At 45.4% G+C, this 60,948-nt stretch overlaps 1 protein-coding gene across 2 annotated transcripts; it reads left to right on the forward strand.

Moving 5' to 3' along the window:
• Window positions 1–2,851: 2,851 nt before the first annotated feature.
• On the forward strand, window positions 2,852–60,734 carry SLC6A5 (solute carrier family 6 member 5). Of its 2 annotated transcripts, XM_055094237.2 has the most exons (16): window positions 2,858–3,388; window positions 6,010–6,148; window positions 8,731–8,862; window positions 9,203–9,376; window positions 16,398–16,539; window positions 19,472–19,604; window positions 28,468–28,602; window positions 29,740–29,843; window positions 32,469–32,593; window positions 38,093–38,205; window positions 38,960–39,091; window positions 40,242–40,341; window positions 48,626–48,726; window positions 53,738–53,905; window positions 54,402–54,437; window positions 56,160–56,599. In XM_055094237.2, the coding sequence occupies exons 1-16, from the start codon at window positions 2,873–2,875 to the stop codon at window positions 56,313–56,315; spliced, it is 2,406 nt and encodes an 801-aa protein (XP_054950212.2). In that variant the 5' UTR covers window positions 2,858–2,872; the 3' UTR covers window positions 56,316–56,599. The 2 variants fall into 2 exon arrangements, with proteins under 2 accessions (XP_057155108.1, XP_054950212.2); XM_057299125.2 differs by lacking the exon at window positions 54,402–54,437 and having other exon boundaries at window positions 2,852–3,388; window positions 56,160–60,734.
• The last annotated feature ends 214 nt before the right edge of the window (window positions 60,735–60,948 follow it).

Raw genomic sequence — 60,948 nt, forward strand, 5'->3', positions numbered from 1 at the left:
TAGTGCCCCCGGCGCCCGCCGCAATCTGCCACTGCAGCCTACGCCTGCGGCCGCGGCCGCCGCGGCATTGTCCTCCCGCCGCGTGGGACGGCCCAGCCACTGGCGACGGCGCGCACCCCGAGGCAGTGGGCTGGGCTGTTGGCAGTAGGGAAGGGACAACGTGCTGTCTGTGGCTCCTCATCCCCGAGGCCAGGGGTTCCCCGAGCTAGACCGGAAAGGAAGGAGAGAAGGGAAGCATTTTGCTGATAATCCCCTTCTAGTCTCCAAACTACACCTTCTTTGTAAAGGCGTTTTTTCCTCTTCTGATTATAGCTATTGCATTGTACCAATAAGAAAGTCCATCTTTTTATCGCCATGGCCACCCCCACTCCCATCCCCGCCACAGTACGGTTGAACATCCTGGCATGGCTTTGCAGATTGCCAGCTCTCATTCCCCCCTCCCCCCCATTGCTGGGCATCCCGATTTGGACGGTCTCTAAGGTCCCGCGCTGGCAAATCAGGCCTGGCTCTGGTAGGATTTTATTGAAAGGACTGTAAAGAAAGAAGGGGTTTCCCTTGACTTTGAAAGTGACCTAAGAACTAGGTCTGTGTTGGAAAAACTTCGTTTTTCTTTCTCTAAAACGTCTTCAGAAAAGCTTAAAAATATAGTGAAAACGGTCAGTTATACTCAGAATTTTCTCTTGATTGTGATAACAGAAATAGGAACGGAAATACCAGATCACAATTTTTAAGCAAAAACCCAGGATTCCTCCAAGACTGACTGTCTGGAAGGGTAGGGATGTGAGAATCTGAAGTCCACATACATGCTAGGTAGGTACACCTTGATAAATGCAGGACCCATGCCTGCTTCAGTCATCGCAGAGCTGTGGGGCTATGCGCAGACCCTCAATCTCTTTCGGAGTAATATTTTCGGAATCCCTGAAGATAAGGAGGGACAGCAATGGAATCTAGTGAAAGGGAAAGAGAAGACAGTGATTTAACCCCCTCCTTCCACCTCTACAGCCCGATCCACTCTGTTGGCGGCTGCGCCTTGCCTTGGGTGCAGTGGGACGTGTCCCTCCCATGTTTCCCTTAATTAGGAGGAGGCAAACTTCTGTCTTCCCCTCCTGCCGGTTTCGGTTTAGTAATCAAACCACATGAGTCACGCCAAACACGCAGCCCCCTCCCGCTGGAGTGACAACTGGCCAGCATACTCTAGGCTGTTGTCCCTTTAAAACTTGAATCCAAGGGGGTAATGATTTATCAAACTTGTATTATCAAGAAAATGTCAAACCAAGGGCACCTTGCTTTGCACTGACGCAAACCCGGCCTTTCCCAAGGAGATATAGAAAGCGCCTCTCCTGCCTGAGCCAAACCCAGTCTTGTCAATAGCGGGTTTCACCCTCCACCAGTTCAGTCTGTTGCCTGTGTCAGACATGGTGAGTGTTTGCTTTTGTTCTTTCAAGAGGAAAGGGGGCTGAGGGGACAGGGAAAGCAGATTCGTTTTGGCTATTTCTTTTGGAGATGTCTGTGCATTGGGTGGGGGGAAAGGGGGCGACGAGGACAACAATTCTCGCAGCCCTAGGTATTTGTACTTGTGAGCGTCACCTGAGGTCGCAAAGAGGTTTCCTAGGCTGTAGAGCTGAGAGGTTGGCTGTGGCTCCTAAAGACCCGATCCCGGGCACTGTCCTCGGTGCTGAAAAGCCAGATGCCGGTACAGAAGCGAGTTGCTCTGGGTCCTAGAGGCTACTGAGACAAATGCTGGCTGAAGCCGAGGTACTTAGATTTGTGCAAATTGAGGAGCTCTATTCTGCGTGTTTGTGAAAGGGGGTTAGACGAGAGGAGTGCGGTGGAGGCGAAGATAATAGGATTATTCTTACAGTGTAATAATAATTATTGGTGCTAATGTTTAGGAAGCCGTGAAAGATAACACGAGGGGAGAAAGTGGATAGAAAAACCACCGCTGGCAGTTCTTTTCATTTGAAAGTGAATTGGGAAAAAGCGAATAAAAATTAGTCATGAGTTTTGGTACTCAAGCAAGCTTAGAGTTGTGAAGGATATTAGACTCCTGTGAATAGTTACGCAAAAGAAGAAGAAGAAGAAGAAGAAGAAGAAGAAGAAGAAGAAGAAGAAGAAGAAGAAGAAGAAGAAGAAGAAAAACCTAAACAAAAGAACAAAAAGCTTTGCATATTCTTTTCCATGTCTGGGAATCTGGAAGTGAATACAAGTTGTGTAAGATAACAAACCTAGTTACTACTCTGTGAAATTTAGTTTATTATCGTTGTAGGTTTTTTTGTGGTTATTTTGATCGTGATTCTTAACCTTGTCTTTGCTACCTGGCGGGAGGAGGTGGGTTGTGGAGCGCTGGGACTCAACCAATTTGGCCTCAAGCGCTCGCAGGTGCCAGGGCATCAGCTTTGTGGCCACAGCTTGTCTATGGGGGAAAAAGGCAGTGTGCATTGTTGAATGACAAAGGAAATGGGGCGGAAAATTAAAGAATCTTTCTACAGTGGTGATGGGGATGCGGGCACCCACAGCTGTGATGTGAAATCCAAAGAGGGAGGGGAGCTCATGACTCCAGGGCTATTTCCATTCCCCCTTTACCCTTACAAAATTACATTTCTGCCTCTTTTCTTAGTTCATCCTCCACTAGGGAGGGAATATTAGCTTCTTTTTGTCATCTGGTTATTGATGAAACGGGCAAATTGAGAAATACTGATTGCAGCCTTTCTTTAAAAAAAAGTTCAGATTCCAATTTGCTTCCCCAGATATTGTGTCTGGACCTGAGTTGCGAACGTCTCCATATGTAGATACAGGTATTTTAAAAGCTGTTGTGACTTTGTTTTGCACGAACTTGACATTGTGTTTGCAGGATTGCAGTGCTCCCAAGGAAATGAATAAACTGCCGGCCAACAGCCCGGAGGCGGCGGCGGCGCAGGGCCACCCGGATGGCCCATGCGCTCCCAGGACGAGCCCGGAGCAGGAGCTTCCCGCGGCTGCCGCCCCGCCGCCGCCACGTGTGCCCAGGTCCGCTTCCACCGGCGCCCAAACTTTCCAGTCAGCGGACGCGCGAGCCTGCGAGGCTGAGCGGCCAGGAGTGGGGTCTTGCAAACTCAGTAGCCCGCGGGCGCAGGCGGCCTCTGCAGCTCTGCGAGACTTGAGAGAGGCGCAAGGCGCGCAGGCCCCCCCACCTCCTGCGAGCTCCGGACCCGGCAACGCGCTGCACTGTAAGATCCCTTCTCTGCGAGGCCCGGAGGGGGATGCGAACGTGAGTGTGGGCAAGGGCACCCTGGAGCGGAACAATACCCCTGCTGTGGGCTGGGTGAACGTGAGCCAGAGCACCGTGGTGCTGGGCACGGATGGAATCACGTCCGTGCTCCCGGGCAGCGTGGCCACCGTTGCCACCCAGGTAAGCAGGTTGCATTTGGCCCGCACAGTGTCCTGCTCTCCAGCTGCGCGAGAGAGGCCAGCCGGGCCGTGGCGGGTGCACGTATGCTGATGGGGAAACCGGTTGGCAGTGCCAGGTGGTGGATGCGGGAGGCGGCTTTGGGGCTTCGGAAGCTCGCACTGCGCTGGGGTCGGCAGTTCAGGGCGCGAGGGCTGCAGTGACCCTGCCAGAGGGGCCACGACCTGCCCCTTCCCAGCCTTGGCGGTAGCGGGAATACAGGTCCAGATCCACGAAAGAGTTGAGGAAGATAGATTCCACCCTTTTATGCAGACAGACTCCCTCTCCTGCCAATGACTGTCTTTTCTTTTCAAAAATAATTTCTTAATTAAACAAAAAGAGGGTTAAAATTCAGAACAAAGCCACGTGGTGGTGGCTGGGGATGGAGGGGTAGGAGGATAATAGTTTAAGTTTTGTAGCCTTTACACTGCCAGTTACCTTTATTACATGAGAACTCATTTGATGCGAGGTGGGTTTACCTGAGGCTACTGAAGCTTAAGTTTTGGGGCCTGTCCTTTGCCTGGGTCCTTCCAAAACCTGGTGTCTACTTTTGCCATAATTTTCTATTTTTTTCCCTAAAGTAACCTCCCTCAATTGTGTAAGCTTCAGGCCCCACCAATCTTAAACCCCTCTTGCATTTGATCCTTTACTACTTAATTAGAGGCGTGAAAAACCCACAGAGCAAATCCCAATCCTTGGGTTATGAATAAAGGCAGCTTTTGCTGGTGGCCCGCTATCTCATATAGGCTTTTGTTCTCTTCAATTTCCCTCTCGTCTCTCTCCTTCCTTCTCTGATCTCTTCTTTCTTCTGTCCTTTTTCATCAACTTCAGCTCTTCCCTTCTCACTGCCTGCCTTTCTGCTATTTCCTCTCCTTTCCTGGCCTCAGGGGCTATGCATATATCCAGCAGTGGGGCCTGGACCAAAATTTGTGCCTGTGTGAGGTTTAGGATTTATACAACCCTTCTATCCTTAGTCACTTTAGTGTTTGCACACACACACACACATACACATACACATTCACACTTATCCACAGGCCCACATAGCAGGAGCTTGTGGTGTCAGAACTAGAAATAAACATAGAATTTCCCACTTGCCTTTCCTTTCGGGGTCCACATCCGGAGTGTTTTTCTATGTATATTATCTGCCTCTGACAGCATGTATCCCACAGTGTGACCCCAGGTGGAGCAGAATATTTGTTTCACTTGTCTTGCTTAACCTCCGCACTGCGGCAGAAGGAGCTGGAACTCCCACCCTTTGCAGCCCTGGAAGGATTGAAGGGTGGGATTAGGAATGGAGGTGGTCTGTGTGTGGGAGGATTAGAGGGAGGATGTTAAAGATGTCTGGTTTCTGGAAGTACTTATTTTCAGCCCTGCCCATCTTTCTGATTGTGCCTTTCTGACATTCACCCTGGCCCTTTCTCCCTCCCTAAGACTTCTCCTGACAGCTGCTGCTGTGTCCTGCACACCCTGTAGAAAAGTATGAGACCTAGCAAGTTACTACAATAAGAGGTGAAGGGTGACTGAGAAGGTGGAAACTGTGTGGTGGCCTGAGTCCCTGGAAAGCTTTGTGCAGTGTCTAGGTGTCCTGAACATTTTCAGAGTTTATTTGGGGTGGTCTCCCCCCATTTTTCCTGCTTACTAGTGAGGCATTCCAGGACCAGGCACTGCCCCAAGAAAGCATCTTCGTGTGAGCTTGAAGAAATGAGCCTCAAAGATTCATAGACTGCTGGAGCTGGCAAGGGCTTCAGGGGACAGTCATTCTAAGCCTCTTTTACAGATGAGACACGGAGGTTCAGAGAGAGCAAGTGGCTTGCCTGGGGTTATCCAGCTGGTTAGTAGCAAAATTTAGACCAGAACTCAAGGTTGTAGATGGCTTGTCTCTTCCCATATCAACCTTTTTTGTTTGTTTGTTTTCCGTCTTGTTTCACCTTCAAATCTCCCTCCTGCCCATCTCCCTTGCATTAGTCTTGAAGGATGCCTTCTTAAATTAGTTGACCAGGCAGGTTCTGGTTTGGTCAGGAAAGTAAGGCAGGGGCTCTGGCTGGCTTCGGCATTGCAGCTCTCTTTCTGGTCTTGGCACACACTCTAAAGGAAGAAACGGCTGAGGAGGGGGTGCGGTGAAGGTTTTTTTTGTGGGAGAGGGTTAATTAGGAACCTGCTTGCTGGGAACTCCAGGCATGATGTTGGGGGAGCCTGCTTGCCAAATAAATTCTTGGTAAGGGGTTGGGGATGGAGGGACCTGCTTGCAATCACCTTACAGGTTCAAGGTTTGGGGACAGCTGCTTGCTGGTGCGCCCTGACTGTATGATCTGGGAAAGAGGGGTTTTGGGTCTGTTTAAGATGGATCTTCAGATCAGAATTGAGGACCTGCTTGCTGATTGACTCTCAGTGCAGGGTTGAGGGGTGAGGTCCCTGCTTGTAGATGCATCCTTTCTTTAGATTTGGGGTCCTGCTTGCTGATGCATCCTCGGTTGAGAAGTGGGAGCCTGCTTGCTGGGAAGGACCCCTAGCGGGGGGAGGGTGGAAGGGGCCTGCTTGTGGACCTACTCGGGGCTGTTATCGACAATGTGCTTTTCCGCCCCCAGGAGGACGAGCAAGGGGATGAGAATAAGGCCCGAGGGAACTGGTCCAGCAAACTGGACTTCATCCTGTCCATGGTGGGGTACGCAGTGGGGCTGGGCAATGTCTGGAGGTTTCCCTACCTGGCCTTCCAGAACGGGGGAGGTATGGCTTTTCCGCTCTTTCCGCCTGCGGCGGGGCGGGGCGGGCACCTGAGGGTTGGGTGGGACAGGAGCCCTCAGGCAGGGCCGCCGGGCGGGGAGGCTCAGGACAGCCTCCTCAGGCTCCAGCCCTACACCTCGTAGGCTTGAGTGCACAACCAGAGGGCGGGGGCGACCATAATCGATAGGCATTAGATCCCGGAGTATCTTATCTAGAGAGGGACACAGCGGAGGAGTGAGGACCCACAAACCCCCACTGACCCAGTTTTGGGGCCTGGGTCCTGAGCCACGTAAGCACGGGTGCTAGCGGTCAAGCGTTCAGAGAGCGGCGGCACTCCGGGCATCCAACGAGGTTAGAGCCAGCAGCTGTGCAGTCCTGGAGCCCTGATTCAGGATTATATCCTGTCTTCCTAGGGGACTCCTTAGGAGATCTAAGAGGTGAGGGGGAAGGGGTTGAGGCTGTGCTGTCAAAAACCTCTCAGAAGTGCCTGCCACCCCCGCCTTCTTCTGCTTCTTGAAGCAGAACATATTTTGATTTTAGTAAAATCTTACAGCGAAAACAGGTTTCTTTCATCTGCCCTAAATTGGGGGAAGGTGCTGCTTTTGAATGAAAGCCGTTTCAGAGGTGGGGAGGACACTAGTTAGGCTTGCATCGGCTGCTGGGCCACTATGCTCCCTTGTACCTCTTCTGTACCCACCGAGGAGGGACCTGGCACATTCACGATCCCTCTGGCCCTCCCAGCGTTTAGGTGCCGCGGGGCCGGCCGCTCTCTAGCAATAGGAATTTGAACCTAGAGCCCCGTCCCACATCTTCTCAACTGGACCGAAGGGACAAGCAATGCACTGCTTCACCCCATAGGTCAGGCAGTTTAAGGGTTTTTGTTCTTTTGTTTTTGTCTCTTGGGTCCGCTTCAGGCGGAATTTGTTGCAGCAGAACGGACAGGTGCTGCACCACCGGACGGTTAAAGCGCAAAACATAGGCCACTACTCCCGTCCTCTCCAGTTCCAAATTAGGACACTTTGACAAGTACTTATGAGGACCTCAGAGCATTTGCCATCGGGGGTGCCCTGAAAACAGACCAGGTACCGGCCACACGAATAGAGGCACCCAGATAGGTTCCCGTTTGGTTTTCCGCAGGGCGCCCTCAGGCCAGGATGCTACAACAAGGCTTCCAGCGACTAGAAGGGGAGTGGGTTATCAGGGTAGTGGATGGGGAGGGAGTTCCAGCAAAAGGAGGTTGGCCCGCGCAAGTGCCCGCGCTTTGCCCGCCCGGGATCTGCGAAGAGCGGCGGAGCAGATCTCAGGGTTCCGGAGGAGCCAGGCTCTGTGATGCGAGGCAGCCTGTTCCACACTGCGGCTCGAGGCCCCTCAGCCCTCAGTGCGGGGTGGAGGGCTCGCCGCTCCTTTTCAGGAGCAGAGGAGGACTGCACAATCCCTGTCTTGAGAGGATAAAGCAGGACCCCGGTTTTACTGCCCAGCAGCCGGTGGCTGCCCCTGGGCCTTCCTGGCTTGGAGAGCCCCGGGCAGGAAAGGCCCTGCCATCAAACAGGAAGTGCGGAGGGGCGGGAGCATGAAGAGTAGACTGGAGAAAGATCAGTTTTCCCTCCGCTGAGGCCAGTGTTCTGCGCTCGCGCATCTCCAGTACCCACCTTGACTCTGGCCCATGCAGCAGCATGTTCTGGTCAAAACCTTTTCAAAAATCATGACCATTCCCCAAGTCCCTCCCAAACAACCTCAAAGAATGTTGAAGGGAAAGAACCCTAGAGAAGTCTCAGTGACTCTATGGAGGCCTGCCAAGTACTATTGCCCTAGACGGGGCATTTTGAGGAATAAAGAGATGCAGCGCAAACAACATTAGGGGCTCACAGGCTGAATAAGACACTTACATAAAAATTATCAAGTGATCGGTGCCTGGAGAAAGGTACTGTGGGAGGACTCAGAAGGGAGACTTCTTGGAGGAGGAAGCATTTGAGTTGACCTTGAAGGATGGAAGGAACTTCTCATATGGAGAAGGGCGTTGAGAAGCGTGTGATGGGGATGGAGATGGGTTTAGGAAGAAGGATGGGTATCCCCCAATGGCTGTCTGGCAGAGCCTGCCCAACCCTGGTTGGCAGAAGGTGTTCAGGTAACTTACTGTAGAGGAGGGCTCCTGGAGTTTAGCTTAGAAGATTTTGGGTCCTGGGAGGGCTGAGGCTCTGATAAGATTTCACCAACCTGAATCCAGTAGTGAGTCAAAGGCATGGACTGGTTGAGCTCTGGGAGGGCTTCATTTTGGGAAACTGAAGTGCTATAATAAAAAAAGAAAATAATAAAACCCCATCAGCACATATCCTTAGCCATCTGCCAGTGGAGAGTTGAAATAAGGAGTGTATTTGCATGGGTACCCTTATACTTTTTGGAGGAGGGCTCTTAAATATCTGTGGGTGACTGTTGCTGAAACAGGACATCAAAGGGCTTCTTCAGGAATGGAGCTAAATTGTCCTTTAGTTCTTTGAGAGGGAGCCCAGCCCCCAACCCAGAGGGTTAAGGAGGGCAGCAGCCTGCTTTTGCCTCCTAGGGCTCTCACTCCCCACTCTCTTTCCAAGGTGCTTTCCTCATCCCTTACCTGATGATGCTGGCTCTGGCTGGATTACCCATCTTCTTCTTGGAGGTGTCGCTGGGCCAGTTTGCCAGCCAGGGGCCAGTGTCTGTGTGGAAGGCCATCCCAGCTCTACAAGGTGAGTCCAGCCTGCCGCTCAGCCTCCTGAGGCCCTTTCTTACTCTGTCCCCTCTGGCACCATGCAGCCCCAGGGAGGGAGACCTGCCTTTGTGGTTAATAGAACTAACTCTTTCCTTCCTTTATTTGATCCTTCTGAATAATGGCCCAAGATCACCTCTGGCATTGTTGAGTTCCCAGCAGAATGCCTTCATATCCCTGGTAGACATACAGTCCACTCTGCTATTAGTGCATCCATTCTGTACAAGAGAGCCTAGGCCTAGGTCCCCACCCTATGCCCAACTCTAAGAATTCCATAGCATTTAAGATGGAATGAACCCCTGGAATTTTTGCTTCTGCAGGCTGTGGCATCGCGATGCTGATCATCTCTGTCCTAATAGCCATATACTACAATGTGATTATTTGCTATACACTTTTCTACCTGTTTGCCTCCTTTGTGTCTGTACTACCCTGGGGCTCCTGCAACAACCCTTGGAATACGCCAGAATGCAAAGATAAAACCAAACTTTTATTAGGTAAGTTTGGAAATACCTGCTTTAGGTGTGTGTATTCTAAACTATCCATTTATTCAGCAAAATAATTGAACATATATTATGCATGCTAGGACCTATACTAGGTTCTGGGAACACAGAGATTACATCAAACTATCAAATATACTTAATTCTAACATAAAACTTAAGGAGCTCCTGGCCCAGAGGAAAGCTTAATCAAATTTTTGTTTGCTTATGAATAGCTGAAATCTTTGTTAAAAATGCAGGTTCACAGGCCCACAAGATAGTCTGATTTATAGATTTGGTTGGGTTCAGAAAATTTGCATTTTAACAAGTCGTTGTAGAATTTTATTTTGTTTTATAGTGTTTCTTAGACTAGCAGCATTACCTGGATGGTGGTTAGAAGCCCTGCCCTAGCCTTTCTGAATAGATTTCCATTTTAAGTAGGTTCCCAGGTGACTTATCTGCATGGTACAATTTGAAAAGTGATGGTCTAATTCCTAGAGTCCAGGAGAGCGATCCTGGGGCCAGACTTCACAAGATACTGCTCAGTGCATGAGGTGAATATGAGAGTGGACCCTTAGACCACTCTGATAAAAATGTAGTGTCTAGAAGAGGGCAAGATACTGGGGAGTCAGGGAGTGTTCCTGGAAGATGCTTCAGATGTGAAATAGATTGGGACTTGAGGCCTTGGCAGAAAGTGTCAGCTTCTTGGGTCAAGGGCAAGAGAGTGAATGTGAGGAGAAGTAGGGGCAGCTATGTCAGAAAGTCTTTCTGGTCTATACCTCTGTCACTGACTGTATGTATGTCTGGGTCAAGTAACTCTCTCTGGATCTGTTTTCCTTCTCTAAAAAACAGAAATAAAAATGTTCTTCCTCTACCTACCTTATGGGGATTGCTGTAAGGAGAAAAGAAATGAGGAGTGTGATACAGTTGCAGAAGCATATAACTCTACAAATAAAAGGTGCTAGTAGCAGTCACTTTGGAAGCTCTCGTCATTTTAAAGGGAACCTAGAAACAAGGAGTTTCTTCTTTCTGCAGTAGATCTGTTAATTCTCCTCAGCTAGGTCTGTGCTGAGACCAGCTTCCTGTGATCTCCGTATGATTGGCTCTTAGTGTTGCCCTCCAAAACCAGCTTTTTTCATGATGGAACTAGGACACTATTTAACCCTTCAAGTATATTAAGGGCAAAAATATGAATTCTTCCCTCTTGCAGACCCAGAGAGATGACATTTTTTTCTGCATTTTCTGCCATGAACATGTGTTTATTTTATAGTCTCTCTGTCTGTCTGTCTGTCTGTCTCTCTCTCTCTCTCTCTCTGTGTGTGTGTGTGTGTGTGTGTGTGTGTTTAAAGCAGGCTGAGCATGTTGACTGGATCAGGCACATGGGTGGAGGCACAAGAGACACAGAAGCCCCTGTCTCTGGCTTCCAGTCTGGCTCACCATCGCCTGGGAGACATGAAAGGCAGAGCAAAGATATGACACAGCTCAGCTCCTACTCATCTGGTACAAACCATTAAAATGATGCAAGCTCTGAGCACAAGGAGACAATGTACATTTTTCACGCTGATTGTTTCCTGCAAGTATATGACCAGGCTGAGCAGATCCTATCTCATTCTTACCCAGTGTTTTAATTTTTAATTTTTTTGTTGTTGTTGTTGAAAAGAAAAACAAGGTGTCAATCCACACTCTTTCTTTGTGCAGCCCCTCCATCTGTCATTCTCTGTGTTATCAGCACATGAGTGTGTTCTGTTCCTGGCGCCAGGCTATCCCTTGCAGGTGTATTGGTCCTTTGGAATTCTGGGGTGACTTAGAAAAGTTGATGGTGGCCTGACTTGCAGAGCCCCACTGCTCTGCTGGACAAATCAGGAGTCTAGACAACGGATATTGCCAGGCTGTTTCCCAAATGGTCATATTGAGCAAGCCTTCCTTAAGAGATGGATAAACTCTTTCCCCAGCATTTCCCACCAATTGCCTTCCAGTCTCACCTTCTCTCTCACAACCCCATAACTACCCACACCCTGTGACTGCTGGGCAAAAGGACTCATCCCAGGAGAGAGGGGCTGAATGCCTAGCTATTGTGACCTTCATGTGCAACTTGGAGCTGCCCCATGACACTCTCAGTGCTGCAAGGGACACATTCCGTGGGGATACCAGGCAACCATACCCACTCCAGCCCCAGAGGAAAGCCCTGGATCTGTGGGTGGGGAGAGGCAGCGTTTGCCACATCTTTCTGTGATGCAGGTTGTAAGAGAGGCTGCTGTCTTTAGGGTGACTCAACTCTCCAAGTATCTGTAATGGAGAATGACTAGTCTGTGCCCTGTCAAGTGAGACCAGCGGCTTTACGTGAACATAGGAGCTAGCTGGGTCACGTAAAATAGGAACAACATAAATACCATTTCTATTTCCGGAATGGCTTCATTTTCATTACAATTTTAATTAAATGATTCCTTTTCTCCCTGGTCTTTCATGTGCTTTCATTTATTAATAATTGCCCAAGTAAAGAGAATCCCATTCCACAGCTTCCAATTTAGCACGATCATTATCGCTGTTCTTTGTTCGGGGTTGCTGGGCCGCAGAGCTCTCTGATAAGATGGCCCATCATTCCCTCGCGGGTAGACCCGAAGGCGCCGGGCGCTGGGAAGCATGCTCCTGCCGCCCGGTGGTGGGAGGGGATATTGCAGGAGGCTTGGGGCTGCGGAGCGAGCGAGTGGGGAGCCTGGGAACCCTGCTGCATTGCTGCAGGAACGGTGACCTTGTGCTGCTGCGGCGGCAGTGATCTACAGACATCCAGAGACGCTCTCTAGTGAGGCTGCCTGCGTGCTTCACAATTGCAACTTGGGAATCGAGAGATTTGGTGTTTGCCCTCGTGTTAGTGATCTCTCCAGTCTTGGGTGGACGTAATGTTTGGCAGGAGGGCTAGAAATAACTTATGTGCTTATTTACAGAACAGAGATATGGAGTGTTCTTTAATTGTCTTCATTCACGTCACTGCTGGGGGAAACAAAAGCTTTCCTGGTAAATATTTGATAATGATTAGGTGGGAATCCTCCTGAAACTCTGTTATTTGATTAAAGAAGATACTTTGAATAGGAAGATATTTTTAGGCCCCGAAGTGGAGATTCTCAACCAGGGGAGATTTTGCAGGGGACATTTGGCAACGTTCAGAGACGTTTTTAGTTGTTGCAGCTGGGTGGGCTCCTGGCATTTAGTAGGTGTAGGCCAGGGATTCTGCTAAATATCCTGCAATGCACAGGACGGTCCCACAGCCAAGAATTACTAAAGCTGTCCTTGCAGGGTTAACAAGAATTCTAGACAGAAGTATTGTTATAATCAGCATTAATCAAGCTGTGCTTTTGACTCACTTCCTTGAAACCAAAAATTGAGTAACACTACGTACAGTTGCATCCCCATTGTTCCTATAGATGAGATTTCTGATGCTAGAATCATAAGGCTTTTGTTTAAGAATTGCTTAAGCAGATCCTGAATTCCAGCAAAATAGCTGATGCCAACCAGTTTAAAGACTCCTACCAGCTTTAATAGGAGCTCATGCCTGTAATCCCAGCACCTTGGGAAGCCAAGGTGGATGGATCACTTGAGGCCAGGAGTTGGAGACCATCCTGGGCAACACGGCAAAACCCTGTCTCTACTAAAAATACAAGAATTAGCTGGAAGTGTTGGCACACACCTGTAATCCCAGCTACTTTGGAGGCTGAGACATGAGAATCACTTGAACCCTGGAGGTAGAGGTTGCAGTGAGCAGAGATTGTGCCACTGCACCCTAGCCTGGGTGACACAGTGAGACTGTCTCAAAAACCAAAAAACAAACAAATGAAAAAAGGTTCCCACAGAGGAACTGAATCAGTGTGAGAATGCTTTTCTTCATCTCTCTGTCCCAGGACTTCACCCTGTACTCTTCAACCTACTCCAAAACCCTAGCTCCAAACTCTTTGAGGAGATGGATTTGAGGTTTCCTCCTATCTCCTTGTTCAGTGGCTCTTATGATTAAACCTCTTTCTCTGCTGCAACGCAGGAAACTCTATTTGCTTCCTGCGAGTATATGACCAGGCTGAGCAGATCCTATCTCATTCTTACCCAGTGGTTTATTTATTTATTTTGGTGAAAAAAAAAAAAAAACAAAGTGTCAATCCCCACTCTTTCTTTGTGCAGCCCCTCCATCTGTCATTCTCTGTGTTATCAGCACATGAACGTGTTCTGTTCCTGGGCCCAGGCTGTCCCTTGCAGGGGTATTGGTCCTTTGGAATTCTGGGGTGACTTTAAAAAGGTCCTCTTCTCTTAATTAAACCTCTTTCTCTGCTGCAACGCAGGGTCTTGGTGAAGTATTGACTCACTGTGCCTGTTGGGCAATGGACCTACTGCGGTTACTTTATCTGACCCCAAATGCCATTAGTACAGCTATTGAGAAACCCTGGTCTAAAGAACTACTGAAAGGGAAGGGATTCTTATTATTGTTTCCATTTTTACCCAACATTCTAAGAAACTCTGCGGTGTGTATGGGAAGTGGTAGGCAATTTATGGCAGGCAAGTGGCCTTACGGGAGATGATGCTGAAGACTAGAGATACTCTCTCCAGAAAAAGCTATAACAATGATGATTGAGTTACGGCTAAAATTTATTGAGTGCCAGCTGTGTGCCAGGCATTGTGGGAAGATTTTTAATTTGTGATCTCTCTTCATTTAGTCCTTATTGCAACCCTGAACAACTATGACCAGAAAATGGAGGCTTGGACAAATGGAACTCATTCAAGCTCTCAGGAGTAGTGGAACGCCTGAACTCACATTCTTGCCCACTATGCTTTTCCACAGAGAACATAAAATGGGAGTCCATGCACCAGATTAAGCCTGCTTCTTAAAATTATTTATTTATTTTAGAGAAAGGGTCTCATTCTGTTGCCCAGGTTGGAGTGCAGTGGTGCAATCACAGCTCACTGCAACCTTGAACTCCTGGGCTTAAGCAATCCTCCTCCCTCAGCCTCCTGAGTAGTTAGGACTATAGATGTGCAGTACTGCTCCTGGCTAATTTTTAAAATGTTTTGTACAGATAGGGGTCTTGTTATGTTGCCTAGGCTGGTCTTGAAGTCTTGGGCTCAAGACATCCTCCTGCCTTGGCTTCCCAAACTGTTGGGATTATAGGTGTGAGCCACCCTGCCCAGCCACTTTTTGTTATTGTTGCTCCTGGTATTTAAAGACAATTTTAACACATTCAATATTTTTAAATGGAGATATTTCATGTAAGTTTATAGATTTTCTGCATCTTTTGCCACAACATCTGGAAAAGCTTGGCACTGATTGGCTGGAGTGCTCTCTGGTTGGCCACAGTCCCCACCTCTCTCTATTATTTTCTAATTTTATGCCTTCCTCATTTGTGTAGGTGTTTGAAGTCATCCTGGCTTCTGTAGGTGTTTGAATTTATAATCCCTGCTCCCTATTCACATTGGAGTGCCTAAGTCATTGACTCCAAAGAGAGAGCTTGTTTAAATCCTCTCTTGATGTATGACCTTGGCTAGCCACTGCATCCCTCTGTGCCCCAGTTTTCCTTATCTGTAACATAGAGATAAAACAGTACCTTCTCATAGGGGGTGGTGTGAAGCTTAAATTGGTCAATGCATGCAAAGTACTTAAAACAGTGCCGTAAACGTGGTAACTGCCTTATAAGTGTAAGTTGTTGTTGTTATTGTTACTATGTGCTCCTTTGCAAAATAATGTCCTTTGGGATTAGTCCTGGTGGATTCTTTATTTAAGGTATTTGTCAGTTTATCTGTATTTTAAAGAGAGGCATTGTAAAATGGTCCGAAAGACTTCAGATTCTTCCTATTTAAAACGACAATAATAATATATACCTCCTGGGTTTTATGAGGATTTCATGAGATAATCATTAAAGTGTTCAACACAGAGCCTGACATACTAAGACTCACAGGGTTAATTTCCTTTCTCCATCCCTGCCTAGATCAGGCCTTCTCAACCTTGGTACCACCGATGTTTTGGACTAAATAATTCTTTTTTTTTTTTTTTTTTTTTTTTTAAGAGACAGGGTCTTGCTTCATCACCCAGGCTGGGAATGCAGTGGCATGATCATGTCTCACTGCAGCCTTGCATTTCTGGGCTCAAGCAATCCTCCTGCCTCAGCCTCCCAAGTATTTAGGACTACAGGTGTGTGCCATCATGCCTGGCTAAGGGACTGAACAATTCTTTGTTGTGGGGGGCTGTCCTGTGCATTGTAGGATATTTAGTATTAGCATCCCTGGCCTCTACTTATTAGACACCAGTAAGCACCAGGTCCCCAAGGTGTGACAACTAAAAATGCTTCCAGACTTGCCAAATGTTTCCTGGAGAGAAGACTCATCCCCAGTTGAGCACCAAACTGTCAGGTCCTGTCACAGGATCCCCGGTAGACGGCGTGGTGGCTGCCTCTGCTTACCCACGTGAGAGTAGAAAGTACACAGCACGTGTATCCTAGAGTACTTACTAAATGTGGTGCCAGGCAGTGGGTCCAAGGTGAACTTCTTAGAAAGCCTTCTGTAGCAGTACCCTTCAGGGGGTCTGCTTATTTTCTAATTAAATTCGTTTCAGCAATTTATTTATTTTCTGCAGAGTCATAAGGATCTGAGTTCGAATCCTGATTCTCTTCCTCATAAGCTGTGTGGCTTCAGTAGAGTTACCTACCTCTTTAAGCCTGTTTCCTTATTTTGAAAATGGAAGATTATAGTACCTCCTGCATAGGCTGTTGTGAGGATTAAATGAGATAATGCATGCAAAATACTTGCCTACCACATAGAGAGTGTTCTGTAAATGCCTTTGTCATCAGTACAAGGTGCAGTTGTGGGGACTGGGGGCTCTGATGGAGAAAACATAATTCTTTGGTTCTTTTCTTAATATATCTGGCTTTGCCCAGTTAATCCTTTCCTGAAGGTACTCTCCAATATTTGCAAATGTTTTTGGCATTTGTTTTTAAACTGCTGCAGAGAGACAAATCTCTGTTTTCTGTACAGATTTCACTGTGTTTCTATTCTGTCCTCTCCTAAACAGATTCCTGTGTTATCAGTGACCATCCCAAAATACAGATCAAGAACTCGACTTTCTGCATGACCGCTTATCCCAACTTGACAATGGTTAATTTCACCAGCCAGGCCAATAAGACATTTGTCAGTGGAAGTGAAGAGTATTTCAAGTAAGATGACTTTCTTTTTCCTTTTTTACCTTCTAAGAGAAACACAGTGAATTAATAAATATTCAATTTGCAGACCAGAGGTGTGGGTAGCCCAAGGGATGAGATCAGAGAGGAAGGTTTTCTCCCTGGTTTGGCTTCCAAGAGCAGATTGTTGTGTCTTCTGAGCCTGGAAAGCAGAGCTGGATGAATGACAGCAGTAGGAGCAGAATCAGTGCGGCTATAATTCATGATGCTGATGAAAAGCCCATTTCAAAACCTTGATCCAGTGTGATCTAAGTGGACTGTCAGTTAACCAGATTATTTTTTCTTCCATCTGCACTTGGCTTCAGGGAAGAGAGACAAAAAGAAAAGAAGTCATGTTCAAAGCTTTAGTGTAAATAAGAACAAATTCATTTTTTTTCCTTTTTTTACAGCTTTGCCTTAGTTTTGTACTTTTTAATATCAGTATTGCTAGACATTGGAGATTGAGGTTCAGGGATACTTGAAGATCCTCAGCTACCATTGGAAGATTTAGTGAAGTTCATAAAATAATTTTTTTCTTTTCTTTCTTTCCTTTTTTTTTTTTTTTGAGATGGAGTCTCGCTCTGTTGCCCAGGCTGGAGTGCAGTGGCGCGATCTCGGCTCACTGCAACCTCTGCCTCTGGGTTCAAGTTATTCTCCTGCCTCAGCCTCCCGAGTAGCTGGGACTACAGGCGCGTGCCACCATGCTCGGCTAATTTTTTGTACTTTTAGTAGAGACGGGGTTTCACCGTGTTAGCCAGGATGGCCTCGATCTCCTGACCTTGTGATCTGCTTGCCTCGGCCTCCCAAAGTGCTGGGATTACAGGCGTGAGCCACTGCACCCAGCCATGAAATTATGTCTTAAGGGAGATAAATGTAGACAGAGTTCATCATAGGGTACGTAAAGAGTGTTCTCTAGCTAAACTTTAATTCAGGGGTTGTAAATTCAAATGCACTCGGGCATGGCAGGAATATAAATGAGTAAAGTGAAAATAAATGAGATGATAGGGAGGGGTGGGGACTGTAGCAAACCAAAAAGGCTGCCTGTCGCTTGTATGGGAGGCCACTGGTGCTCAGCTCCTCTGATCACTGCCTTGTGAAAATGTGGGGCAGTGCTGCCAGAGCTTCTATTTTACAATAAAAGATGGAAATAAAGTCTGGATTTTTATGTGATCTCTCCTATTTTAAATGGCAGCAAAATAATTCAAATAGAACATGGGGATCAAATAAAATGCATAAATCAATGAGCCTCCAGTTTGTGGCTTTCACTTAGATGACAACAAATGATTGCTAATACCATGACTCTTCTCCCAATTGTCATTATTTCCTACTCCTGGTTTTCTTTCCTGTAGACTCAGGGTGTACATAGTTGTTCCCTGCAGAACAGAAGGGAGAGTTACCTAATTGATTAAATAGTCCCCTTTGACCATAACTACCATGAGGGTATTAGGGTGGGCCTTTAATTCTCCCTGAGCACTGAGCAACTGAGTCTGACCTGGTAGTATGATGAAATCTGAAAGACCGCCAAAAGTAGGTTTACAAATCATTTTCCCGTACACTTAATCCATGCAGTCAGGTGTACTAAAAAGTGATTTGCAAACCTGCTTTCGGTGGCCTTTACTCATCCTCTGGGGCCAGTCTTGATTTCTAAGAAGAAATGTCATCAGGAGTTTCTTGGGACTTGTTTGAGGTCCTACAATTGAAGCATGGAGCAGTTGAGATGGCTAAGTCATGGAATTGTTGACTATATGGTTTACCTATTTTGGGCATGGGACATGGGGAAGGTCCTTTTCCTTGCTTGGCAAATATGGTCCTCAGGGTTTTGCCGTGGAACCAAGTTTAGTTCCAGCCTTGGTCTTCCCTAGTCAACTCTGAGCCCAGGTTGTGCCAGGGTTTGGGCCTGAAAGAGGCTCTGTCTGCGCAGGGTTGGCCATCACTGTTATGAAAAGCATGTCTGTGTGTTGCCAAACAGCCTCTCAAGCTAGCCAGCTGGACCAGGAGTGGGGCTGCTGCCTACATTTCCTTCAGCAGGTCAGAATTCTCTGGGCCATCATTCCTACAGTCCTACAGAGCCTGGATGCTGGCTTGCCTTTCCTTTAGATCACAGAAAAACGTCAACCTACAAACACAGCAGTTTTACAGAGGATGTATGGCTAGATGGTTGCGGAGTAGAAAGAATTGTCTGAGTCTGTTATCAGGCACTGTCCCTGAAGCTGCCTCCTTTCCTCAGGGGTGAGGCTGCCCTGCTAGCCATTTGGCCAGGCAGGCCACGATGTCTTCATTATCTAAATGAGTTGCCAGCAGCAGCTACAGCTGACCAGTGGCCTCTTCTGTTGGCAGCTGCTCATCTGTCTTAGAATGTTTTGCTTGAGCAAGGTCTAGGCAGCCCTGCTTTTGTAATTAAGCCAACCTCAGCCTCAGGACATGCCCACACAACTTGAACTACAATCCAGGGCCACATTTTTTGTCATTTAGCATATGCAGTTTCCACTATGTACTAATTTTTAAAATTAAAATCACACAAATACTACCAGAATAAATTCTCATAAAAGAGTAGAGCAATACAGAAAACACACAAAAATCACCCTTGATGGTTCAGAGTTTCTGTTGCACTTCTCCTGGGGTTGTGCTAGTGACAATGGAACTGACAGCCTTGTCCTGAAGCCTGCCCAGGGCCATGAGCAGCCTCCCAGCACATAATCAAGAGCACAGTAAATCCAGCTGGAGTCTTTGCAGATGGCTGTGGGCAAGAGCCCAGACCAGCAAATTCCCCACAGCCTGATATGATTAGGTTCCTGATGGTGGGGTGGGTGGAGGATGCTGGGGTTTTGTGCAAGCCTCCTGGCTCTACTGGAGGCTTAAAGCCTGCTGCCTGTCACCTCCCTCTCTCCTTCTTTCTATCACTCCCCCCATCCCTCCCTCCAACTCTCAGGTACTTTGTGCTGAAGATTTCTGCAGGGATTGAATATCCTGGCGAGATCAGGTGGCCACTAGCTCTCTGCCTCTTCCTGGCTTGGGTCATTGTGTATGCATCGTTGGCTAAAGGAATCAAGACTTCAGGAAAAGTAAGCACTTGGATTTATCTCAGTAAGAGAAAGCTGTGCGACACCCAGGGGCGGTTGCTTTGGGGAGCAGGCAGAGCACTGGAAAGAGAGTCAGGAGCTGTGGATGCTAATTCTGACTCTGCCCTGGAGCAGCTGAGGGGCTGTGACTTCACTTTCATCTGCAAAATGGGGATGATAACACCTTTCTTGCAGGGCTGTTTTAAGGGTTAAATGAGACACATAGATACAGAGCTCTCAAGGGATGGTGGGGGTACTCTGATTAGGATTTCCTTCCTTTCCTCTCAGGGGCTGCCACTCATTCAGCAGAAGGAACCTCCCTGATATCATTCAGTCACTTTCCCTAAACTCTAGAATTTGTGCTGCTGGCTTTTTGCCTCTTGGTCTGGCTGCCAAGTTAGCTATTGCTTCTGCCAAGAAGCTGGCTGAAGATCAAAACTGTGTAGTAGATTCCCTCTCCTCACTCCCGGCCACCATGTTCATGGCCTTCCTTGCCTTTCTTTCAACTCTAAGTTTGACACTCTTCTACCCCATGTGCCCCTAGCACTAAAGGAAGATGGTCCTGCCCATGGAATTTTGGCTGAGCAATTACTTGGTAAGGGTCAGTTAGTGATCGCATGGCTGGGCCCTTTGGAGATGGTGAAACTCCCACCCAAGCTCAGTTCCAAGCCACAGAAAGAGAGGAGCCCGTCGAACCTCAGGCCACAGTGGGCATTGTTGTAGGGGTCACAGTAACGTTTCTTCATCTCCTTGCAGCCTTAGAAAAACCTACTGAAGGTTGGGTGCAGTGGCTCAGGCCTGTAATCCCAGCACTTTGGGAGGCTGAGGCGGGTGGATCATATGAAGCCTGGAGTTCGAGACCACCCTGGCCAACATGGTGAAACCCCGTCTCTACGAAAAATACAAAAATTAGCTGGGCATGGTGGGGGGCACCTGTAGTCCCTGCTACTTGGGAGGCTGAGGCAGGAGAATCACTCGAACCCGGGAGGCGGAGATTGCGGTGAGCTAAGATGGCATCACTGCACTTCAGAGTGACAGGGTGACAGAGTGAGACCGTGTCCCGCCCGACACACACACACACACACACACACACACACACACACACAAAGAAAAACCTACTGAAGAGTTAACCAGTTATTCTGATCACATGCAATAATATTTAATTACGCCAGGAGGTATTTGCATGTTTTAGGATGAAACAAAAATGTCTTTAAGGCTCAAGGAATGAGGATGTAATGGGGGATTCTGAGACCATAGGTTGTGGAGTTGAGACTTGGTTTGATTATCCAGGCCAAGGATTTCTGCGATTATGTTACAATCAACCAACTTCTGAAAGGTTGGGTCTCATCGGGAGGGTAGTCAGTGCCATCTTTCACCCCCAGGCATGCTTTGCATCCCCCATTAGGCACGCAATCCCAGCATCTATTAGCCACATAGACCGAACTGTCTTCTCCCTGGGGACATGGACATTTTTGATTACAGCTCTTATTAGTGCTTGCTTTTCATGTCATGTAGTTCCACAGGGACTTGAGTGGTGGATTCTGGAAGGTTTGTCAGGGTTACCTGAGGTGGGTGGTATGCCTTAAATCACAGAGTGTGGGGAGAATCAGGTCAGCTAGAGAGAACCAGCCCAGGAGTGAGGAGACCTGAGCCCTTGTCCTTGGGGACTTCTCATGGTGTTTGCTGTGTAGGTATATCTCTACTTGGGTGGTGAAACATGGCTGAGCTTCTGATTTTGCTCTTAGCTTTAATTGCTTTTTTTTTTTTTGGCCAATAAATGAAAAGCACATTTTCCTAGCTATTTTAGAAGTCCTCAGTTTCCTCATTTCTAAGGTGAGGGTAATTGGACTGGGTGATGTCTAAGGTCCTCTAATTCTAAGATTATTCTGTTGGAACACTTGCTGGGTGAGCTGGAGGTTTGGGAGCACTTCTACTCTGTGACCTCAGTTTCCCCTTCTGTAAAAAGAGAACTGGGATTCAGTGACCCCTGAGGAACCTGCTGGCTCTGAGTGAGTACCATGAGACTGGATTGATTGTTTTTCTAAGGTTACAGGGAGATGGGAAATGTTAACTTGACCCTTATGACAATACCGAGCATGGCCTGAGGTTTCCTGGACCCCTCACCTTCTGTGGCTTGGAGCTGAGCTTGGGTGGGAGTTTCATCATCTCCAAAGGGCCCAGCCAAGCAATTGCTCAGCAAGACTAGCCAAGTATATACTCAATCAAAATCCCATGGGCAAGACTGTCACTTATGGCCAGAAATGGAGACAAGCTGACCTCAACCATGATGTGAGTGGCCAGATAGGTGTCTAGTAGTATAGGCTGGAAGGTGAGACTGCAGGAGGAGAGGTGATAGGTGAGGAGGGTGAGAACAGCACCTTTTAATGATGTGAGGAAGGATGGCCTGTGGCTCCAGAGTCAGACCAATCTTAGTTCAAATCCTGGCTCTATCACTTTCTAGTTGTGTGACTCTGGACAAGCTATTTAACCTTTGAAACCCATTTCCTCATCTGTAAATAGGGGATAATAGTGCATAATACTTAGGATTGCTGTAAGGATGAAGTGAGACATGCATGCTACTACCTGGTGTATGGTCAGTTATTAACATTATCTCCTTTCATGTTCATTATTCTGAATGGCTGCTGTATTGACTGGGTATTGTGCCACTTTGACATCTCCACAGCAGTGGCTTTGTTGGGAGATTGGAAGAGAAAGAGAGCTTTGTTGAACACTGTGTGCCAGGCACTGTGCTGGCTGCTTCACATGCATTAGAAGCACATTGATTCCCATTTTGTAGAGAGAGAGAGACTGAGGCTTGTCAAAGTAGAGTGAATTGCCTGAAGTCACAGAGCTTTTAAGTGGAAGTAGTGGGATTTGAACCCAGGTCTATCTGGCTTTGAAGCCTAGACTTTTTTATTTTTATTTATATTTATTTTTTATTTTTTTATTGAGATGGAGTCTCGCTTTGTCACCCAGGCTGGAGTGCAGTGGTGCCATCTTGGCTCACTGCAACCTCCACCTCCTGGGTTCAAGTGATTGTCCTGCCTCAGACTCCTGAGGAGCTGGGATTACAGGAGCCCACCACCACGCCCAGCCAATTTTTTTGTATTTTTAGTAGAGACAGGATTTCACCGTGTTGGCCAGGCTAGTCTTGACCTCTTGATCTCAGGTGATCCCCCTACCTTAGCCTCCCAAGGTGCTAGGATTACAGGTGTGAGTTATTGTGCCCAGCTGGCCTAGACTTCTTCTAATACAAGACATTCTCTCCCAAGAAGGAGTTATTAAGAATAGATAGTAAATGAGGAATTGTGGAGTCATCATTTTCATATAGCGGGGGAAAAAATCCCCCCACAGTAAATCAGAATCTGCATTTCTACCCAGTCTCTGCTGTCTTGCTGTGTGACTTTGGGCAAGTCACAGGATATATTACAGCCTCATTGTCTTCATTTGCAAAATCAAGAGTCAGAATATTCTCTAGGATTCTTTTTATCTTATTAGTCTGTGCTCTTTTGGAATGGCATTGCAGCCAGTTCTTTCCACTGATTTAGAATCTAATTCTTGGTGATAGATTTTATAGGCTTTCTGGAATAGGAAGTTTTGAGCAGATATGTTTTTCATTTAGATCTGCCAACTTATCTCTCTGCTTCATTGAGAAAAGTTTCCAACCAGAGATCAATGATCAATTTTTATTTTAAATGAAGAATACCACCAGAAATAATGAATCACAATTTACTATCCTGCCCTGGGCTGTGCAGACATTAATCATGGAGCATTATTTGGGAGCCAAGGTGGATGCACAGCTGAAGGTGCTTTATGATGAACTCCTTTGTGATTGAAATCCCAGGAACACTGTCATTTTTATGCAAAAGAGATGTCGTCTTCCTGCAGCCAGATAAACTCAGTTCCTCTTGTTTAGGGCCTCAGGAGACAGGACTGGCAGGTTGCTTCCTCTGAGACAGGTCTTCCTATTTCACTGTTGGAGGCTGTTTTCCAGCAGCTAGAATTCCAGAGGCACAGGCGACCAGCAGGCAGCCTGAAGGTCAAATGCAGCCCACCTGCCCTCAGGGGCGCCTCTGCCTGAGAGTTGTGGCAACCAAGCAAAGCTAACCTAATTAGCTCGTACAGGCTGTTGGGCCTTTACCACCTGTTCAGGGGTCCCATGGTGAGAAGGATGCCTGGAGGTGTCAGGCCAACAGGTTCAGATGGGCGAGTCAGTGTCACTCCTGTCAAGTGTAATTCACTACTGTTCGAGTTTAACTCCTCTGACAATACAATGTGGAAACAGGTGCATTCTGAATCTCCCCTGACACAGGGGAACTAGCTGTGCAGAAACCTCCAATGCACACCTGACTCACATTTGAGGCATTCCCAGGATTTATAAACCAAACTGTTGGCCCTCTCAGTTCACCATGATCACCATCTAAAAAATGAAGGCATCACCTGGGTGAGGTGAGCCAGTGCCTAGTGTGCAAAATTGAGAGGCACTCACTCTCAGGTTCCTGAAGTGCAGGGCCGGCACCTGACAGTGAATGCCTCTGTAAATTTTGCACCCTAGATGCCTCCTGTCTCACTTGCCTCCCCCTAGTCCTGGCCCTGCCATACGCATTTCTCATCATGTGGCCCATAGAATGGCGTTCATGGAAAGAGTGGCTTTGGAATGGGGAAGCTTTGGGCTTAAGTCTTGTCTCAAGACCTTGAACGAGATATTTAATCCCTTGTGAGATGCTTAACCTGAACCTCAGTTAACTTCTCTGCAAAATGGGACAAATATACCTGGCCACAGAGGGAACTCAGGAGTGATGGTGTCTAAACAGCCTCCAACAGTGAAATGGGAACAGCTGTCTCTTAAACTCATGCCAGCCTTGGAGATTTCCTTCTAAAAGCCACCGCTGTCTGGGTCATGTCCTCTCCGTCACCTCTTCCTTCCATCCTCATTTCTCACCAGCCCCAGGTGGTCAGAGGATGGAAAGGATACTCCTTAGTTGTCTCCCATCCCATCCCCATGCTGTTTTGGGGGCAGGAAAGTCAGGCTGGTCAGGGCCTGCCCTTGTAGTATCTCATCTTCCCAGCCCCACCTGACAGCTGTGAGGCCAGCCCTGAGACGTCAGATGCCCTTGGATTTCCTAACATCCACGTGTGGAAGGGCTTCACTTCTCCTTAGACTTCAAGGGGATGGAAGGAGAGAAGCAGGTTTGGAAGAAATAGAGAGGAGCTGGCTGCTGCTCCTCCCTTCCATCCCTAGCACTGCAAGTTCTTTGAGACAAGGAGGGAGGAGAGACTGCTGTTCTGTGGTGCAGGAAAAATGTGTCCCGGTCAGCAGTGTCACAGTGGAGAGAAAAGGAGTGTAGCCCACCTCTGGCAGCTCTGAACCTGCAGCCAGGAAGAAAGAGTTTCAGGAAGAAAGAGTTTGGCCTTGAGTAATTGAGTTTAGAGACAGAAGTAACTTCCCCATTTCAGTTCATGGCAACTCCACCCTTTCAGTTGCTGAGGCCAAAACACTTGGGAGTCACCTTGACTCTTCTCTTTCTCTCACACTCCCCATGAAGTCTGGGGGCTCCTCTTGAAAATGTATCTGGCATCTGTTTCTCACCAGCTCCAGCGACAACACCCTGGCTGGAGCCATCCCCATTCTTTGTCCCTTGCCTGCTGGCTGCTGAGGCCTCCTTACTGTTAACCCTGCAATATTCTTGCTACATAGCAACTGGGTGATTCTGTGCAAATGTTAGATCCTGTTACCCCTCTTCCTGAGTCCCTGCCGTAGCCCTGTTGCCCACAGAGTGAGAGCTCTGCCTGGCCCCACCTAGTCTGCCCCTCCCTACTCCCACCTTGCCGATCTCTCCCACCTGTGCCCCCTCTCTTGCCACACTGGCCTCTTTGCTGTTCCTAGGAGCCAGGCACACTCCCTTCTTAGGGCCATGATTCCAACTGTTCCCTCCATCTGAAATGTTCTCCCAGACATCCAGTTGGCTCACCCTGACTTTCTTCCTTGACCAACTTCTCCCTGAAGCCTTCCCAACCATCCTCCCCACACCCCACTCCACTTACCCAGCTCTAATTTTTCACTTTTTCAATCCACATATCACCTTCTAATATGCCACAAATAATACTTATCACGATTATTGTTGGTTGACTCTCTCCCCAGCTAGAATGGAAGCTATTCAGGACAGAAATCTTTGCTTTGTTTACGGACAGGACCTGAACGCTTAACTGGCTGGCACATATTAGTTGCTCTAAATATATATATATAAGTATGTATATTCATTTGAACAAGTGGAATGACCCCAAGGGTTTTATATATATATATTATATATATATATATTTTTGAGACAGAGTCTCACTCTGTCACTCAGGCTGGAGTGCAGTGGTGTGATATCGGCTCACTGCAGCCTCTGCCTCCTGAGTTCAAGCAATTCACCTGCTTCAGCCTCCTGAGTAGCTGGGACTACAGGCATGCACCACCATGCCCGGTTAATTTTTGTATTTTTGTAGAGATGGGGTTTCACTATGTTGCCCAGGCTGGTCTCGATCTCCTGACCTCAAGTGACCCGCCTGCCTCAGCCTCCCAAATTGCTGGATTACAGGTGTGAGCCACCGCGCCCGGCCCCCAAGAGTTATTTCTTCATCTCAGCTCTAAACTTTCCCAAATCATCTCCCCCTGTGAGTCCTTGAATCCGTCCTCATCTCCTGAAATCTCACTCACTACCATGCTGGAGCCCCCTACCATGTACTCGAGTCTGTGCAGGCAGCGTGTGGCAGGTGCCCTGTGTCCCTCTCATGGGGGCAGGTATTCCAGTTGCCCTCAGAGGAAGGACTGCAGGTGGAAATGGAGGTGGCCCTGAACCAACAGCCGTCACCCCATGGATCCCGAGAGCCCAGAGTGGGCCTGGATGGGAGCTTAACCTCAGCCTCTCAAGTGTCTTTTAATGCACTTTTTGGAATGTAGCCTACCTGTGAGTCGAGCGCTGTCAGTGCGATTAACTTGAGGACTGGGGAGTCCTAGGCCAGACTGTGAAATGGTACTTCTGTTTCCAGTGCCCTGGGCCTGTTCCACTTTGTGTGGATTGTAAGTAACACTGTACTCTTCCAATAGCCCCATGAAGAATCTACTGTTGTTGCCACTTTGCAGGTGTGGACACTGAGGGTCAGAGACTCAGAGAGGTTAAGTTGCTGCCTCAGTGAGTGCTGGAGTCAGGATTTGGTGACACAGTTCATAAGTGCTGGAGTCAGGATTTGGACCCAGGCTCGTGGGACTGCAGAGCCTGAGCTCTCACACTGCTCCTTCTGCTTCTGCCAAATCCTGGTCCCAAGCCCTACCTTCACCTTGAGGTTTGATGGACAGGTACGGAAGGAAAGGTCCTCCTACCTACCATGTTCAACTAACCCCCAAGTTCTGCTAATGTTACCTCCCAAATGTTTCTTTCTTTCTTTCTTTCTTTTGAGATGGAGTTTTGCTCTTGTCACCCAGTCTGGAGTGCAATGGCGTGATCTCTGCTCACTGCAACCTCCGCCTCCTGGGTTCAAGTGATTTTCCTGCCTCAGCCTCCTGAATAACTGGGATTACAGGAGCCTGCCACCACACCCGGCTAATTTTTGTATTTTTAGTAGAGATGGGGTTTTGCCATATTGGCCAGGCTGGTCTTGAACTCCTGACCTCAGGTGATCTGCCCGCCTTGACCTCCCAAAGTGTTGGGATTACAGGCATAAGCCACTGCGCCCGGCCTCCCAAATGTTTCTTGACGCTGGTCCCTCCCTCTCTTCCAGCATCCAGCAGTACCCTTTTGCTGGCATTCAAGGCTTCCCGTGACGTGGTGTCCTCCAATGTCTCTAGCCCCCCACGCCCTACTCTTAGCCTCAACTTTATGCTGTGCTGATAGTCAGTGAGTAGGGCTTTGCCTCACACACCTGCCTTGCCCATGTGCTTCCTTCACCTTCCCACCTTGCCTCTCCTCCTCTAAGCTGCACTTGTCCAGTTCAGTGTCATCTCCGTGAACTTCTTAGTAGACGCCCAGGTTGGGCACAATGCCCTTCCCTGAACTTCCATAGTGCCCTCTGTGTAATTCCCTAGCTCATTATTCAGACACTGTCTTTGTGTCTTCTAGGTTAGGAGTCCCTTCATCTTTATGCAGCTGATGCCTGGCATAGTGCCCAGCTCATAGGAGGCCCTCAATAAATATTTGTTGAACTTAATGTCATTTAATGACCTGCTGTTATAAATCAGGCACCATGCTAGGTCCTATCCATGCATTAGCTCATTGAATCCTCACGATTATCTGTAAGAAAGGTGCTATTATCCTTGATTTACAGATACTGAAACTAAGATTCAGTGAGCTTAATAAATGTCTAAGGTCACACAGCTAGTCAGTGCCAGATGTACAGTTTCATTTGACCCTAAATGCGTCTAATTCTAATATCATGTTCTTCTGACCTTATGGGACTGCCTCACTTAGGTATGTGTATAAACAGGGATGGAAAGCTTAAGCTAATAGGATTCATCTTCAATGGTGGAATTTTGGTGCTCTAGCGGGCGTGGGCACAGAGCCCCCCTCCCTCCTTCTCTCTGTGGTTCCCTAAGGAGTTGTGTACTCATCAGCTGGGCTGGGTGACATCTCCCCCAGCCTTCTGGCTGTAGGCCGACTCACCCCACAGCCTTGGGTCTCTCCTAAGAGGCTTTATTTCTAGCTCTCTCTGACTCACCTTTGGTCCCAGTGCCTTCCCTGCTTCCCCAGCCCTGGCTGCATTTGGGGAGAACTACCCTGATGTGCTCTCTGTCATGCGCAGCCCCACTCTTCCCCGAGCAATGCTCCTTCTACACAGGTGCACTCTGCAGGGCTGCTTCTTCCAGCCCCTCTGCCCATGGCTTTTCTAGGTGGTGTACTTCACGGCCACGTTCCCGTATGTCGTACTCGTGATCCTCCTCATCCGAGGAGTCACCCTGCCTGGAGCTGGAGCTGGGATCTGGTACTTCATCACACCCAAGTGGGAGAAACTCACAGATGCCACGGTGGGCTTCTAATTTTATCTATAACCAGCCCTGGGGGAGTGGCCCTCTGGGAGGCTTGGGCAAAAAGGGTTAGACTTCCTCCTCCAGGGAATCCCAGTGTGTGCTTTTATAAGAGCCTGATGATCTTGGTACATTATGCACTCAGGAAATATTTAATGAGAAGTGGACAACTGAGGGTTTTTAGATTCCTGGAATAGTTGTCCTACATCTGGGGTTATAGTAGAGGCCGAAAATGAAGAATGAAATCCCCTTAATAGCTTTGGGCCAACTCACATCACTTATCTGTTGCTAATTATAGAGTGTCGGAAGGGTAGTTTTGCTGGTGGGAAAATAACAGCACTTAGTGTAAACCACAAGCGATTCTATTTTAAAAATATTTTTACCTGAACCCTTTAAGGGCTCAGACACATCTGAATACTTTTGTACACCCACACAGGGCCACCACAAGCTGAACTTTGTCTTTGCATATTCTGTACAGGCATATCTAACTCTAAAATTTCCAATTCAAAAACTACAAATGAGGGGGTGATTGTTGAAGGGGAACTGAATTTTCTCACCTTAAAGGAAAACTCTGCTTTTCCAGGGTGTGTTAAGAATGCATAGCTAGGATTGAGTTTGATTGCACAAAACAGAAAGTCTCCACTTAATAGCAGGTAGGATGTGACACTATAAAGTCTGCAGCAGCATAGAGGTTGCTTTACTGAGATTGGGGCTACAGAGTTTCAGAAATTTAATAGCAGTTGTAATCTGCAGAAATGTCAGTTAAAAAGGGTTTTGATTTTGCATCTGTTGTTATATTTTTCTGTTGTAAATTATTATTTTCTGAGAGTGTATTGACCTAAAGGAAGGACTCTCCCTTCCGTTTAGCTTTACAGGAGAGAACATATGAGCATGGTATGTAGTGTAGTTTATTGAGTTCCTCACCTTTGATAGAGGAAGTTAAAATCTCCCAGGTAATTGACTATGCCTTTGGTTTCCAGCACAAGTGATTTATGTTCTCATTGATGTTGATGTCGGGGGTCATCTTGTCCCTGATGTTTCCCCTGGAAACATGATATGGCACTGGGTGTGTGACTCCTCTCCCCTGGGGCCAGTCTCCTTCATGGATCTTGAATCTCTTTCCCTTCTGCCTCTCAGGTGTGGAAAGATGCTGCCACTCAGATTTTCTTCTCTTTATCTGCTGCATGGGGAGGCCTGATCACTCTCTCTTCTTACAACAAATTCCACAACAACTGCTACAGGTATGTAGAGGTACTACAAGATCTGGGCATAGCTGGTGAGTGGGACAGAAGAATGGACTGAGTTATCAGACACCTGAGGCCACATCCTCACATTTCATCTTAGGGAGAGCTAAAGATTTGCCTCTGGCCTAGGAGAAACCACCTGCTAAGGCCTAGGCACTATCTTCTGAAGGCCTGGACCCTCACTTACACACCTGGCTCTGACACATGGTGGAGGCTCAGTGGCTATTTATAGGATGGAAGCAAGTTTGTCTGCAGGTCACTGTGCAGTTGGCTGTGTTCTGTGATAGTCATTTGTGAGCTACCTAGTCTGTGGATACAATGGACTGTGCCTTCAGATGGTCTTCCCTCTGTGTGGGGCTGTGACCTAATCTCCTCTTCTTATAAAGACCCCAGTCATATCAGTCACATTGGATCAGGGACCACTCTAATGACTTCATTTAACTTAATTACCTCTTTAAAGGCCCTATCTCCAAATACAGTCACATTCTGAGATACTAGTGATTAGGATGACAAAATATGAATTTGGTAGGGGTAGGGGAGTGGTAGGAAGACACAATTCAGTTCAAAATGACCTTGAGTAACAGACTATGGTATTTAAACTTCATTAGTCACAACTGCTCATTAACCATTGACCCAAATCAGTCTGAACACCATTAAAGGGTGAAGCATTGCTATCTTCTTTATTAGAAATGAGGCTGTGGTGTGGCAGAAATAACCCAGGCTGAGAGCTTGAAAATCTAGATTCATATCCTGGCCCACACTATTAATTAGTCCATTACCTTTCCCTGGGCCTCAGTTTCCTCTTCAGTAAACTAAGGGGTCAGACAAGGTGGATCATTTGCTGCACACTTGCTCTGTGCTAGGCGGTGCATAGTACAGGTATCATCTCATTCTCTCCTGGCAACAGCCTATGACAGATAGACTCATTGCTGCCATTTCAAATCAGAGTGGAAAGGAAGTGGATTGCTCAAGGTCATGCCACTAAAAGGCAGGAGAACCAGGATTTCAGTGTAGCCCTGGGTTACAGTGTAGCCCGTCTAGCTGTGACCTCACATTTGAATCTAGGATGACTGAAGGTAGACTGGGAAACCCTGGCTATCTTACCAGCAGCAGGCTCTGCGATGAAGGTAGAGACACTGGGCTCTCTTCCCTCCCCTGCCCCTTTGTCCTTCTCAACCCTGTGTGTCCCAACTCCAGGCTACCCTCACATTTTAGGGTCATTTGACTTTCCCACTGCCTTCTCTTCCCTCACACATAGTTCCTGTCCTGGAGCCGACCAAGGCCCCATCTCCTCAATTTCTGTTCTGATGGACAGATTTACCTCTGCCCCTGGCATAATGTCTTAGTTTGTTCAGATTGTCTAACAAAATGCCATAGACTGAGTAATATTTTTTCTTTATACATTTTTTGCTTTTATTATTTTTAAATGACACATAGTAATTATGCATATTTATGGAGTACAGTATGATATTTTGGTACATGTATACAATGTGTAATGATCAAATCAGGGTAATTAGCATATCTACTACCTCAAACATTTATCATTTCTTTGTGTTGAAAACACTGACAGTTCATTCTTCTAGCTGTTTGAAAACATAAAATAAATTGTTGTTAATATAGTCATCTCATAGTGCTGTAGGATGATTTTTTTTTTTTTTTTTTGAGATGGAGTTTTGCTCTTGTTGCCCAGGCTGGAGTGCAATGGCCAATCTCAGCTCACTGCAACCTCCACCTCCCAGGTTCAAGCAATTCTCCTGCGTCAGCCTCCCAAGTAGCTGGGATTGCGGGCATGTGCCACCATGCCCCACTAATTTTTTTTTGTGTGTGTGTATTTGGTAGACACGGGGTTTCACCATGTTGGTGAGGCTGGTCTCGAACTCCTGACCTCAGGTGATCCACCTGCCTTGGCCTCCCAAAGTGCCGGGATTACAGGTATGAGCCACCGTGCCCGGCTGGGATGGTTGTTAATATAGTCATCCTATAGTGCTATAGAATACTAGAGTTTATTTCTCCTATCTAGCTATATTTTTGTATCTTTAACTGACTTTTGGCTATAAACAACAGAAATTTATTGCTCACTGTTCTGGAGGCTGGGAAGTCCAAGTTCAAGGTGCCAGAATATTCAGTGTCTGGAGGGCTGCTCTCTGTTTCAAAGATGGCACCTTGTTGCTGTGTCTTCATATGGTGGAAGAGGCAGACACATTCCCTTCAGCCTATTTTATAAGGGCACTAATCCCATGAGTTGGCTCTGTCTTCATGACTTAATCACTTTTCTAAAGCCCCCACCTCTTAATACTATCAAATTGTGGATTAAGTTTCAGCCAATGAATTTGAGATGGGGGGATTCAGACCACAGCAGATGAGTTGAGACCCATTTATATAGATCGTGGAGTCAGAGCTTTGGCCCAGAGGCCCTGAATCAGGGCTATTAGGGGATATCGTCTGAGCCTTTTGGTGCTTTTTAAGTGAGCCCAAGGGAGCCTGTGGTTAGGACATGAACGTACACGTATATGCCTACACATGTGCAGACAAACAAGTGGGCACACATTTGTGTGTCCTTCCCCTTGTCCCTTTCCACTCACCAAGCACACCTAATGGAAAACTCTGGTCTCTTCCTTCCAGGGACACTCTAATTGTCACCTGCACCAACAGTGCCACAAGCATCTTTGCCGGCTTCGTCATCTTCTCCGTTATCGGCTTCATGGCCAATGAACGCAAAGTCAACATTGAGAATGTGGCAGACCAAGGTACAGGACAGTTGTTACCCTGCTGTTGCAGGGCAGGTCCCAGGCTCATGTCACAAGCTCCTAATTTATACTATGCTGGGAAGCTGGCCTTCTGGAACAGGATAGAGGGTGGAGGAGCCCAGGTCCTTCTTTACAGAGGGACCAAGGCAGGCTCAAGTAGGAAGCTCACTGCAGAGTCAGAACTGGCTGGTCTCTAACTGGAGGGATTGCTTTAAAAGCCCTCTTTCCTTCTCCTCGCCTTTCCTTCCTCTTACCTTGCCCCTCTTAATTTAGCTCCAGTCTATAGAAATAAGGGTTATACCTGTTAGGTATGAGTAGAGAATTTATTAGGCAAACCATTGCCTCAGGAGCTGATGTGGGCACAGGCTGCTGTAGGATGACATTCATTGCAGAAGGCCCTGTCGAAACCAAGGCTTAGTGAGAGAACTGACTTCAGAGGAGCATTTTCCTTACAAAGCACTTTTCTGATTGTTAGGTCAAATGTGCTTTCAGGGCCTTCTGCTTAGTTAGCAATGCAGACCTGCAGTTTTTTTCCCCAGTGGGTAGAAATGTTGGATCGTGCTGGGTGGGTGGAGAGGCATGTGGAATAAATGTTTACTCTGTACCCAAATGATCTTTTTATTAATGGCTAACATTTGTATGGTGCTTTCAAGTTGACAAAGAGCTTTCATTTTTATTTCACTTAATCCACATTACTAGGACAGCATTTTGCAGAGAAAGCATTCAAGATTTTAGTTTAACTCTTCATTTTCACCCAGCCTGGTTCCACAAAGGATTTGTATATTTAGTAGGTTTCAGTGATCAAGGGATTTCATTGTGTCTGTTGTTTACCATTATGATCTCATTCTCAATTCAGACATTTATGGGATGCCTAGTGTGTTGGTCATGTGCCTCATGCTGTGGGGCATGACTGTGGCCCTGGACAACCAAGGGGCGTACCTGTGAGAGGCTTGTCTGTGCAGTTATCTTCCTTCAAGGAGCTGACTGCAATTCTCAGATAATGGCTCAGATGTGGTGAGAGAACTAAGCCCTGGAAATGTCACCTTCTTGGATATTAAGATTTCTTCTGGCTCCCCAAGGATAATTCATTACTGCGCCAATTCATGCTGATGGTGCACCAGCGGCCTCAAAGAGTTAAAGAGCCAGCACGTTCCACGGGTGCAATTATCTCTCCCTGGAGAGAGTGTGAAACCCTGAGGGGTGTTTGGTTCCGCAGCAATGCACTAAATTAGAGGGGCCCCAGGAGATAAGCAATGGCTCTCTCTGGTTGAGAATTCTCAGATACCCTGGGAGGCAGGGAGGGAAAGTGAGAGGGTAAACGGGTTTTGTCCTTAGAGGTACTGGAGTCACTTCCAGCTGTCCTGTAACCTCATTTCCTCCTAGCAGAGTGGTTGGAGCAGATAGGTTCTGTCCCATTTTCTAGAAGATCTTAGGCATTTTGCTTTTTGTGACATTACTGAGTTCTTTTGGAACCAGTGGCCAACCTGCCAGAGACTGTGAATCCTGAGATGTGGGCCAGGTTAGTAAATGATTCTGAACTCTTTTCTGCTCCAGGAAACGGATTTCTGGGGAGATATTGCAAAAACTCAAACAGAATGTTGTTTATCTGGTGTGTAAAATGCAGCCAACAAATTGCCCATGTTTTCCTCTGAAATTTCTCGTTTCCAGTGTTTTTTCACTTCCTTCGATTTGAACAAGGATAGGGGCACCTCTAACAGGTTCTAACCTGTTGTGTTAATTCTTGTCTCTGGCACAGGGACGGGTGGGCCTCATCTCTCACAGGAGAAGGCCTATGAGATCTTCTCCCAGACCCACTGGGGAAGCTTTCCTGCTCATCTGAACCTGGATGTATTTTTATATGTGCTTTACAGGCTTGTCTTACTTGCCTTGATATAATGGAGGCTCTGCAGAATACAGGACAGAGATTTGGGGTCAGGCCTGCATTCAACCCGAGCCCCACTTCCTCCTTGCTGGGCAACACTGGCATATAGACATTCAGGACATTTTTGCTGACCCAACTTTGGTAACTAAGTTTTGATCTTTAGTCAAATAGAGGTTCCCTTTAATGACCTAACACTATTCGATTTAGTTTACCACTCCCTTCTAAAAGAGGCATTTCTACCAAAATGATCATCTTAAATCTTGGTCTTATCAAAATTTTGAGGGGCTGAGGATGGGATTGGTGAAGAGACCAAGCTGTGTTTTGCTTTTATGATAGGCATAGCGAAGGGGGCATGTTCTCGGGGAACTACTCTAGAAAAGCAGCTTCCAGGAAAGTTAGCCCTTCAGAGCCATCTCGCCACCATATGCATTGCCACCTATGGAGCGGTGACTCATGTTCAGAATCTATCCTGAAGCCAAACAAAGATGCTTATCCAACAGCAGAAACACTGAGTTATACCAGAGTAGATAAGCAGAAATTTGCATATTTATTTAGCATTCCCAGGTGTAGGTAACTCTCAGCTAACCGGAGCACTAGAAATACTACTTTGGTTCCCCTGCCCCTTAATAGTTCAGATACCTTACTAATCAAAATGAGCATTCTCAAACAGCACTGATGTCCCACTTCCATGCAGCCATCTGTCTATCACCTGTATCCCAATCCTTCTGCCCGAAGGCACAGAAGTCCAGGTGGCATATCCTCAGAGAGCTCATTCAATTTGTAATAGTTATCACAGCAGAGTGGCTACCCAAGCTGTGCTATAGGCCTTGATGCATTGCACTGACCAGAGCCCCTTGCTGTGTCTTTAGTGGCACTCTAGGATAAAGGAGGCTCTCATGGTAGGATCTCTGGGGACTCTGCTCAAGTTACTGAAATGAAGAGCTCCTTTGATCCCTTCTCATAAGAAGACTAATAATGGTCTATGTTTTCTGAGTTCCTAGTATGTCCAGGCATTGTTCTAAGCCTTTTACTTGTGTTGATGCATTTAATTCTCACGGAAGCTCTATAAAGGTAGGTACTATTACTATTTCCATTGTGTGGATAAAGAAACTAAAGTTTGTCTAAAGAGAACAAGTGACTCCCCTAAGTCCTCGGCTAGCAAGAGGTACAGCCAGTTTGTTTTTTGTTTTTTTTTTTTTTGAGATGGAGTCTTGCTCTGTCACCCAGGCTGGAGTGCAGTGGTGCCATCTTGGCTCACTGCAACTTCTGCCTCCCGGGTTCACACCATTCCCCTGCCTCAGCCTCCTGAGTAGCTGGGACTACAGGCGCCCGCCATTACGCCCGGCTAATTTTTGTATTTTTAGTAGAGACGGGGTTTCACCATATTGGCCAGGCTGGTCTTGAACTCCTCACCTTGTGATCTGCCCACCTTGGCCTCCCAAAGTGTGGGGATTACAGGCGTGAGCCACCGCACCTGGCTGCCAGTTTTTTAATCCATGAGGAAGAGAGCCTGTACTCCAGCCACTGGGCTCTACTGCCTCCCAGTGGGAGAGGAGAGAGGCAGAACTTGGCCTCCATCAGACTGGCCATATACTCTTTTAAACATCTAACGATGTTATTCTCTAGATGACTCTGCTCCCCATCTGCCTTGGGTAAGTGGAGTCTGCTGTAATTTAGCTTGCAAAGAATGCCTTCACCTGGGTGCTTTAGGGAGGCAGCTGAAATGGAAGCAGGCTGAATATTTTGAAATCACTTGTTTCCTCTAAAAAAGCTGTAAAGCCCAAAGGGTAGAATCCTGTTAAAGTGAGCAGCTGAGGACCTCTGGTAGTGGCCATTCAAGATCTTCTTGTCAGCTTTACGGGCCTGACTGTCGCCAGAACATTAAACTGACTTCCTTGTTGTTCTGCATTTGAGACCTATTTTGAACTTTAGTTTAACACAGACTTTTCTTTTACGGTTCACATAGGGAGCCTTCAGAGGCTGGCTCTACAGTCTGTTCAATAAATGCGTAAAGTGGGGGTATCTCTGGCATTTGAGGCTTTATATTTTAAATACACAAAGGCCCTAGGCAACATTAGGAACTAACAACCTGATAAATTCCAGTTTAAAAAAGTGCTGTTATGCTTGAGTTATAAACATTCTAGGTGCTGTGATTGCTGATTGTGGACGTGTGCTGGCTGTGGATTATCCCGGCGCCCACATTCACTTGTCTCTGCCCATTATCATTTAGTTTTCTACTTACAGGGAAATTCACAACTGCTGTGTCTTTAGCCACCTTTGATTACAGTAATCTTCCCAGTGAGGCCGTGAGGCAGGGAGAATGGCTGGCAGAGCTTTATGATAGCAGAGAAAACTGCCGCTCAGACTTCCCCACCAAGACCACATGAAGTGTTCTAGAGAAAACCTGAATCAGAACCGCTAACTTCCAAGTTCATAGTCCACTCATAATAGAAGATAATATTCTGTGGGTGTTGATGATGTAGGGGGTACTGGGCTCAGTGTTTTACCTGCGTTTTCTCATTTGTTCATTGTAACCACCTTGTGAGGTCCTATTTTTGTCCCCATTTTACAGATGGACAAAATTGAGGCTTACAGAAATTAAATAACTTGTCTAGGGTTGCACAGATGGTAAGTCACGGAATCTGGATTTGGACCAGATCTAACCCTTAGAGACTGAACCCTCTTAACCCTTACATGATGTTTCATGCGCCGCCCCCCCGCAACCCGACTAACTACTAGGACTGATGTAGCCCCATTTATACCAATAGTGCAAGATCCTGAAAGTGTTAGATTCATATTTTATGTGAATGTTTTCTCCTGGAGGACTAAGTAAGAGGAAGGGTAGTTAAAGGAAGAAATACTAATGCATGCCAGACTTAATACTTAGGTGATGGGGTGATCTGTGCAGCAAACCACCATGACACACATTTACCTATGTAACAAACCTGCACATGCACCCCAGAACTTAATAAAATAAATAAAGGAAGAAATAATGTCATTCTGGTCATGTTCCAACTTTTAGAGCAGGGATTCTCAAACCTCAGCACTATTGACATTTGAGACAGGATAATTCTTCGTTGGCAAGAAGCTCTCTTGTGCATTGTAAGAGGCCTAGCAGCATCCCTTGCCTCCACCCCACTAGATGCCAGTAGTTATCCTACCCCTACCCCCAGCTCACCCGTGAGAATAAAAAATGTCTGCAGACATTGCCAAATATCCCAAACATTGCAAAATCACTGCTGGTTAAGTACTACTGCTGTAAAGGGTAATTAATTACATTTTCCTTTAATTCATCCAATACAAAGATCCTATGTACATGGTACACGGCCTAGCCGTGGAGTCCAGTAGAGTTGCCTCTGAGTCTCTGCTTAGACACTATTTTTAGGCCTCTCCTGTGAGTTCTCCTAGCTGTTGACCTAATTCCTTTGGTCTTTCCCTTCAAGGAGCCTAAGGTCTAATTGAGGAAATGGATAGAGATGAGTAAAAAATAACCAACAGTGGAAGCAGCATATAAGAAGTAATAAATGAGGATCTCAGCAGAGAGAAGGCCCTCTGGGCTCTGGGAAGAGCAGCCTTGAGTGGGGCCTGCCTGCAATCATCTGTCTTGTTCCTTCCAGGGCCAGGCATTGCATTTGTGGTTTACCCGGAAGCCTTAACCAGGCTGCCTCTCTCTCCGTTCTGGGCCATCATCTTTTTCCTGATGCTCCTCACTCTTGGACTTGACACTATGGTGAGCCCCTTTTCCATCATTCTCTATCCCATGCTCCTCTTGAAGACTCCCCCTGTCCTGGGTCCTGGGTTCACCCTTCAGGAGAGGGGTAGGCTTACGGGTGTCTGAATGTTTCTCCCGTGAGATCTAGAGATGCTGAAGTGCCTGTGTAGGGCTCAGGATCACCTTGTATTTTGGGTGCTCATGTAATGGTGCAAGAGAGTCATCCTCTCTCCTTCCTTCTCCCTCTGTTCTATGTGGCAACTTTTAGCCTGTGTACCTCCTGCCTTCGTGTCATTTTGCCAAAGCAAATTCTGTAGGGCTGGATAAAGAATAATGTGAAATCAATTTTAGGGAAATTGCTGTGGGGCTGAGACAACCGCAGATCATGCTGACAGGTGCTGAGAGTTTAGTCCTTGGGTGCAAAGAGGGTTTTTCCTCAAGTAGAAGAGCAAATGCAAGGTAAACTGGAGGAGAGGAATTTACATCTCATGAATACAAAGTGAAACTTAAACTGTCCTAATGGGTGAATATGAATGCAAGTCTCTGGGGGTTGGAAGTGCAATTTTTAAAGCTCACATCCTGCTTGGGTTCTCTTGGCTGCCCTTGTGGGTTGGACCCCAAGGAGGCTTTTTAGACCCATTGAGGGAATGCCATCCTAAAAACCAAACCTAACACAAATACAACTTTCCTGGATGGGACATACAAAGGGCTTGGGGGTACCTTCTGGGTGGTACAGTTTGACTCAGATGTTCATTTCCTGACACGGTTCCAGTTTGCCACCATCGAGACCATAGTGACCTCCATCTCAGACGAGTTTCCCAAGTACCTACGCACACACAAGCCAGTGTTTACTCTGGGCTGCTGCATTTGTTTCTTCATCATGGGTTTTCCAATGATCACTCAGGTAAGCTGCCTCCTAGGCACAGGCTTGGGGTGGGGGCAGGTGGGTGGGGGGCCAATAGCTGTCTGTCCTTCAACCCTTAGCTCTCAGACCTTATAATCAAAGGCAAATCACTACCATTTCCATGTAGATGGCACCAGTTCATTAGGGATTCTGACTGCAGAGGGAAATATGTCATCTTGGCTACATGCTTCTAGTATCTTCATAATTGAGATGTAGCCTTATTGAGCCAACAAGGCAGGTGTGTCCTACTTTAAGAAAATAGGTGCAGTGGCGCATGTCTCTAGTCCCAGCTACTTGGGAGGCTGAGGCAGAAGGATTGCTTGAGGCCAGGAGTTCAAGGTTGCCGTGTGCTCTGATTGCATCTGTGAATAGCCACTATACTCCTGCCTGGGCAACATCGTGGGACCCTGCCTCTAAAAAGTAAATAAAAAATTAGGAAAAAGAAAACAGAATACATAAAAATCTTTATTTACCAATCAGGTACAATTTCTGATGATTAATGTCATGTATGAGTCAACAGCCACTTCAGTTTCTTCCAGTCCCAAGTGTCTTGGTAAATTGTGTTAGCTTACTCAGTATATATATTGCTTTTGTTGTCTCTGTGGCCTTGAGCAAGTTAACTACTCAGGGCTTTAATTTCTTCTTCTGTAAAATAATGGATTGGAATGTGAAGGTCTCTACACCTTATTTACTGTAGGGAGACTTAAAGATTGAGGTAGAGATAACGTGGGGGTGTGTGAGAAATACCCAGAGACACCTAAAGGTCATCGGAGGGTCAATCGAATGCAGATACATAGGTGGAAATGATCAATTGCTTAAAGCAAAAATAAAGCAATCTGGCTGCTTTCACATATACTTCTTCAGACGTTGACCTTTGCCTTTCAAGAATAAGATGTTAAATCGCTTTTTTTGGTGCTTGTTATATTGATTAGCTCGGAGCCTGTTGAGGAACTGCTTTGCTGACTCAGCAAGGCCTCCAGCTTACATGCTGGACCAGGTGTAGGTTACTGCTACTGAGAGGAGGGGAGATGCATGGACTCCTGTTTGCACCTGACTCTTTTTAGGATTGAGAGAACTGGCTGTTAAACATGGGAAGAGACAGCCTGGCTTCAGGACGCATTTGATATTGGTTGTTTCTCTCTCCTGTTAGGGTGGAATTTACATGTTTCAGCTTGTGGACACCTATGCTGCCTCCTATGCCCTTGTCATCATTGCCATTTTTGAGCTCGTGGGGATCTCTTATGTGTATGGTAAGGAAATCACTGTGCCTGTTGCTGAAGTAGAGCTTGAGTGTCGGTAAGGCGTTCATGGCAAGCAGATTTCCCATACTTAATAAGACAATACAGGGCTTAAATTGCAACTATTTAGGAAACCTAAGAGAGCTGCACTTTTGTTTCTAAACTTGCCTCACGACCACTGTGATCCAAATTTAATAGGGAAACAAGAGGTGGCTGAAGGTGAAACTTAAAAATCTTTGTATCAGAAATTCCTAGGACTTGGACACCCCTTTGGGTATGATCTGGCATTTGAACAGTTAATGCTTTTGAACAATGGCCAGATCAGGAAGGAGGAGGCTACTTTGCAGGCGTGAAATTATTTCCTGGTATTCAATACCCATGCAGCTTGAATTGAGGGGTAACTTTGTAGCTGGTCCCTGGGTACTGTAGTGAGAACAGAGACCACTCAGCTCACAGATCCTTAGGAAATTGTATTAGCATCATAGGAGCCTGTGATGCAATATCTCAATCTCAGATTTTTCCAGGAATAGACTTCCAGTTTATCCTTCCTACTATCACAATAGCAACCGGCATGCCATATCAGTGGGGCCATTATCAAGAACAGAAATGGTGAGCTATCAGATGCCATCTTTTCCCTTTGTGTGGAGGTGTTTGTCCTTGGGGTTTCAAGGGCATCTCCTGGTCCCTTGTATGCACTGTCGGTGAGTTCAAGAAAGTCCTATTTGATTCAAGGCCCTACTGACTTCTTTCTGCTTGGAAGCCTGCTCAGAACTGTCCTGAGGCCTCACTAATATATATATAAGGCCACCATAGCAAATATCAGGAAGGCGAACACTTCCAGTTCAGACTATCTAACTGCACTTCAGATCCCAAAAGAGACAGCAACATATTCTAAGCTAAAAGGAAGTGCAAGATATTATTTGGAATGCAGGATATGCTCGAGGGACAAATGTACCCTCTGAAGCCCAAAGGAAGAGGGGTCTAGGCCAGAGGGGTCTGCAGAGCTCTGGTCTTTAAACTGGGGGCCCAGCAAAGCTCACCCTAACCTCCAGGTATCCCTGTTATGAGCATCTTATTTTTAATGTAATTGTTAGCCTCCACCGAAGAGGTGCTTAACAGCTTCTTGCTTTTCTGGAAAACTCATTAAAATAAAGGGGGTGGAGTGGGAATCAAGATGGAAAAAAGAAACCTCATGTGTAAACCTCCTGGTACTCCAGAAACAGGATGATACCTGCAGTCAATTTTGGGCATTAGTAGAAGGGGAATTTGTCTCAGACTGGAGATCACATCCCCACTGCAGGGAGAGTTTAGTTCCTGGCAAGAGAGGTGGGCAGGCATGCCAGCTGTCCTGATGAGATCAGAGACCAAGCTGCCAGCACTTTTGGCTGATAAGACCGCCTAGATCCTGCAGTGATTGAAGACCTGCTGTCGGAGTTAGGGTGAGGCTTCAAAGTGCTTTTTACTTGAGTAGAGAGTGGTAGAAACCCAGTGAAATCCACCACAGCGTATCTTAACTTTGTGCCCAGAAACCAAAGACCTTGCCAGGAGAGGCAAAAAGAAGCCTCCAAGGTCTTTCTTTGGCACCTCAGCACCTCATGGGTCCACATGTAAGCTGAGGTCACTAGACGATCAGTTGGCAAAGTTGGGAAAGCACTTTATTTGCAGCACTGGCCCAAGTGCAAGTAACTATCTCATTTACATCTTCTGTTACCTGTACCCTAACTGCTGATTGCCACAAAGGGCACGTTTGCACAGTTCTTCCCTATAAAACAGGGCTGTTCAGGATGGTTTAAAACAGCATTAAAATAGAAACCTCTTAATATTTCTGTTTTTAGGAATTAAATAGTCTCACCCGCATCCCCATACAAATCTAGTCATAGGTTTCTTAGTTCTGAAGGGAAAAATAAATCCTGAGTGCTTTAGTCCCTGGGCTATGTTAATTTTCCTTGGGACCACCCAGGGAATCCCCTGGTTTCTAAGTAAGAGTGCTGGTGTTGGGCTTGCCTCCAGAACCAGGTTGACTCTGTGCTGGGCTCAGGTTGAACCTGACTTCTGCAGTGTCGGATGTGGGTGTGCGCCTCTGATTTGGATCTGGATGGAATTCTAAGAAGTGAATCTCAGGAAGAAAAATAAGCTAACATGACTGTTTGAGGTAAAAAAAAAAGAAGAAAAAAGCCTGCACAAATCTGTAATTTATATCCCAGAAGACAGTGTGTTCTTTATTGAGATGATGAGGCCCCAAACCAGTGCAGGGTTCATTTAAAATAGTAGAACATAAACCTGTGAAGGGTTAAAATGAACCTGACTCACTTGATGTACTACCTTCCTAGCCAGAATTAAAAAAATAAGCCAGTGAATTGAAGAGATTTGTATTTTCTTCTTGTTTCTAATAATCTCTAGATTCTAGAGGATATCATCCAAACATTTGAAATATGGTAGGGACAATTTTCAAGTTTTATTTATTAGATTGAAACAGTTGTTTGACGTTCTCAAGTCAACATGCCTCAATGGCCAATAGCTGGCTTCGAGGTATCCAGGTTTAAAAGTAAAACTCCCTTAGTTTTGTGTAGAAGTGGTCCCTTTAGCAGACTTTTATCTAAGTAGAGTCATTTTGAAAAAATGATTTGCATTTTTTCTGGAGCCAGTAGAGGGGCCTTTTGGCTGGAGAAACAATGAGATTGAACAGCCACTACCAAGGTCTCCTGCTTGCTAACTGCCTGGTTCTCCATTGTGTATTTCCCCAACCTCAATGTGGAGTGGTCTTGATCTGTTTTCCATGTCAGTCAGTTACTTGTTTCACATTCCACCTCCCAGATGGCCTCTCTTCACATTCTTGTGAGAAATGTTAGATTCACAGCAGACAATGGCTTTTGCTTGATGGACTATCTGTTTTCAGTTCTTGCCCATCCTGATGGCTGAACTCAGCAAGATTTTTTAAAGTAGAAAAACCCCCAAAAACAACAAAGCAACAAAAATAAACTGTCCCCCTGAAATCTACAAATTCAAGCTTAATTCATTTCTCTATGAGCCCCCTCCCTGAGCTCCATTTTCCCTTATGTTTTTATCTGAAATGTCATGGTATACACCACCAATTTCAGGGTGTAGTGTTCCCTAGTTCCATTTGCTGGTACTCAGTAAATTTTAGGAATGAGAGGCTTTAGCTCATTAATAACTCACACAGGTAAATGTGTATGAGTATGTCATGTGGGCTCTTAAGAATGTGGAGAGGGTGGGATAATGTCCTATAGTCATGGAACTTGCCAACTAGCTCCCAAGGAAGAACACACACACTTAAGACACTGAGGAGAAGGACAGTGCTAACTGTGCATCCCTGGCTGTGAGCCCTTTTGTTGCCCAGAGATAATGGAGGGTCAGAGTAGTCAGAAAATCCTTGGAGGTGGCATCTCAGAGAAAAAATAATATAAAATAAACAAACACTGGGACTTAGGGAGTATTAAGCTGAGGGCCCTTCACAGTAACTACAAAAGAATAACTTGGGGATTTACTTGTCCAAAAGTATACACAAGACTGGAGACGTAATTTGTGGGACATAGTACTAAATGAAAATATAGAGTCACTTGTTAAAAAAAAATATGAATTTCAATATGGTAGCTGGAGAGCGCTAAACCAGGTGTGGTTCCTCTCTGAGCACAGAGATCTGTGTGCTCAGAGAGGAACCACACCTGGCCACCCAGGAGGGAGAGCAGCCCCCATGAACAATATCCAGACCAAGGGCACAGGTGTGGTTTAGAGAGGCAAAAGCCACAAAGGTGCATGGGGGAAAGTGATTGACTGGTTGAAGCAACTCTTTGACATCTCAGTTCAGGATCTTTTGGTCGTATGCAGTTTGTCATGGACTGATTTCTGAGCCTCATATCTGTTTGAGTCTAAAATAATAGCCATGAGTTCACCACTTTCTTTCCCCCCTGCTGTTTTTCTGCTAATTCAGATGCATTTTTGAGAATCAACTGCTCAGAGCCCTTTTGGGGCCTGACTACTTGCTCTCTCACCCCTCCAGGCTTGAGGTCATGCAGCAGGCAAGTCCCTCTTGCCCATGCTTAAGGCTCCAAGAACAGTTCCTTTATCATGAGTTAGGCCTTGAAGGCAAGATGGATGTGGATTAGGGGAAAGGAGAAAGCAGGCAGAGGAAACCATATAAACAGAGGCCTAAGATGAAAATAGCTGTTGACTCAGTGAAGGACTCAGGTGGGGACTTGGATGTGGGCCAAGGCCTGGGTGCTGGGAGTGAGGCAGAGGCTGGAGGAACTGGAGAGCTTGACTCAGGAATGGCACGGTGCAGGAGGGTTGCGTGACAGGGGAAATGTCTTTCCAGGGTCCAAACTGGCCCTGGAACCCAAGCCTTTTCACTCTTGGTGCCAGGACTGCTCGTCTTCATTAAGTTGTCTCTTGCTGAAAACTGAGCACCCATGATCCACCCCTTCCTACAGCTTGGGGTCCAGCTCTTTATCCCCTCTCGGGGAGCCTGAGCACTTTTACCATGAACCCCTCCTCTTACAGGAGGCTGCTTATATGTATTCCTTAGGTCTAACCTTGAACCCTATCATATCGGTGTCCCCAGTCAAGCCACATGCCACCATCTCTTGGGGATGGTTTCATGAAGGGGAACAACATGGCAACAGGATTGATGCTAATAATAGAAATTTCTAGAATCTTGCTTTTTTTTTTTTTTTTAGAAAAAGAACTGAGGCCTGCTGCTGTTGGTGCTTTATATATATTTTTGAGGGCCTCAGCTTTGACTTCTATTTATTTTATTCTCTCGCCTCACTTATGCTCAGAAGGCCTAGTGATCAGAGGCCACTCATTTGAAGGTGTGTAATAAAAACTAAAGGAGACTAACAAATCCAAAGATGATTGGGTCAGCTGCTCAAAGCATGCAGTTCTTGCCTGTAGACCCAAGAAAGCAACCTGGAGTGTCCTTGTGTCATGGATTGACCTCTCCGGAAAAGCCTTAAGAGCTCATTCGGCTCAGTCTCCCCAATAAACAACAGCTTGGGCAGGAAGACTGTTTCACCTAAGGTCACACAGTGAGTCAGTAGAAGAACTGGGGATCAACTCTTGGACCTTAACTCCCAGTCCAGTGCTCTTTCCACTGTACCATGTTTGTGACTGACTGCTGTCAGACTTGCCTTAAAGTAGAGCAGGAAGCTCATCTGCAACCTAAGGCATTTTAGAGTGAGCTGGGAAAAGTTGCCTTGGATGAATCGTCATACTGTTCCCAGCACAGGCTCCTCTACAACAGCCCCGAGGCTTGGCGGCCCTCCATGATGGCTGTTGTCAGGGATCTGGAGACTCGCTGTCCATGAGGGGTGGCTGACATTCTCAGTCTGAGCTTGGTAGGAAGTAAAAGCAAATGTCAGGAGTGGAGGGCTGTGAAGGGTCTCAGGATCCATTATTTTGATAGTCGTGTCTGGAGTGGAGTTTTTTGGGTTAACTTTAAGATTGAAGTACAATGTACATACATGATATATTTTTCATTTATTTATGTATTTTTTATTAGATACTGACAAGTTATAATTGTATATATTTACGAGGTTCAAAAGGGATGCTATATGTGTTATACAATGTGGAACGATTGATTCAAGCTAATTGACATTTCTATCACCTCATATACTTATCATTTATTCCTCCTGTCTAACTGAAACACTGTATCCTTGACAAACATCTCCCCATTTTCCCCATTCTCCAACCTCTGGTAACTACCATTCTGCTGTCTCCTTCTCTGTGTTCAATTTTTTTTTTTTTAGATTCCACACATAAGTGAGAACATGCAGTGTTTGTCTTTCTGTGCCTGGCTTATTTTCCTTCACATAATGTCCTCCAGTTTCATGTTATCACTCGTGACATCAACTCCACTCTTTTAAAAGGCTGATTGGTACGCCATTGTGTATGTACACCACACCTTTATCCATTCATCAGTTGATGCGCACTTATGTTGATTCCATTGATGCTGCAATAAACATAAGAGTGCAGATATCTTTTGGACATACTGATGTCACATCCTTTGGATATACACCCAGTAGCTGGATTGTTGGATCATATGGTAGTGCTATTTTTAGTTTTCAGAGGAACATCCATAATGTTTTGCATAGTGGCTGTACTAATTTACATTCCTACCAACAGTGTACTAGGGTTCCCTTTTTGCCACAAGAGCATGTATCTTGAGTGTACAACTCAGTGAATTTTCACCCCGATGTAACCAGCACCCAAATCAAGATATAGAACATCAGCAGGGCCATTTTTTAGTTTTTCTTTTTCTTTTTTTTTTTGAGACAGAGTTTCGCTCTGGTTGCCCAGGCTGGAGTGCAGTGGTGCGATCTCAGCTCACTGCAACCTCTGCCTCCCGGGTTCAAATGATTCTTCTGCCTCGGGCTCCCAAGTAGCTGGGATTACAGGCATGCGTCACCATGCCCGGCTAATTTTTTGTATTTTTGGTAGAGATGGGGTTTCACTAAGTTGGCCAGGCTGATCTCGAACTCCTGGCCTCAAGTGATCCACCTGCCTCGGCCTCCCAAAATGCTGGGATTACAGGATAGAGCCACCATGCCTGGCCCAGCGGGGCCATTTTTTAAGGGTCTGAATTGAACTATTCCATTCTGCAGAAGGAAAACTCCAGTCTCTGCTTTCTAGCCCAGCAAGAGATTATCTTCTCGCATCACATCCATCCTTCCCCACTTCCAAGTAGTAGAGGGCACGCATTGAAAATACAGGACCAGGAAGGATAAGTGGGGACTGAGGTGGGAGTGGTGGGGGACACTGATCAGATGAGGGCAGCTAGTACAGGTGGTGTCCAGGGAGATGATGGCAGAAGTGGGAGAGGTGGCCAGTGAAGGCAGGAAGAGGAGCACCCAGAGACTGAATTCACCTGCTCTGGTGGAGCTCAGGGCAAAAGACCCAGAAATCTGAGGAGGCTGGGAAATCCTGAGAACAGGAGGAGCAAGCGACCAAGGTCTAGAAAGAAGGCCTGAAAATGTACAAGGAGTATTCTTGATGGGAGGAGATGTTGGTGTGTCCCTCTTGACCTGCAGGTACCCACTTTTCATGAAAATGATGGAGGATGAAGGAATGATGCAGTGTTTTTTTTTTGTTTTTTTTTTTTTTGAGATAGAGTCTTGCTCTGTCACCCAGGCTAGAGTGCAGTGGCACGATCTCGGCTCACTACAAGCTCTGCCTCCTTGTTTCACACTATTCTCCTGCGTCAGCCTCCCAAGTACCTGGGACTATAGGCGCCCGCCATGATGCCCAGCTTTTCTGTATTTTTAGTAGGGACAGGGTTTCACCGTGTTAGACAGGATGTTCTCGATCTCCTGACCTCGTGATCCACCTGCCTTGGCCTCCCAAAGTGCTGGGATTACAGGCATGAGCCACCACGCCCGGCCGGAATGATGAGTTTTTAAGCTGAGGCCACGTTGAAATCAGAGCTGCTGACTATGAAGGAGCTTGAACTTGGAGACCGTATAGGTCCATTCAACATCTTAATCCCACAGTCCTGGGAAGGCCACAGTTCTGATGAGGTGGGGAAAGAATGCAAGAAACTGCCCAATTCTAAAATATTTCTCAATGCCTTTCTCTTTCAAGGAGTGGTTTTAAAAACCTTCCTAAACCAAGAGGGTGCAGGGATGGCGGTTGTCTAGGGCCATGAGAGTAACCATCTCCTCTGTTTTTACTTTAGTGAGGTTGATGAGTGACCAAGAAGGCAGCAGTCCTTTGAGTTCCAACAAAGTGGGTGATTGACACGTGGAATTTACGTTGGTTTTTGTGTGCTATTATCATCTTGCACGGCACAAAGATAAATGACTCATTGGAAGAGTGGCTTTGGGAGGGTGGGGGATAAAAGCCAGTGTGCAGTGATTTTCTCTCTAAATTCCAATGCTTTCAGAATATGCTCTGCTTATTGACCACAATCTTCACTGGTTTTGCCAGAGTTGTCACTAAGCACCTCAGAAAACAGCTGCACATGTGAGATGTCAGGTTGTAGCAATGCTGAGAGCCTGGGCCAGGCTGGAACTGAGCTTTTTAGATGTCACTGCGGGCTGACATTTTTGAACCTCACCACAGAGCATATTTGATATCTATTTAAGTGTTCAATTTGCCTTAATCTTCCTGGCAGCGAGTCATTTGTCTGATGGTTCCCTGCATAATAGAGGTCATGTTGATACCGGGCTGGGGCCAGCCCTAGCCAATGGTGCTTGAGTGAGGGGCTCTAGTGCCTGCCCTGCCACCACCTCACCTTCCTGCTACTGTGCCTTATACCTGTTCTCTGCTTGTCTGTTTGCAGGCTTGCAAAGATTCTGTGAAGATATAGAGATGATGATTGGATTCCAGCCTAACATCTTCTGGAAAGTCTGCTGGGCATTTGTAACCCCAACCATTTTAACCGTAAGGATTTTGCATGTTTTCTTGTGCAGACAGCACCTTGCATACGTATGTGGTGTTTTACATTTGAATAGTGCATGCCTGTTTACATTTGAACAGTGTGTGAGCCTGGGAGCTGGTAGGTTGGGTGGTGGTCTTGTCTTTCAAATGAGAAAACTAAAGTTCAGAGAGTTGAAAAGACTTGCCTAAAGGTGCCTAGCAGGTCAGGTGCAGAGCTGGGACTCATGCAAAGGTCTTTGGAGAACATTTCCTATGGCACATTTCCCATTATATCAGTTCCTATATATATATAAATTTATATATATTTATATATATATCAGTTCCCATATATATAATATCAGTTATATATATTCCTATTATATAGGTATTCCTATTATATAGGAATTCCTATTATATAGTTATATATATATATAACTATATATTCCTATTATATAGTTATATATATATTCCTATTATATAGGAATTCCTATTATATAGTTCCTATTATATACATATCAGTTCCTATATATATTTATATATATATATCAGTTCCTATATATATATAAATGTGCCTATGGAACATTTCCTATGGCACATTTCCCATTATATCAGTCTGCTTTATGTACTAATAATGGATTACAATCACAGCCACGTTTTCCACGTGCTAACCATGCTGTAGGCTTTGTTCACAGTGCTTCCTATGTATAGCCTCATCTCTCCCTCACAGTAGCTCCTCAAGGTTGGCATTATAATTATCTCCACTTTACAGATGAGGAAACGGAAGCCCAGAGTTGATGTGACTTGCCTTGCCTTGTACATCTAATAATTATCAACAGCTTGGATTTGAACTTAGGCGGTCTGCCTCTAGAATTCATGCTCTTAATCACTGTTCAACACAGCTGCTCTACAACTAATATAGCATTAAACTTTTATGCTAATTTTTATTGCTTTTGAGAACTACCTTGTCATCTTCAAGTGGGATGATGACATTTTGGGATCATCTGACATTCACCTTCTTAAAGAGCAGAGCCTTTCACGTTTCAGAAAATCTGCAGTTCAGGGTCTTACATTCTCATTTTGTCACCTTTGTTATTGTGCTATAAGCTGCCAGCTTTGCCTCACTTCGCACTGCAAACACAGCAATTGACAGAGATCCTTCCCCATCCGCCTCTGTGGCTTGTACAGGTGTAATTTTGGGAACGCTGGAGGATGTTGGCTGTAATTCCCACAAAACCCAGTAGGTGGCACGAGAAACCAGATTAAGGCCTTTGTTTTGCTATTACACATGGTCCCGGTTTCCCTAAAGGCAACCAAGACAGGATGAAAGTACAATCGCAGAGGGAGTGCATTTTTTTCTTTCTTTCTTCTTTCCTTCCCTCCCTCTCTTCCCTTCCTTCATAAAATGAGTTTTAATCAAAACATCTCAATTTCTTTCTGAAAAGCTAGAAATGTAGACAGAAAAATCGTTCAGCATTGATCTCCCTCTGCGTTGACGCGAACATCATACTGAAGCTGACATCTGTACCTATATTTTAGAGTCTGCAATTTGTCTGAAAAGTCCCACCAGATTTGGGGCATGAGAGTTGAAAAGGGTAGGCTTTCTATCTCTTGAATTCAGGACTGGAATGTATATGAAGAACTTGAATTTACCTAATCGGTGGGAAGAGAACATCTGCGAACAGACAGACTCACAGGCCTCCGGTGTTCCCATCTCTACTGCACTTGCCCTCTTCCCGGGATCCTAACACTCATGGTTTATGCTTGGCTAAAATCAAAGTTAGAACATGTTCTAGATTCCCTCTTGCTTTTCTTCCCACCCCAAAAGATACTGTGCTTCAGAGGATTTTATTATACTCTGGAATAATATTTCACATAGTAATAATCAGCGCTGCTATTTGTTGTGGTCTATATGAGGCAGGCACTTTATAAGCATTGTTTCTAAAGCTTAGGACCACTTTGCCTGCTAGGTGATTCCTCTCTCATTTTACACATGTGTGCACTGAGGCTTGGAGAGGTCAAGGAACTTGCCCCAGGCCACTAGATTTGGAGGTGACAACGCCAAGAATTGAATCCAGGACTGTCTAAGCTTCAAGCCAATACCTATATATTATCTCTAAAAACCTAGTACTTTCATCTTCAATTAGAGTTTGGCCAGTTTGGATTAAAATAGTTCTAATCATTTTTGTGAGCAGAATGTCAGAGAAGAGGAATTTTACGGACTTTCTGTTTTTTGAGAAAGTTCCTCAACTATGTTGTGCTTTACTTAGTTTCTAATATAAATCGTATGCCAGAAAGTTGTGGAGAGGTCCCAGAAAATATCCTGAACCAGATTCCCCTCCTGTGTTGTCTGGGAAGTAAGGACAATGAGAAGGGGTCAATTCCATCATCATTGTCAACTGATGAGTCTGCCTCCAGCACCTTCTTTGGCTGCCATCACAAAAAGGTCAGGGTGTACCTGACTCAGTGGCTAAATTATTATCTCTCATGGCCAGTCCCAGCCAAGGACAGGGTTTCATCAAAGTTAACTTGGCAGAGGGAAATTTATGGCAAAGGACAAATTTGCCCAGGTAAGTTTGATATGATATTTGTGCAACTGGAAATGAGTGTCGGAGGACCAAGCCCAACACTTATTTTTTGCCATTTGCCCTTCTATAAAATGGATATTTGTGGTGTGCTGGAATAGGCTAAGATTATGGGTTTAAATTACTTTGGAGCCCCTAAAATGAAATTGATCATTTTTATATATGCCTTCATGGATTTATAGAGCTATAAATATTCTCCATGCAATTACTGTATACATAGTCAGATCACGTTACTGAGTTATGCATGCACATAAGCAGATGTATTGCTATTTATATAGTAAATGAAATGGAGCAGCTTACCATAATTACATTAGGCCATACTTCCAATACTCTGGTTAATAAAGCTTATAACTCTAGGGACAAACGTTTAAAAAGGGGACTAGAGTAGACATCTCTTTCCATAGAAGACTTTTTTCCAACAGTTGTCTTTGGGCTCATGTTGCTTTGAATCAATATATTGAATTATTATTGTACTGAAATAATCACTTTCCCCAGCTGCCTGGGCTTTGCGGCAGTAATACAGATACCTTACATCCATCTAGCACTTCACACTTTTCTAAAACACTTTCATATATTATCTTTCCTGGCAAAATTCCTTCCAATCACTTTTGGGCAGTTATTTTGTTGTTTAAGTTAGGAAGAGAGGGGTGGGGAGAGGAGGAGAGGACTTATATGGGTACATTATTCTAGGCTGATATTGCTGCAGGCAGGGTGAATACAGGGAGCCATACACTTTTCAGGGAAAATTTCCCCCAAAGGCTTGAGTATAGAAGTTAGAACCTTGGCTCCACTTTTTAAAGATGCCTCTATTTTCAGCACTTGAATTCCTTTCTTTCTCTTTAGCTGCACTGGCCAAGTCTTCAGAGGGTTCTCATGGCTGTTGCTAGCCCAAGTGTGCAGTGATAGGAGTTAATGGGCAGAAAACACATCATGACCTCTCTTAAAATCAAGGGGGGACTCACGAGTAAATACCAAACTATCATTTCCAGAAAATCCCTGTGTGGTATACACAGAGTGAGATATATCCATTTTATAGCAGGGAAGTCTGTGACATAAAGGTCCCTCAGCTAATTAGCCGTTGGGCCAAGATTAGCCTGCTGGTCTCTGGGCTCACGGCTCACCACTTGGTGATGACGCCTGTTCTTATTGAGTCATTTAAGGGGAGCTGTGCATCCCTTCTGTTTGTCCCACAGCTTATTATAGGACCAAGCTTCCAGCTCAGTCATTGCCTGGGGACCACTCTGGGTCTCACTCAGCCAGCATTAGAGGCAGCTCCTGGATGTGGGCCATTCCTCATTCCAGAAGAAAGCAAAGTAGATTCAATTTTTTAAAAGTAAAAAAACATAAACGTAATGGGTTTCCCCTCCCTCCCCTTCCCTTCTCTCCACCCCCCACCCCTCTTGCCCTCTCCCCTCCCCTCCTCTCCCCCACCCCTCCTATGCCCTTCCCTTTTTCCTGAGACCAAGACGCGCCCTATTGCCCAGGCTGGGGTACGGTGGCATGATCTCGGCTCACTGCAGCCTCTGCCTCCCAGGTTCAAGCAATTCTCCTGCCTCAGCCTCCCAAGTAGCTGGGATTACAGGCGTGTGCCACCATGCCTGGCTAATTTTTATATTTTTAGTTGAGATGGGGTTTGACCATGTTGGCTAGGCTGGTCTCAAACTCCTGACCTCAGGTGATCCACCGCCTCAGCCTCCCTAAGTGCTGGGATTACAGGCATGAGCCACTGCGCCTGGCCTGGGTTTCTTTCTTATAGCAAAAGCTTGATTATTACCCCTTACAGAAAATACAGGCTGGGCACAGTGGCTCACACCTGTAATCCCAGTACTTTAGGAGGCCGAGGTGGGCAGATCACCTGAGGTCAGGAGTTTGAGATCAGCCTGGCCAACATGGTGAAATACCGTCTCTACTAAAAATACAAAAATTAGCTGGGTGTGTGGCATACATCTGTAATCCCAGCTATTTGGGAGGCTGGGGCAGGAGAATCGCTTGAACCTGGGAGGGGGAGGTTGCAGTAGCCGAGATCACGCCATTGTACTCCAGCCTGGGTGACAGAGTGAGACTCTGTCTCAAAAAGAAAAAAAAAAGAAAAAGAAAATACAGAGAACTCCTTAAAAACACCCACTATCACCCCTGCCCACCTCTGCCTACTTGTGACCTTGGTATGTATCCTTTAAACTTGTCTTCTCTGCCTGTCTGTATGTATACACATGCACACATATTGCTCTGCTCCCATGGTTTGGCAAATGCAGAGTCAGCAGCTCAGAATATATCATTTCCATCTCTTTGAAATTTAGTTTCTTCATTTGAAAAATGGATAATAATACTACTCTTTCATGGGTATAGAATAATAGAGACGAAAGCATCAAACTCATAACAGGGGTTTAATAGTGTTGAGTGCTTGAATAATTCACGCCACCACCCTAACACGTGTGTCACTTTTCTCTTTCCAGTTTATCCTTTGCTTCAGCTTTTACCAGTGGGAGCCCATGACCTATGGCTCTTACCGCTATCCTAACTGGTCCATGGTGCTCGGATGGCTAATGCTCGCCTGTTCCGTCATCTGGATCCCGATTATGTTTGTGATAAAAATGCATCTGGCCCCTGGAAGATTTATTGAGGTAATTGTGTCTACTTCTTTCCCTCCCAATTCCTCCCAAGGGAAAGCCCACAAAAGCTCTGCATGTTAAAAAACAAAAGATTCGGTAAACTTATTCAAGAGGGAGACTTGGTGATGAAGCGATTACAGTTGCCACCGTTTCTGTTAAACCCATTTTTATTATGTATGATTCCTCTAATGGAGGGGCAGCCAATCTGCAAGCAGAACTGTTATTATGCTGGTCCTCAGTGTGGTGACAGCTCTGGGGAATAAATGATAGGAGGGTCTCCTCTTTCCTGGAGCTTCCTTTTCCTCTCCCCTTATCCACAGTTTAAATCTCAGTGTTTTGTTTTTAACCACACATCAGATTCCCCCTTCCCTGATGCTCCTCACTGTCTAAGCCTTCTTCCTCCCAAACATCTATTACCATTAAACTTAAAATCACTACCCCCTCCTGTTGTGCCTCTGTTAGGGATGGTTGAGGGTCTCAGCTGATTAAAATGTCACTGTTCCCACAGAATGTAGTGAGAATTTCAGGACGTGGCTGGTGTGAGGTGAGACTTGTCTTTCTTTGTCAATTGATCCCTTGCTGGACCCAATTCCCATCTCTAATGTGAAGAATCCCCACTGTCACTCCTGAGTGAATGGGAAGGGGACTGCCTCTTGTGCCACCAGTGAAGTGTGGTCAGGCTTTTGTTATTTATGAGGAGTCACTTGCTCAGGTGTGCTAGGAATCACTCAGCCCTGCCTCGGTCTTGAGGATCCAGGAATCTGGCATTTTGGACTAAATCAGGGCAACTTAGGGTTTGCTCCTGAGACCAGCAGCATCCTTCTTGCCTGAGAACTTGTTGGAAATGCATATGATCAGAATCCAGGCAGAAGGCTCCTACTGAACCAGAGTCTTGGGGAAATGGGACCCTGGCATCTACAGTTTAACAAGCCCCATCGTTAGCGAAGCATTGGACTAGACTCAGGTGATAGAAGGCAGAGAAGAACAGTTTGGGCTTTGCTGTTGGTCTGATGGGTTGAAAAAGGAATGAAGAAGGAACAGGCCTCTGGGTTATCCCATTGAGGCTCTGGAGGGGAGACAGAGGATGGGAATCAGGCATGTGGTACGTGCACAACACAAAAGTCCACTGGGTGGGGAGGTAGCTTTTGTCTTCATTGGACTAACGGTAGAGACAGAATTAGCAAAAGGAGGTATAGGAATCTTTTTACTGCAGCTGTATTCTAGTTTCCAACCTCAGGAAATTCTGTTATTCCCTTGAGGTAAATGAGGTAAGTGACTGGCCCCATGGGCTTCCAGAGATGGTTCACTTCTGCCCCACATAAGCCTCCCCACCAACTGACCCAGAAATCTCTTTCCCTCTGAATAGAACCTGGTTTAGCCTCTGCTACTTTTGTCTTAGGCTAAAATTCTCTAAACTAATTGAGTTGGCTATATAAATTTATTATGGTGGATTTGGGACACAAAGGTTGCAAACTGATGATTAAGGAGAGATTAAACTAACAGCTCTAAGTACCAGCTTCACTTTAAAAGGTAATAAACATATAATTGTTCCCTCTTAGTCAGAAATATGTTTTCTTTCCTTTTTCTAGAAAATGTTCCAGTCAAGTTATGTTTTCCATAAAAATTTCAGCTGAAGGATTAGAGACATTCCTATTATTTTTAGCTTGCCTGCAAGAACCCACACTGCTGAACCAAGTCAGAAGCGTGTATTTTGTCAACAGATAATTAAAATCTTTGCTCACTCTTGGCTATGTATCTTTGGGGTTGGATTTTTTTTTTCCTCCGGTCATTTATATCCTTCTGGGAAATATGCTAAACAAAATGCAATTATTTAGATGTAGCAATCCACTGTTGAGACTACAGAACAAAAGTAATCAAGCACATGTCTTTTGCAGACTGTGTTTGGCAGTGAAGAGAGAAGCTTGTGGATTCTCTTCATCTGGAGGGAAAAAATGTATAATTAAAATCTGGGCCCTTTATCCTCTATTAATCTTGTGCAAGGCAAACACAGAGCAATTGCAATATTGCTTGCAGGGTGATGTAAATAATTTCAAGTGAACCAAACTAAGTGTCCTCTTTAATGTCTCTGGCCTAGTTAATTAATGAACGCTTATCTTCCTAACTGCCTCTCTTGGTAGAGGGCCTCTTGTCTCAAGCAAGGACTCTGGTCAAAGTGGTCATAAGCAGTTTGGGGATGGATGGGTCGTCCCCAGGTGAGGAAGGTGCACTACTTCTGTGACCATGTCTGTCTTTGGCTTCTTTGCAGAGGCTGAAGTTGGTGTGCTCGCCACAGCCGGACTGGGGCCCATTCTTAGCTCAACACCGTGGGGAGCGTTACAAGAACATGATCGACCCCTTGGGAACCTCTTCCTTGGGACTCAAACTGCCAGTGAAGGATTTGGAACTGGGCACTCAGTGCTAGTCCAGTGGTGTGGGATGGTCCAGACTTGATCCTGTTTTTCCTCTCTGCCTCCTCCTAATGTTTTCCATAGCTCTCCTCCCATTTTTCTTCATCTTTCTTCCTACATCTTGGTTCACATCCACGCATGAGAGTGATTATGTAGAAAAGTAGGCATAGTGTCGCATGCTGTAGTAAAGAGCTACATAGACCACCTGAAGCGCTGTTTGCCTGTGCCCATGGTGACTGTTTCTGGTCAGGTTGGTCCCCTGACCACACGTTTTACCCTGCAGAGGAGGATCAGTTAGGTGAGCGCTGGTAGGTATGCGTGGTTTGGTCAATAGAGAGGTATCCACTGTGTGATGGCATGGGGGGTGCCAGTAAGGCACGTATAGAGTGGCCGAATTACAAGACTTAATTTGGACTTGAACAGAACTGAGCAATGTGGTGATCTTGTTCAGTCACACAAAGTTCAAGACAGGTTTTTTTTTTTTCAGAGAGTTAGCAGTGGTCAGAAAATGTTTTGGATGTAAGACAAGACCATTCAATTTGGACACCACTGAGGTGGTTAAGTTTATATTTCCAGTCACCACTTGGGATCTGTTTCCTTCATTTGGATCAGCAATCTCCAGTTACCACTAACTCAGATGCTACAGTCTACACATTGTGACTTTGATTGAACTGTCAGTTTTCTTCCCTCAACTGTCTTTTTTTGTTTTAAATAACCACATTTGTGAGTTCTTTTGGTCATTTCCTCCACCTCTGCCCAAGAAGCCATCATATAAGTTGTGCCTCATTTTGTACGTTCATAGTAGAGCTCCATGCTCGTTTCTACATGATATTTAGCACCGTGGTTCAATGTCATGATCCTGTGTTTCTTCTCTAAATGTCTTTCTATAAGCTGTAGACACCTTGTCTTTTGACCTCTGGGAAAACAAGACTTACCCTGGTTCTGTCTATATATTATATATATAGGACACATGCTCTTAAAAGACAGATAACTTCTTAATTTTTACTCTTTTTCATTCACAGTAAATGCCAATTGTGGTCATAGAGAAATCAAAGAAATGGAGAGTTTAATAGAAAGCAACCACAATATTCACTGCACTGGTAGTACATTTTAGGACATGGTATTTATAGAACTTTCAGATAAATACAGCTTAGGTAAGTAGCGAGTGAGCCAATTAAGACTATAGCTTTTAAGACTACATTTAGCCAATTCAATTTTAAGAGTTCCCTATTCACAGTACTCATTTTAACGGCACTCTAATGAGAGCTGATCATATGTCTGCAGAAATTGGCGAAGTGTAAACTTTATTATCTTCTTGTATCCTGAACATGCATATATGAAATTTTTAAAATGTGACATGTGTTCATGTAGTGTGTACTTGTAGTGTTGTTTTCTGTCCTTATAAATATCTTACGAATTCTGTAGAGATGGTGAGTTTAGTATAGTGTAGTCTGGGGATTTTATTTTCCCTTACAGTAATAATATCTAAACCTAAAATTGTTTCCTTTAGGGGAGATCATTTCAATCATTTTCTTCATTTATCTTCATAGTACAGGGTCTCAGGCAAAGTTTTTCAGTTCAAATCTTGTATATTGTTGTGACATTTTCATCCTGTTTAACAGCAATGAAACCCAACAACAGACTTTAATGTACTTTTTTTTTTAAAAAAGATTTCATTTGTTAAAAAAAGTCTCAACTCATTTTACTGAGCTCTCCCTTTTCTAGGGCAAGTATCATTGCCATTTGCCAACATCAATATGAACTTCCAGTTTTTAAGAGTAGCTTGTGAAAGGTTTTAGAAAAGGAAACAAAGATGGGTTTTGAACTTTAGATTTTCATGTCTTTTGTCTGAGTGTATATTTGTTCTCCCCTCTCCTTCTCCTCCTTTCCCCACTTGTCTCCCAAAGCTCGAACTTGCTTGAGTCTATCACAAAGACTAAACCCTGAGCTTCCCCTAAACTTAGCTTTAGGAAGCTGAGCTGTGGCCTCACCTGTCTGCCATGAACACAGGTTTCTCTAAGAAAGCCATATTGATGAGAAGCCCCCAATTACTGCAGCAGATGTCGCACAATGATACCAAAAATGAGCCTCTCCAACTGATACCTGGTAGAGTGAGAGGAGCCAGGAGGAATAACTTAGGCCTGGAAATTATCTGCAGGCTTTCCAATTTGAAGGTTGAGAAAGAGAGCTTAAATCAATTAGCATTCTCTCATGGGACTGGTATGTTTGTGTCAGGATGAATGGTTTTTGGCTCTCCTGTTGCCTCTTGGCTAAAACTCTGATCGAGCCAATGGTTGGAGTCTGATGCTGGACGCCAACCCAATTTCTGCTAATTATTGCTTTTGTGATTAAAAGAAGGTGGGGGTGGGGGGCTCCCACAGATGCTGCCAGGTTTGTTTTGTACAAACTGAAAGTTAACTTAATTGTGAGAATGGAGACCTCATCAGTAGCTGCATGTTTTGGATTTGGGGGCATTTACATTTGTGTTAATTATGATTTGTCCAGGTAAGATGCAGTAGCTGCTCCCTGAGCAGCTGTTTCCCCCCACCCCACTTCACTATAATTTCCAAGATTTATTTCCCTTTGTTTAAAGGGACACGCTTAGGTGAAAAGTTCCAAATTTACCTGGAAATGGTTACCTTGTAAGTTTAGCTTGTCTAATGGATTGTTTCCATGATATTAAAATGTACAGTCAATTGGAAGAAAAAAATGATAAAAATAAAATGAATAACATTGTTAGAAACTGGCACCTGAAAACTTCCCTTCAAAGTGGGGGAAAAAACCAAGTAGCTGAGGAAAGACTTTCATTGGTTCACTGTGTAGAATGGTGGAGCATTTTCCACTCGTGAGATTATTTCATAACACCAACAAATGCCAGAAACTCATTCAGAGAAAAAAAGCCATATGTGAAAAACAGTAATCCTGTCATATCCTTAGAGGAGAAAAAAAATGTATATTTCTTAACAAGTGGTGTTGTGACTTCTTATGCAAATGTCTTGCATATTAGTAACTTTTATTATCTTTAGGACTGTGCTTATCAGGTACAAATGTGTCTAGTTCTGTTTTATTGTTTCTTTTTCCTTTATATTTATGTATTGCATGAGGTCTGTGATCAATGCAAAATCATGATGACCTCAATGTCTTTGAAATTTGCAATGTGTTTTTAATACGTAAGAAATGTAATCAACTTGTATTTCAGTAAGCAGCACTTTAAAAAGAGTTTAACATGATGACCTTTAAATGGATAGGACTTGGGTTGTTTTTATGGTAATGTTGCATTGGAGTTGAGTTTTCCTTTAATTAAGTTCTTGTTTCCTCATCTACGTGTCTCTCAGTGCTTCCTGTCCACCTTTGCTCTCAGCATGGTTTTCCCATGCCTAAAAGTAAGATTTTCTTTTCTCTTTGTTCACTTGGCTGTAGGTCATTGTCCTCTTCCCAGAGGCTAGCACAATAACTGTTGCTCAATGTAAGATGAGATGGCAAGATCATACTACTGTTGTTGCACCTGGATTTGAGTTGGGACATGCTTCTTTGAGGCAGATGACTCAAGAGAGGACGTGCTGTGTGGCAGGTGTTTTGCAGGGCCAAAAGGCCAAGGCCAACAGAGGAGCATTTCCTTCTCTTTCACACTGGGTATCAAGCAGAAAACTTCCAGGCTGGGAGCAAAGGTATGGGTGATTCTGCCTTGATACTCATTTCCCCACAAAGTGGCCCTAGGATTTGTGAAAGTGAAGCTTCCTATCTTTCCCAGATTTTGCTTTAATTGCCCAGAAAGGCCAAGTAGTTTTGAAATGTGGTCTTTGCTCAGGTCACCTCTGAGCAGCCTGCAGCCAAAGAGAAAGTGTTTTCAGATTGGGTATTCATCACCTCTGAAAAGCAAGCAGTGGTTTGACTTGCCTGCCATGGATTAAATACATCTTCAGGTAACCATTTGCCTTACAGGTGTATTTTACTGTTAGGATGATTCTTAGTAATTGACTAAAAACTGTTTTGTCTCTCATTTGTTCGTGGTTTTTGCACTTTATTATGGACCTGTAAAGGAATAGGTTAATTCTTACATTGTGTACTTGGCTAATGTCCTAAATGCAGGCATCTTTTGTGGGTACTGTTGCCCATGAATAAACATATGTTCCCTAATCAGGTCCTTATATTTTTCCATTAACTATACATGAAGAAAATATATTATGTTACAAATGATGCATCATATATATATATCTATCTATATATCTTATAGATTACATATTATACACTGCACATTATTCATTTAAGAAGTCATTATTCTTGAGGCCCTACCTCAAATTTTGTATTTATGTATAAAAATGCAATTTATTGTATTATATATTTGCCTATTATGTACTGATATAAATTAGAATTTACCCTAATAATGTATGAGTTCACAAAACCCTAAATAAATGTCAGTGTTTAAAACATGAGTATAGTATTGTGTCTCTTGCAAAGCCATTACCCATCATCTTTATTTCTTAATAAACAGCCTTATAGGTATCCCCCAGATTGATCAATTTTGTTGTGCAAAACCTGAAACAGCCATGGAAAACTGCCGTCCTGGGAAAACGAGATACTGTGCTGCTGCAGAAACAAATATCAATTAAGTTATTATATTTTTAACCATCAGAATACACTATTGTT

Source organism: Pan paniscus, chromosome 9, assembly GCF_029289425.2.
Source record: "Pan paniscus chromosome 9, NHGRI_mPanPan1-v2.0_pri, whole genome shotgun sequence".
NCBI lineage: Eukaryota > Metazoa > Chordata > Mammalia > Primates > Hominidae > Pan > Pan paniscus.

Bases quoted from the DNA above. Each gene is read 5' to 3' on its own strand.
- SLC6A5 (XM_055094237.2), top strand. From the start codon at position 2,873: ATGAATAAACTGCCGGCCAACAGCCCGGAGGCGGCGGCGGCGCAGGGC. The intron at 16,540-19,471 runs GTAAGATGACTT...TCCAACTCTCAG, and splicing joins GGAAGTGAAGAGTATTTCAA to GTACTTTGTGCTGAAGATTT. The intron at 53,906-54,401 runs GTAATTGTGTCT...CTGTTCCCACAG, and splicing joins CCCCTGGAAGATTTATTGAG to AATGTAGTGAGAATTTCAGG.